Source organism: Pogona vitticeps, chromosome 4 (genome assembly GCF_051106095.1).
Source record: "Pogona vitticeps strain Pit_001003342236 chromosome 4, PviZW2.1, whole genome shotgun sequence".
Taxonomy (NCBI): domain Eukaryota; kingdom Metazoa; phylum Chordata; class Lepidosauria; order Squamata; family Agamidae; genus Pogona; species Pogona vitticeps.
The window spans coordinates 64,940,737-64,993,412 of record NC_135786.1 but is presented as its reverse complement, the minus strand read 5'-3'; the positions used below and the strand labels follow the sequence as shown (position 1 = coordinate 64,993,412).

Genomic DNA, 52,676 nt, shown 5'->3' with positions numbered 1-52,676 from the left:
ATGTGCCTGATTTATACCTATTTCAGTCTGACTTGCAAGCAGGTTTCATGATCCCCCATAAAGGCAAAGAAACTTCTTACTCAGCAGACCAAAAGAAGTAATCTCTGCTTCTGAAAAAGCCAGTGTCTGCTTTCCATTCATCCCGGGCTCAGCTCGGAATCACTCCTTGCACTTTAAAATTGAGGGCACACGGAGCAGGAAATGCACTGAACAGAACTCACGTTAGCAAAGATACTGCACAGGTAAGGAAGACGAAGAATTGAAGTCCAAGCTGACACGGGCTGGAAAGCAGACAGGCTGCAGTCAGGCTCTCATCCCTTAGGTGTGTTGGCAGGCAGATTTCTCTCTCCCTTCTTCTTGACTGATAGCTTCTTGCACTTGTGTGAAATGCCCCCCTCCCCAACTCCCACATCTCCTCTTAGAGGTCTTTACTAGAGATATGGGAAGAAAATCATGCTGATATGGGCCTCCTTGGTGGAAGGATGGGAAGCCATCCTCCTGTTTTAGATTCCTATTGCACAAAATGGGTTGAGCAAAACACTGGACAGCTCCTTATTTCAGCAGTGTATGAAAACTTCTCCAAATTCTGATAGGTTCAATTTCCTTATTTTTTCTTAATTTTAAGAAACTGCTTGTAATTGTCAGCAGTTTACATACAGAGTTTTGAAATGGAATGTCTCTGTCCATATCAAATTATCCTTCCCCTCTGAACTAGGTGTGGTAAGAGCAATCCATTGTTTATTTTTGACACTGGAAAGTAGGAAAGTGAAGCATTTTTTAAAAAGCAAAGATGCCGGCCACAGAGACTGGCAAAACGTTAGGAAGAACAACCTTCAGAACATGGCCAAAGAGCCTGAAAAACCCACAACAACCACAGGAAAAACCTCCTTCCTTCCTTCCTTCCTTCCTTCAACATATTTTATTATACTGATACAAAACAGATAGACTAAGGATACTCTTGCTAGTGTCAGTTTTCCTTACCTGTTCCATTAATTTTACTTTCTCTATCATCATCTATTCAATTAAGCATCCTGGCTCTAGTCATTCCCAATCAAAAAGCTGAATAGTACTTCATCTCTTGCTCATTAGTATACAAAAAACGCAATGGGAACAAACTGGCTAGAGCTTTCCGAATGTCCTTAGCACATCCCTCTTGCCATATGGTGGAGAGAAACCTGCCAGTTATCTCCCTTGTTTTGCTTTTTTTCTCACAGCAGGACAAAAGCTGCAGGAGGACTACCAGACTCTGGGGAGTACAGAGGAGGCTAAATCTAGGCTATGAAGGAAATGCTATTTTACATGATTAGTCAAGGGAGATGTTCAAGATCTGCCTTCTGCTTAGCAGCAGGGGTCTCCTCTCAGAAAGCTCCTGTACCCAGTTTGGGAGAGATTCTCCCCACAAACATAACACACACACCCCAAATCAATGCTCCCAAGATCAGTTTTCTTTATTACTTTTCACCTGTTCTGCTACATAGGCTCTCTATTGTAACTGGGGTGTCTGTATCTCCAACCCTGCAAGGTAGGATTGGCATGAATAGCAGAGGCAGCGCCATGACCACTGTTCACTTCTTATAAATAATAAGTGTTAGCCTGCTCCTTGAGAATAGAAGATTATATATTCATATCTTCTTAAAACCAGGTCAGAATGTTTGCTAAACATTCCAGTGCATGAAGCAGAAGAGAGAAATCAGCTCCAGTGTCCTGTTCAATATATTTATTGAAGAATCAACATGAAATGAGCTAACTAATTGCGCTCAAGAGAATAACTCAGCATGATGTATTAGAATGTCAGCCCTTGGCCAGCTGGATGAAACAAGAATAAAACTCTGGGTGCCAGACAGCTCCGAGCAGGGGAAATTCAGGCTGACCAATCCCAGGTGCTTACGTGTGATACAGATGCTTCCTGCAGCTACCTTCTTAGCTTGATGTTGGGTTGTAGGGTAGTGTTGAAGGAGCAAAGTCAGCCAGGAATAACGTTTGTAGCTGCCTGGCTGCACCTGGCTATCTTCTTTGTTAACCAACCATCTTCTTGCTGGTGGCAAACATGAAGGGCAACACACACTCCAACCCTTTAGCATTTAAATGATGGACCCTATACGGCACTCTTGAATCCTTGCCTGCCTTGGGAGTGCAGCATGGTTGGAACAGGTGGATTGTTTGGAGGTCACAGTTTCAGTGCTTTATCCATGCAGGCATGCATGTACTTCCACCACTCCTTCAAACAAATTTTTTCCAGGATGAACACTCAAAACAACAAGAACAGCAACATGCAATGCCATCTTAAGAGCAGCAAGCCAAAGTGACAAGGTAAATTAAAGTAGTTATAAGGTGGTCTAAAAGGTTTAAAATGCAGTCATCTGGGGAAATGAGAAGGCCATTGCCTGGTGCTAACATGATACCAGTGTAGGTGCTAGGTGAGCCTCTCTGGGCAAAGTATTCTATAAGCAGATCACTTCTATAGCAAAGGCTCTCCTCCACCCACTGTTTGGTTGTGCCTGGAGCAGTGCCTTGCAGATGATATCAGATTTGTCAGGCTGATCTGGAGCCAGTTGAACCTTCAGTTTTCTCAGTCCCAGCCATGAAAAGCTTTAAATATATGAGTTTTGGAATGGACCAGGCAGCCATGAAATTGTTGAACAACAGATGATGTTTCAACAAACTTAATAAACAGTCTTCAAGGAACTTCTCCCCCAAGCATGTTACTGTAGTCTAGCCTTCCTGAATCTACTTCCCTCCAGATCTGTAGGAGTACTATCTCTTACTAATTCCAGGCAGCAGGGTTAATAGCCAGGCATCTCTGGCCAGAAGGGGGCAAAGCTATGGCTTTAGCTCACTCAGGCAGAAGACACTCTGTATATTGTTGGTTTGCATTGCATGATTTACAATTATACCTCTTGTGGGTTGTGAATTGCCCAGAGATTGCTCTCCCTAATGGGGTGGTAAAGAAGTTGAAATAACAATTAAATAATTATCACAACAAATATGAAGACCCAAAAATGTGCTTAACGTGTACAATATCAAGCATTTAACTGTTTTTCTGGTTCTTGAATAGCAATGTTTACAACAGACAATATTGTCAACTATGACTTTATTTCAGTGAAAGATGTGAAGTCTTTTAATGGATTTGTGCTGTACTTTATTACTATTTTACTACATCATTTAAAAATATGTTTAGTTTAATTGTGCTTTAATACTCTAAATTAATAGTGCTTTAATCTTATCACATTCTAAAACGTTTGTAACTGTATCTTAATAATCTTGTGAGGTGGTTTGAGTCCCAGTTCTGGGAGAAAGGTGGGATAAAAAAAAAGGTACATATAAATAAACAAAAGAAGTTCATGGGATAACTCTTTGGAAAAAGGTTTATTCCTGATTCCATTTTCAGTTGTTCCCAAATCCTTGTATCATAAGAGTTTAATTTGTTACAAAAAGAGAGAGTTTGACCCAATATAAAGCATTTATATATATTCTTACGAGCCTGAGAAGTGGCCACCCCATAGAACAGAAGACTGAGTTATTGAATTCATAATATTCTCCAAACTCACCTCTTTCCTAATCAATATATGAACTCAGTTTGGTCCATTCTTCACCTTTAAAGGGTATTTTATTTTAAATATTTTCTTTCATGTACTAGTTTTAGCAAGAAGATGAAACTTCCCTGAATCCCACATGTAAACTATGGAATGTGGACATCATTTCCCCGGTCCTCACTTCTAATAAATGCCCTGCAACACTGAACTTCGAGGAGACATTTGACTTGTGCCATTTTGCTTTTGCATGTCAGTGCATTGTCGGAGGCTGGTGGGACCCTGGAAGAGCGGAGATTTCCACAGCTCCCCAGAGACTGCCTACCGTTAGTCAACAGGGTTTCAATTATCAGTGTGTTTAACATGGCCTCAGAGTCTCTGTATAGGACAGGCGTGCTATTTCCCAATGGAAAAAGGGAGGGAGAGTGGCTGGCCTATGATTTTCTAATCAGCAAATCTGTTCAGTCCTGGAGGCTTGCACTCCTCTACACTCTCAGGCCACTCTGCTTGCTTTGTTCCAGCTTCACTTGAGCCCTCACTAAATCTAAATGCCACCCCCTTCCATTAATTGTTGCCTCTCTTACTCTTGGGACTGAGCATGAATCTGCCTCTCCAACACTGAGCAAAACCTAGCCCTGCATTCTGACTGGATCCATCTTGCCAAGAGCACCATGAAAGCACCAGTACATGCATTCGTTTCTGAGTAGCTTCCTTCAGTCACAGCAGCTGCTCACTTGGGCTTTGGCCAGTAGCCAAATGACTAGTAAAGCAGTTCTCTCTGCCTATGATTCCTTTCCTCTCTCCCATTTTGCCTTCCTGCCTTCTTTTTCTTAAAAGAACAAAGCCAAGCAAAGTCAAACGAAGCCAATCAGCCTGATTACTGTGGTGCTTTCACTTGGGTGGGTTGGCAGGCCAAATCCCACCCCAGTGTTATGGTAATACACAAGGCCTGTTGCCACTGCTAAGCAGATGCAGGGTGGTAAATAAAGAGCTTGTTTAACAGACACCAAAGGAGAAAAGGAAATCTGTTGTTAGGCACTTACTGGAGTTTGGAGTGCACTTGTACGGAAACAATAACATGTAACTGGAGCTGGTTGGATGGAAACTGGTGGTGACTAGATGCTTGTCACTTGTTTCTGCTGGGTTGCCCGACCCTCTGCTTCATTTTGGAAGTTACAATCAGTTCTATAGTCTGAAAAAAGAAAGTGTGTGTGTGTGTGTGTGTGTGTGTGAGAGAGAGAGTCATGTATTTTATACTTACAGAGAGAGAGAGCGAGCGAGAGAGAGAGAGAGAGAGGAATGCATCTTGGTATCTCCATGACTTCCATTTGAGGGATGCTTTGAACTTGTTTTCTTTCTCCTTTCTCAAAAGCACAGAATTCTGGCTCTGCAAGAGGAAAATTTTGAGAACATACAAACAGTACCCACACACTGAATTAGAGCTTTAAAAGATCTTACATTACCCCAGTTCACACCCAAAGTATTTGTCATTTGAGTGTCAATGTAGCACTAAGCAACATATTCCTGACATTTTATAATAGCAAGGTAGCTGGATAGCTTAGTGGTTTAACTACTTGGCTACAGAGCCAGGGGGTGGGAGTTTGAGTCCCCACTTTGCCTCCTGGGAGTAGAGCCAGCCTGTATGGCTTTGGGCAAGCTGCACAATCCCAGGATTTCCTAGAAGAAGGGAATGATAAACCAATTCTGTGTATTCTCTGTCTTGAAAACCCTGAAAATGGTCACCAAAAGTTAGAATTGACTTGACAGCATGCATATTATTATTATTATTATTATTATTATTATTATTATTATTATTATTATTATTATTATTATTATTATTATTATTATTATTATTATTATTATTATTATTATTATTATTATTATTATTATTATTGCAAGTCATCACACTTGCCTATGTCCTACATGTTCAAATGGCTTTGAATGACAGAAGAGTCTCCCACCTCTTCCAGAGGAGCTTCTCCTGAGTTTATGCATTCATATACCAAGTTCTAGAGGTAGTGTGTGGTAGTGGACAGAGTAGCAGTCTAGGACTCAGGAGACCTCAGTTAAAATATTTGTCCCAATGGTAAAGCTTGCTTGCCCTATGTTAATGGATGAGTTTCAGTCACTGCAGCCTGATGATGTGGGCAGAAGAACCTTTGGGGAGGTGAGGGCTACCACGTGCCTGTTGGATCCTTGCCCTTCCTGGCTCATAAAAGCTGCCAGAAAGGGACTGGTTGACTGGGTAGGAGAAGGAGTGAACACCTCCTTGCAACAGGGTAGTATCCTTTCATGTGTAAAGGAGGCAATAGTAAGATCATTGTTTAAAAACAAGATACTAGAGCAGGTTGTGGCCTCCCAGCTCCAGAGGTTTCTGGACGAGACAGAGTATCTAGATCCATTTCATCTGGCTTGAGGCCTGGTTATGGGGCAGGGATGGCTTTGGTCGCCTTGGTAGATGACCTACATTGGGAACTGGATAGGGATCGGTGTCCCTGTTGGTTTTGCTGGAATTCTCAGTGGCTTTCGATACTATAGACTACAGTATCTTCCTGACCCATCTCTCTGGAATGGTACTTGGGGGCACTGTTTTATGGTGGCCCCAATCCTTCTTGGAGGAAAGAACTCACAAGGTGGTACTGGGGTGACACCCTAGCAACTAACCTATGGGGTCCCTTAGGGTTCTGTTTTGTCCCCCTATGGGGACACAGGAGAAAGGACGCTTCTCTTTTGCTGCTCCCCAACTTCGAAACTCTCTCCCACAGGGGGCCAGAATGACGTCATCTTTGTTGTCCTTCTGCAAGCAGGCAAAGACCTTTTTCTTCAGGCAAGTCTTCCCTCAGTAACTAGCTTCCTGTGTGAGATTTTTATATAGTGCGTTATGCGTTGCTGCTTTGACTGGATTTTTAGCACTACTTGTGTTTTCCATTTCTCAGAGTGGCATTTTTTTCTTTTTAATATTTATATATTTTGATACTAGCTTTAATACTGCCTTTTAACAGTGGTAACCATTGCTGTATACTCATTGTTTTAAAGTTTAAATATGTCTTTGAATATTGTCAGCCACCTTGGGTCATTCTCAAGGAGAAAGGTGGGGTAAAAATATTTTAAATAAATAAAATAAAACAAATAAATTTTGTTAAGTTGGTTTAATTATCAATCCAAATGGAGACTGTAGCAAAAAAAAAAATCAAAAGACTAAGACTTGGAAGGGCAGCAAGGAATAAATTAGGAAAGTTCATCAAGTGTAAAGATGTATTATTGGAGACCAAGATCAAGTTCATCCACAGTCTTGTATTCCTGATCACTATGTAGGAGTGTGAAAGATGGACAGTGAAGAAGGGTAACAGGAAAAAAAAAAGAGATTCATCTGAAATGTGCTGCTGGAGAAGAACTTTGCAGATATCCTGCACCACCGGAAAGACAAGTAGGTCCTAGAGGAAGTCAAGGTTGAAATATCTCTGGAGGTAAAAAGGATGAAATGCAGCCTGTCCTACTTTGGACACATTATGAGAAGGCAAGATTCTCTAGAAAAGACAATGATGCTAGGAAAAGTTGAAGGCAGCAGGAAAAGAGGAAGACCAAATATGAGATGGATTGACTCCCTACGGGAACCACAGGAATGGGTTTACAATTGCTGAGCAAGGCTGTTGAGAACAGGATGTTTGGAGACTGTTCATTCATTTGTTTGCCATAAATTGGAGGCAACCTGATGGCTAAGAACAGCAGCAGCAGCAACAACAACAAAGCAAAAGGGCTTATATGGGCAGAGACATAAGAATTTGGGTCCCAAACCATGCAGATTTTAAAAGTTAATAAGCACCACCTTGACCTGAATCCAAACAACCCCTGGCAACCATTGTAATTGGTGCAGAACAGATGACAGATTATGGCATGAATCCATGTGTCAGTAGCTTAGCTACTTTTTGCTGTACCAGTTGAAGCTTCTGAGTTGTCTCCAGGGGTAATGCCATGTATAGTGAATTACAATAGCCTAATTGTGGAGTTGATAACCAGTGTGGTGTAGTGGATAAAGCAATGAAGTAGGAGTCAGGAGGCCTGGGTTTAAATCTCCCCCTCAGTCATCGAAACTCACTGAGGGTGTGGAACTGGTAAAAACCACTCTTTAAATCTCTCACTTACTTTGAAAGTTCTGTTAGAGTTGCTATAATTTGGTTCAATCTTGAAGGCACATGACAAAAATCTTGGAGTTACAGAAGCATGGATCCACATGGCCACATCTGTCTTCCCCAAGAATGGAAAAAGTATCCAGACCAGGAATTGATGGTAAAATGTTGACCTGGTCATGGCTTCCACCCATTTTTCCAAGAGGATCACTGGGTCTAAGCCACCACACTCTTTACTTGGTTTACAAGGGGAATATTGACTCCACCAGCCATTACATAGGTGACACCTGAATTTGTTGGCTGCTGAGTGAACAACATCACCTCTGTCTTTTTTTCATTTCACCTGGGATCTGTTTTGTACAGCCCAAGGATGTGGACATGATCTTAGCAAAATGAGACATAGCATGTAACCTATAATACCTCAACATCATGGAGTTCCACAGGTGTCTATTCTGTCTCATCATTTCCCCATCAATTTAACATTCATGTCAAAATGACCCTGTGGGAAGTTGCTCAAGATTTCACTGCAGTTGTAAAACTGATCCCACTCTTTAAGTGCATCATTCACTCATGGTGTGTGTTGAGGGGTTATCATGTTGACTGGCATGATGATGATCTGGAATGATGGAACTTCAAATCATTCCACTGTCATGGATCAACCCCACTACCTTGGATGTTCTGGACCTCTAAGACTCTGCAGAGAAAGAGGACAGATGGGGATCATTCCTCCCAGGAACTGATAGATCCAACTGATTTTGTGACAAGCCTTGACAGATCTCTCTGTTAGGTGAGCCTCTGGCTGATCTCCTAAATAAAGAAGTGGCCTAGGCAGTACTACATAATCCCCACCTCTCCTGCTTATTACAGCCAGCATGATTCCACCTTCTGAGAGATCAGAATGATTAAAAATACAGTGCATATGAAAAAGACTAGGGTAACACTGATGGAAAACTCAGAATTAATTTCACTAAACATGTTTTACAGTCTACTTTAGGGCATACAATGCGGGGAAAATTACAGCAAATAAATTTCTTTTTTCTCCACCACCAATCCAGAGAAAGACAGCTATCAGTTTTTTTTTTTTTGAGGGGTTATTCACAGAGCATGATTCTGGGCCCACAAGATGGTAAAAGGACTACTTAACAGGCTCTGTATAATCCACTTGCAGGTAAAAAAATGTTCATATTTATTCTGATCAGGATGCCCTGGTTAGTGCAGATCCAGCTTTTGTCATTTTAGTTACTTGCTTGTCCTGTTTTTATGGTCACCTTACTATTTGTAGAGCTCAAGCACACAGAGATGATTATATTATCGCAAATACAGATCCTTTTCTTTCTTGCCTTATAGAAGTTGTCAGATGAGGGAGCTGTCTGAGCAGGTAAAAGGAATGGTTAACGCCTGTATATTATGGATTCTATTCTGTCCTATCAGTTCCTGATCTGTTCAACATCTACACCAGGATGAGCAAAGCATAGCCCAGAGCTGTGTGAAGACCCTCTAAAGCTTCTGTATTGCCTAGGAATCCATTTTCTGCCCATAGGACCTACCAGGAGCTGCAGCAGCTCTGGAAATTCCGGAAAGTACCCCAAATTAAAAGTGCAAGATAATCCAATGCTGTGATTTATTTCTATTATCATCCAAGGAAGCTCTTAAAATTCTTATCTGATGCTTGGCATTGTCAATGACCTCAATGGGAGAGAAAAAACTCAGAATATCCACTCAGTTAGTACAGAGGTACCCAGATGTCCATATGGTAGATGGAATAAGTCCCGCCTGCCCCATATTTACTCATCAGGGATCTGAAAAAAAATTGAATTGATTTGATGCTGTTTCTTCAACAGATTCCAATAATGGATTTTTCCTAAATTTTGAGATGGAGTAACTATTGTGGGGAAGCAAATGTTGGCATTCTAAAGACTAACACATTTAATATGGCTTAAGATTCTGTTGGTGGCAGCTCCCAGATGCATCATATGAAGTGGGCTACCCTCCACAAAAGCTCATGCAAAATAAAATACCTATTATTAGTCTTTAAGACATCACAAAGCTTTTTGTCAATTACCCACCCCACCCTATTTATGCCTCTTTTCTTCTCTACCACAGGGTGACACCACTGAGCAACAGAAAGAAAAACCTTAAACAAAATCATTTGATTTGTGTGTTGTCATGAGAGACACTGGATTCCCAGTGTGGTGTAGTGGATAGAGTGATGGATTAGGATTCTGGAGAACAGGGCTCAAATCCTCACTTGGCCACGGAAACTCACCAAAGGAGTGGAACTGGTAAAACCACTCTTTAAATATCTCACTTACTTTGAAAACCCTATTAGGGTCATTGTAAGTTGGTTTTGACTGGGTGCACAGAAAACGCACACACAGGAGAGACCTAAGGGGATGCTCCATAAAGAAGCATCCAATGTAATGGGACAAGAAGCCATTTTGGCACTGGCAACCTTTTGCTCTGTGCTATTCACTAAGAAGATACACTCAAAGAGGATGTGCCGTTTGAAAACTGGTGATGGGAGCTAGGTGGTCATCTGCCTTGGATGCAGATGAGTAAACATAAAAGAAGACTGATGGTAATAGCTACTAGTCAGGATGGCTATACCATACTGTATATTTTTTCTAGTATCAGAGTCAGTATGCCTATATACAGATGCTGTAGAACATGAGAGAGAGAGTGCTGTTGTCTTCATTTCAGGCCTACAGGAATCCCACGAGCATCTGGCTGGCCACTGTGTTGTGAGAATCTTGAGTTAGTTAGGTCTTTAATATGATCCAGTATGGCACTTCTTAGCACTCGAAGACCCATCAAGCAAGGATATGAGAAATAATGGCATGGAGGCTGCAGGCTATGCCAGTTTGGCTAGTTGCTTGATCCTTTGAGTGGCTATCTCTCTGTGTGCCTGCAGCCTGCACATTGTAACTGTGTACTGTCAGGCATCAGCACCCTTTGTTAATTCCACCAAATTGCTAATAATTGTGACAGCGGCCAGTCAGCGTTGATCACCTCCAGTGGAAACATCAACAAAGTAATCATTTTCCTACTGTTTCGCATGGTTGTGTTAAACCTCCTTAATTATTGTCTATCCCTAATTCAGAGAAATAAGAGCTGGCTTTTATTTATTTGAAGTGGGAGGAGAAAATAATTAATGGGATTGAGTGCAGGTGTGGCTGCAAGACGTACATTTCATCCAGATGATGACAGCAGCATTTGCAATGGAAATAAAGGAGTTTCAAAAGATGATATGGAGCAGGTGTAAATTATGAGGTTAACTGAAGCCCTGGGTATCAACTAGCTTTGATATTTGCACAAGAAGAAGCTGTGGTGGAATGACAAAGCCAGGCCATCTCCAACCTTCAAAGGGAGACCTCGGCTAATTCTGGCTGGTCTCCCCATATTTCTCTTTTATTTTCAAAGAGCGAATGATAAAGTAATTCCTTAATTGGCCAAGTTAAGCAACAATTTTGGCACTTGGAAATGCCGCACAAAATGTGTCCCCAAATCAACTTTGTAATTTATGATGTGAAAACTGTTTGTGCACGGGGGCACACACACACACGCACATTTAGCAGTAGAGATGGGGCTTCATATTCATAGACAAATAAAAAGCCCACCAGCACCGGTGGCCAGCCCAATTACCACCCACCCCCAGAACCTGCCAGTCCATTTACAGTGCAGCAAGCAGCGCATATTGCACATGGCCAGTGTCATTGTCAGCATGCCAATCGTGTCAGTCGTCTGGCTGCTGCATCCCCATTTCCTTGCTTGCCCTGCCATTCCAGCAAGGGGGCGGGAGGACAAGTCTCTCTGCTCCACTATGGAGTAGCGGGGTGAGCAGGGAGATGGGGCTGTGGTAGCCAGAGTGCTGCGACGTCTGCTATACATGCCCTGCTGGAAGTGGACCTGTGGGTTCTGGGGGTAGAAGGGGCTGGCCACCTGTTCCAGCAGGCTTCGTATTTATAGCCCCATCTCTGTTTAGCATACTGTATATTTATAAGGTTACTGTCTAGCTTATCCAGTCAAAATACTTGATCTAGCAAGCTCCAAGAAGACCCAATCCTCAACAAGGAAAGCCTGGTCTACCCATAATCTTGGTAGACCAACCTTCTGTCTTGATGCAATTACCACCTATTTATCCTGGAAAGGGCATGATCTTTTGAGTTCCATGAAGACCTGTTCTCCAACAGGGAATCCTGGTCTACCTGTGATCCAGGTAGATCAAGTGTCCTGGGCACAGCTATCTCCATCAGCCAGACCAGAGGCCTGGTCTACCAAGCCTCAGGTAGACCTGCCCTTCACTGCCTCAGCGAGACATATTGTGTCATCTTGCAGGGCCCACTAGTAGCCTGCAAGAAATGAGCATCTGCCCTGGAGGTCAGGACTATGCAGTGTGTTTCCTGTGGAGGCAGACAGATGATTAAGCCAGTCTTAGAAGTTTGGGGAAGGAGAGTACCCTTTGAATTTGGTGCCTTGGGGCAAAGCTCTAGTGATCTTAGTTTTTTTGATGTTCAGCTTCAGACCATTTTTTGCACTCTCTTCTTTCACCCTCATTAAGAGGTTTTTAAATTCCTCCTCACTTTCTGCCACCAGAGTGGTATCATCTGCATATCAGAGGTTGTTGATATTTCTTCCAGCAATCTTAATTCTGGTGTGGGATTTCTCCAGTCCAGCCTTTTGCATGATGTATTCTGCATATAAGTTAAATACACCAGGGGACAATATACAGCCTTGCTGTATTGCTTTTCCAATTTTGAACCAATCACTTGTTCCATATTCAGTTCTAACTGTTGCTTCCTGTCCCACGTATAGGTTTCTCAGGAGATAGATAAGGTGGTCAGGCACTTCCATTTCCTTAAGGATTTGCCATAGTTTGCTGTGGCCCACACAGTCAAAGGCTTTTCCATAATCAATGAAACAGATGTTTTTCTGTCCTTTTTTGTAGGTGTTTTTCTGGAACTCTGTAGTTTTCTCCATGATCCAACTCATGTTAGCAATTTGGTCTCTAGTTCCTCTGCCCCTTCAAAATCCAGCTTGTACTTCTGAGAGTTCTCAGTCCATGTACTGCTGAAGCCAATCTTGGAGGATGTTGAACATAACTTGCTAGTGTGTGAAATGAGTGCAATTGTACAGCAACTGGAGCATTCTTTGGCACTGCCCTTCTTTGGGATTGGAATGTAGACTGATCTTTTCCAGTCCTCTGGCCACTGTTGAGTTTTCCAAACTTGCTGGGATATTGAATGTAGTACCTTAACGGCGTCATCTTTTAAGATTTTAAATAGTTCAACTGGAATGCCTTCACCGCCACTGGCCTTGTTGTTAGCCAAGCTTTCTAAGGCCTGCTTGACTTCACTCTCCAGGATGTCTGGTTCAAGGTCAGCAACCACATTGTCTGGGTTGTCCGGGATATCCACATCTTTCTAGTATAATTTCTCTGTGTACACTTGCCACCTCTTTTTGATGCCTTTTGCCTCTTTTAGGTCCCTACCATTTTTGTCCTTTATCATGTTCATCTTTGCACAAAATGGTCCTTTCATATTGCCAATTTTCCTGAAAAGATCTCTGGTTTTTCCTTTTCCGTTATTTTCCTCTATTTCTTTGCACTGTTCATTTAAGAAGGTCCTCTCCTTGCTATTCTTTAAAAGTTTGCATTCAATTTTCTGTAACTTTCCCTATCTCCCTTGCATTTTGTTTTCCTTCTCTACTATTTGTAAGGCCTCGTTGGACATCCACTTTGCTTTCTTGTATTTCCTTTTCTTTGGGATGGTTTTTGTTGCTGCCTCCTGTACAATGTTACGAGCCTCTATCCAAACTTCTTCAGGCACTCCGTCCACCAAATCAAGTTTCTTCAATCTGTTCTTCACTTCCACCATAAGGGATTTGGTTTAGATTACACCTGACTAGCCCAGTGGTTTTTTCTACTCTCTTCAGTTCAAGCTTGAATTTTGCTACGAAAAGCTGATGATCAGAGTCACAATCAGCTCCAGGTCTTGTTTTTGACGACTTCTCCATCTTTGGCTGCAGAGAATATAATGAATATGATTTCGGTATCTGGTGATGTCCATGTGTAGAGTCGCCTCTTGTGTTGTTGGAAAAGAGTGGTTGTGATGACTAGCTTGTTCTCTTGACAAAACTCTATTAGCCTTTGCCCTGCTTCGTTTTGAACTCCAAGGCCAAACTTGCCTGTTGATCCTTTTATTTCTTGACTCCCTACTTTAGCATTCCAATCCCCTATAATGAGAAGAACATCTTTCTTTGGTGTCAGTTCTAGAAGGTGTTGTAAGTCTTCATAAAATTGGTAAATTTCAGTCTCCTCAGCATTGGTGGTTGGTGCATAAACTTGGATTATTGTGATGTTGAATGGTCTGCCTTGGATTCGTATTGAAATCATTCTATCATTTTTGAGATTATATCCCATTACAACTTTTCCACTCTTTTATTGACTATGAGGGATACTCCATTTCTTCTGCTATGGGCTTCTTGCCCACAATAGTAAATATGATAATCGTCTGAATTGAATTTGCCAATTCCCGTAAATGTTAGTTCACTGATGCCCAGGATGTCAATGTTTATTCTTGCCATCTCCTGTTTGACCACATCCAGCTTACCAAGGTTCATAGATCTTACATTCCAGGTTCCTATGCAGTATTTTTCTTTGCAGCATCGAACTTTCCTTTCACTTCCAGCCACGTCCACAGCTGAGTGTCCTTTCGGCTTTGGCCCAACCACTTCATTAGCTATGTAGCTACTTGTCCTCCACTCTTTCTCAGTAACATTTTGGACGCCTTCCGACATGAGGGGCACATCTTCCAGTGTCATATCTTTTAGGCTTTTGTTTCTGTTCATGGGGTGTTCTTGGCAAAGATACTGGAGTGGCTTGCCAATTTTTACTCCAGATGGATTGCGTTTAGTTGGAACTCTCCACTATGATCTGTCTGTCTTGGATGTCCCTGCATGGCAGAGCCGATATCTGCTCTGAGTTACTCAAGCCTCTTTGCCATGCCAAGGCAGCAATCCATGAAGAGGGACATAATTGTTAGAGCAAACCAATTGGTCCCCTGAGCACTCACTCCTACCTCCACCTTTCTGAGCCCTTGTCAGGGGCTTCTACTTTTCTGTTGCCTCTAGGTTCACTCAAGTTAAGTCTGTTCCCAGCCTGTGTGATTGCTGGGAATGGATGGAAAAGTGAACCTTAAACTGTCAAGGCTACTTCTGCTGTCAATTTTTGGTATTGTGAAGTGGTTTAATAAGTGAGCCACTTCAGGATATTGGCAAATTGAAAATTTCCCCTGCTGCTTGGTGGAGGGACAGAGGAACTGATTTTCTTTTAAACTCTGCTGGATCATAACTCATGTATTGCATCATTTAGTTTATTTTTTTAAAAAATATTTTCTTTACCTTCTCTGAAGTGCCAATTGACAAACTGTATGCAGTTGAAATCACTGTTTTGGCTGTGGGCAGTTTCTCAGTCAGCACTTCAGACAAGGCAAAGAATTTTATTAACATGTTTTAAAAGCCTCTTTCATAATACAGTGATGCCTTGCATTACGACGTTAATTCGTTCCAGCGAAATCGCTGTAGAATGTAAACGTCGTAATGTGAAAAGAAAAAGCCAATTGAAATGCATTGAAACCCCTTCAGTGAGTTCCAATGGGCTGGAAACTCACTGTGCAGCGAAGATCCTCCATAGGGCAGCCATTTTCGGTGCCTGTCTTGCGAGGAATCTGTCCCAGAAAACAGCGGGGAGCCATTTTATTTACCTGGTGGCCATTTTGAAACCACCAATCAGCTGCCCAAAAATCATTGTTTTGCGAAGAATCGGTTCCCGAAGCAGGGAACCAATCATCGCAAAGCGAAAAACCCCTATTCAGACCATCGTTTTGCAATCGCAATTGCGATTGCAAAAGATTGTCGTAATGCGGGGCAATTGTAAAGCGAGGCACCACTGTAAATAAGTTTAACAAGAGAATCAATTGCCCAGAAATGGTGCTAGCAATTTTTCCTCAACCTTTTACCCTGCTTAGAGAACAGAACTGTGTATATTACATGCCCTGCCCCCACTAAATCAGAATATCTTAGAACTGCAGAGCTGGAAGGGACCCCATTGACCATCAAGTCCAGCATTTGCCGGGAAAGCATAGTGACAAATGAAATTCCCAATCTCTGGCTCTGTACCCAGATACCTAAACCACAGAACTAAATTTAGTCTATTTTCTTACATTGTTCCACCAGTTTTGAAGTGAAATGCAGTTGTCCGTTCATTGAATTGGAAAGAGGGCATCATCCGATCCTTTCCCTCAAGGAGCAAAATATCTTGAGCTGGCCTCGGCCAAGGTCCACCAGCCCATACTCTCTGGCAGAGGCTACTCACAGTTCTTGAAAAAAATGTGCTAGGCAAACAAGTCTACCACTTCATTTCCACACAAGTAATGTTAAAATAACTTTTCCAAGAGGGCAATGATCCTACTAGTTCCCAGTCTTGTCGCTGTGGACGACTGCAGGATTAAGTACAGCAACCTAATCTACAAGCACATTAGAATGTGCAAAAACAATAATCCTGCAAAGGAAACACATTATCTGGCCTTGTTACTTCACAAAGTAATTTGAATTAATTTTTCCCTGGAGTGGTTAGGGACCACTGCTGCCTGCCCTTGTCTTTTCTCTTTGGCTAATGAAGCTTTACCAGTGACTGTTAGTGAATTTCTATTAAGACCTCATTTTAGAGGTTATTACGGGGCAAAACAATTCCTGCTCCTGGGAAAGATGCCTATGAATTTGTAATTGTAAGTCCATGTCTGGTAGGGATTAGCATTTGAAAGGAACAGAATTTGTGTGTGAACCTAGTTGGGTATGGAAAGATAATTTCTCTTAGCCGAAGAAAAGCAGTGTAATATTTGATTATAGTTTGTGCATTTAATTTTCCCCTGTTCAGGCCTCTTCTGGATAATTATTTTTACAAAATATTGTTCTCTCTACTCTCGTAACTCTAGTGACATACATATTAAAGTATGCAATGAAATAACAGACTTTTGACCTTTGTTTTATCCTCCTAAATTACATTTATACTTGGCAGTATTCTGAACGTGCGTGTCTGTATTTGAGAGAGAGAGAGATGCAAACTAGAGTGGTAGTTAAATTCTGCTTCAACAGTGGTAACAGAATGTTACCCACCCCAGGGCAGTCAGGTCACTTACAGGGTGCAGAACAGAATGTCATATACATGCTCTGTCTTCAAGAAAGTGGAACTCTTGGGGTGGGGGGGTGTTCACAAGGAATGGTGGGGTAGCGGCAGCTCATGCCCTCAGAGTATTTGCTAGTCAAGGTTGCTGCCGCCTCAGTTCTACCTAATGATAATGCCAACCGAGAGGGAGGGAAACACAAAAGTATTTACCAAAGGGTCAAAGTTGAGGATCCTGTTTTATGTTTAACTCACTGTTAGAGGATGGAGAAACTCATTAGCGCACCTTTGTTAGGATGCCACCACCATGCCTCAAGCTAATTTTTAAAGTTCGTTGTCTCTGTTTCGGAGCTTTAGTTTAACTACTGATCCTGAAGTCTCTAACAAAGATAATGTTCAGTCTTTTAAAATTTCTCCTCCCCCACTATGGTCTGCAGTGCCCAGCCTGATGAGAAATTGTGCAGGATGTAGAGCTTTGCCTATTTATGTTATTTGAGTGATCCAATAAAAGTATTTTACTCAGTCTTCTTTGCATTTTTTTCCACAGCTGTGTTCCTTTTCTGCTTTGGTAAAGTAAATATTGGGGAATTTTGGTTATTCCTTTTAGTTAGCAAAGTATGAGGTAGAAAAAAGAACAACACAGACACAAGGAGAGATCAGCTCATTCTCATCAGCCCTCCTTGATTTCTTTTGCACACAAAGTACCACTTTGTAAGATAAAATATCTCCAGAAAAAAATGAAGGTAGAAAAAGTTATCTTTACTTACAGTTATCATTTGTAGTTACAGTAAGAAGGCAAGAGCAGGGAGTAGAGTCTCCAACATGTAGAAGACACTACATGAATCGTTGCATGGAGAAAGGTGTGAGAGGAGAAGATTATCAACATAAAAACAATGGAAGCAAACAAACAAGAAGAAGGGGCAGGGACTTGCTTCAAATGCCAGAGGTGGGGAAATAGATTTGTCTCAAAAAGCCATGACTCAAGAAGGGCTAAATTACAATCTACTAGGACTGCGCTACTACCCATTAAGAAATACACTAGATTTGATTTTGATTGACTTCCCCCCCCCCTTAGGTTTCTACTAAATTTATTCTCCAGATTCAGTTTAAGGACTGATCCTGAGAATTCAACATCTATGCAGGAGAACTTCCTGTTCCCTCTCCCAGACCTGCTGTTCCTCTGCCCTAAGCTTTGAGATGCCCAGCCTAATGAAGAGTTCTGGGGGACTCCAAAAGCTACCTCTCTGTGATCCCTTAGTGTCTAGTGTCTAATACTGTACTGGTATTACTCATTCATTCTGGGTTACAGACTACATATCTGTTTGCGTATGTGTGTGTGTGCGTGCTTTTTTTCGTTCTGTAGTTTTAAATTAATTATATATTCTGGATTAGGAAGCAAGAGTATTCAGGGGGCACTTAACCAGAACTGTAAAAGCCAAGAAAATCTCCTCCACTAATTTTTTCTTAGCAGCCGTGTTAGCATCAAACCCGTGTGAACAGAATGACGGGCATCATTTCCCTGATCTCAGAAAAAAAAGGCGGATATCTGAATAATGATTTTGGGTTTAGGGTTAGGTATTCTACATTACTCTGGCAGTGGTGGCTGGAAATTTCAGCACCCGTGCAGTGGATAACATTTAATCAAGGAGGGTCTTACAAACCCAATCTAAAGTCTCAAGATACTAATGTTTAAAAAACAGCATTTTGATTTTTCCCCTTCTCCCTCATTTCTCAAAGATATCCTCAAATGCAGGTTTTGAAAGGGGAAAAGGCTAATTGCAGATGGTCACCTCTGTTGCCCAGCAGACACCAAAGAGGAGGAATAATTGACAATTTTATTGTCCCTAATCTTCAGCCCACATCAAATCAGCAGTGAGATGGGAGCATATTTCCGACTGCAAGCTGCATTTGCTGATAAGTTGCAAGGCTGATAGCCCTGGAAGTCACATGAAAGTGATAATCTGTCATGGGAGCCTAGCCATGGGAGCATTTTCTGACCTTCCTCCACTATCTAGGGTGACCGCAGATGGAATAGGTGGCTTCCCTTTAATTGTAATGAAATGCTTGCTAAGGGTTCCCCTTGCCACTCCCATAGCCTTTCTGCTCTTAAAGGCTGGCTGTAGATTTGCCAAAACACAACCAGAAGCAGTCTTACAGAGAAAACAGTTTAACTACAGGTTACCTTTTGGACTGGCTATAATTTGTTTCCTGCTGAATTCCTTAAGCCTGAAAGGTTTCTCAGGCAAAATCTGACCCAGTATGACGATGAACATACAATGTAAATGGCAGTACTCCCGAAGCATATCCAGTTCTTTCAAGCACTTCTCATGGAACTTCATTTTCGCATTCCCATGATACCAACACTCTGCTTTTAGCGGCTTCATCTCTGTGCTTAACGTTTGGGCTGTATGGATCTGATACTAATGCTTCTGATTTAGAATGCAACTACATAGCAGGAAAATTCTGAATGGATCTGCTGAAATGTCACACCCAGGAAGCAAGTATTCCCTGAGTTAAGTTGCTTTAGCCAATCACACAGGAGTCCACAGACAGAAGGGAAGAAATCAGCCATGTTTGCAGCTTGTTAATTGTTTGAACTTCCAGCTACATTGGTGCCTGGGTCTTCTTGTTTCCTTCTTCTCTTTCCCTTCCCTTCCCTTTTAAAGTCTTGCTGTCCTAGGCTTAGGACAGCTAGGTGACCAAAGAGGAAGAGCGAGATGTCAGCAAAGAGTGAGGAGGAAGTTTTAAATTCAGCCATGTTTCCAGCTTGTTACGTTAGCTTTGCTCTGACCATCTAGGTTTTCAGGAGACACAGTTTGAGTGGACCAGTCTTAAAACATCCTCCTCTACCTCTGCTGATTCCTTGTCCCCCTCCCCTTTGGTTGCCTAGCTACCCTAGCTGTAGATTAGCAAGCCTTTAAAAAGAAAGAAGGAAGGAAGATGAAAGCAAACCCAGGCACCAGTTGCTGGTGGGAAAGGATTCAGATGGATGCCCTGCCTCTCTCATCTCTGCTGATTCCTGCTGGAATGCCTCTAAGTACAATGACTACTGACCTCTTTGCATCAGCTGAAGCAATCACACTGCCTGCATTGATGCAAATGTATTTGATTTTTAAAAAAAGAAAAAGCAGGAACCACAGCAGCAGAGGGGGAAAAAACCCTTACTGGTTAGGATTGAAAAATTCTGGGCTGATCTGCATGGATTTGTACATCATGCACTTAACAGAAAATTATGTAAATCAGGCCATCCAAATCCTGGAGAATTTAATGTATTACTGTACTTGTCAATATAGTAGCACCCTTGGAAACAGTGGTATTGATCTGGAACACAAACATGCCTGGTAACTACCATTTTATTCTTTTGAGGGTGCCCTGGGACTGTATAGCTTGTCCATAACCAAACTGGCTGGCTCTACTCACAGGAGGCACAGTGAGGAATCAAACACCCAACTTCTGAATCTGCAGCCAGATATCTAAGCCCGTGAGCCAGCTGAAAGCTTTATTAGGGTACCTGTTAGCTAGTTCTGACGTGACAGCACATAACACACAGGGTTGTGAACAATTATATCTTTGTTTCCCCTTGCACATAGAAGAGAAATCAGAAATATTTTCTTGCTGTGAGACATAAACGTTTTGTTGGTGGTGGTGTCTTTAAAGAGAATTTGTACGTTTATAAGATGGATTTTGTTTGCATTATTGTACTGCACGTGGGAGGAATGCTAAACTATGCTAAGGATGCTCTCAGTCTTTGAACAGCCTTACAATGGAGTATTTTAGGGGTATTTTATGCATTTGTGGAGTAACCATAGGGTGGAGCAAGACACATATGATTATCCACAGAGTGGAACCCTGCCACATCTATGGATCATTCATATTCAATCTAGCTTTGGTGGGACTAAAAATTCATGCCACAATTCCAAGCAAGGAAAAGTGAGTTGAAAGTACAACACTCTATCCAGGAAGACTCAGATGGCACCAAAGGAGATATAGGGTGACCAAGGGAATGCCCTGCCCAGTAGAGCCAAACACCTCTCCTAGGCACTCCAGCTACTGAGATGTTGCAGAGGACTCAAACTGTAATTCTCAAGGTGACAGGATGTGTTTGTCAAAAGCTTGATCTTTTATTGATTTACTAAAGGTTTTACTTGGAAGCTAAACCTGTGAATTTTTCTGAGCCAAGTCACTCTGCTTGACTGGGATTGGTCATCTTTATCTATGATGCTCCAAGTAAGCAGAAAGTTTTTCAATATCTGTCTCCTTGTAGCTACTTAGTCAGGCAATTAGTATAGTTTCAGGGAGAAGTGAAAGACTTGCATTCTCATTGCTAACTAGGGTTTGCATTCTACAATTTTATTTTCTTTCTCCTCCTATTATGTCATAATAGGAGGAGAGGTCGTTCTGGGTAAATGTTGCACTCACCTTGTGCAGGCTTGAGTGATTAGCTCAGAATCAAAGCTCTCAGAGTCTGTCTTTCTCTCCCACCCCCATTTTTACTGGTGGTGTTAGTACCATTGCCTCCAAGCCTTTTTGCAATTGCGAGAAGGGCATCTATGGCCAAAAGTGCAATCGTCTTGTGTGTCCTTGAGTGTTTAAGGTCTACCATGTCTAAAATTGTTGGTGCTGTGTAGGCCTCCCCAACCCCAAATCATTTGCCCTTCCCCACTCGTGGGATTTCTTCCCTCATGTAGATTAGAAATGCAGAAACAGTGTCCTAAATCCAGACATGTATTGGGTCAGACTATAATCAGAAGGGCAGAGGGTGGGGGTGGGGTAGAGCAGCAGTCAGTAACCCCTACTGGGGCCCAAACTGGGTCAGGCAGGCAATGCACACCACTAATGATAACTGCCGCCTTGCTGTGAGGATGATTCAAAAGTATAAAAACTGAATACAGTCAACCCTCGACATACAAACTTAATCCATTCCGGAAGGATGCTTGTACGTTGAAAAGTTTGTAAGTCAAACCAGCATTTCCTGTTGGAATGCATTGAAAACTCATCAATCCATTCCGGCTGTTTTTGGTTATTAGGTCGAGGGGCAGTTTGTAAGTCGAAGCATTAGTTCCCATAGGAACTAATGCAAAGCCAGTTAATCCATTCCAACCACTAGGGGCAGAATTTTTTCTTTAACCTAAGATGGCGTAGGTTTAAAAAAGGCAGGAAACCATGGAGGGAATGAGCAAACACTGTTTAAAAAGAACACTTTTAAAATCAAGCACCTTTTACACCAAAACAGGCACCTTTTCAACCAAGCACCATTTAAATCAAAACAAGCAACTTTTAAAACAACCAAGTACATTTTTACCGAAGCAGGTTTTAACTCAAACTGAGCTCTCTTTTACCCAAGCACCATTTAACCCAAACGCAGCACCTTTTAAACTAAATTTTACATTTAAAAATGACAACCCCAGGCAGTCCCATGTCTCTCTTCCCACTCTCTAACCGCTTGGATGAGCAAGGAAGCAGACAAGCAGCCTCTTCGCTAACTGAAAGTTCAAATTTCCCGCTTTCCCTGCCTTCCCCGCACTTTTTTTCCATTCGTAACGCGAATCCAAGTTCACAAGTTGAGTCTATATTTTCCTATCAAAGCGGTTCATAAATCGAAATGCTCGTAATTAGGGCTGTTCGTAAATCGAGGGTTGACCGTAGGTTGTTTGCACCCATGTGAACAATCAACCTGCTTTTTCCCCCTGTTGGGTGTGATGGTTTAGCTTCCAATAGGAAGATGATGTTTGAGATATTTTGTGTAAATTGTACACAGTGTGAAGGGGGAAAAAGTGCTTATTCTGTCTCTTTCTCTCTTATGGTGGAGGTGAGGGTTTGAGAATCCTGGACAGGATAGCTTGACCATAAACATCCCTTTTGTGAATTTCTTCTCACACCATCTCTGAATTTCAGATGTCTATAATCTTGTGTGATGACTTCATGACAACACAGATGTAATGTGTCAGACCATGTCTGGCTATCCCAGCAATTCACGTTCTGCTTGTTTTTAAACAACTATGGAAAGTGGCTTTCTCGAGTTTTGATGAAACCATCAGTGATTGTGGAGGGTGGGATCTTTAACCCCCTTCCTTAATTTATCATTTCCAATGTGTTTTTAAAATTGCCCCTTACAGAGTGACTGTGAGAAATGTGTATGTGTTGGGAGGGGAGGTACAGGTAGCTCTTTGGCATTTACACCCCAGAGGGCCTAACACCAGCTTCAGAATGGTGGCACTGGGAAATGGAGGTTGAAAAATAATCTCTCCTAGTACCGCAATTCCTTGCAAACAGGATTCTTTTGGTGTGCTGAAGATCTGCTCATGAACCTCTTGAAACATGTCTATTTCATGTTATGATACAAAGCTAAAAAAAATATTACTTTTCTTGTTATTCTCCAATTCTCACACTGATCTTTGTCACCTAAAACAGGTCCATGAACTGGGTGGCTTGATGCATGAAAACACCCTATGACGTTTTGCTTATCCTATCCAGTGACAGTTTTGAATTGGCTTCAGAACTGCTGTAATTAGATGTGATTAAGCTTCATCAAAAGCAACATGACTTAAATTAGTCATGACCAACTTGTTGGTGTAGTTGGCAGCACAAAAGGTCCTGTGCATGTCTTACAAAGTTCAGTGGGGTTGACATTCAGGTAAGTCTGTATAGGATGACAGTTTTGCATCCTAACTCAGTAGGTGCAATGATCTCAAGTGCAAGTCCCAGTGTGTTCAGAGGAATTTATTAACAGGCAAATAACACAGGAGCGCAGCCTTACTCAAGAAGAACTGTAGTTTGAACCTTGCTGTGATACCACAATTACCCAGTTTGGAGCCTCCTTTATTTAATTTTCCCCAATAACAACTAAACTTTTATGATGCTGGAAACACAACCATTACTAAACATGCTAAACAAGATTAGGTATACATTGTCATGATCACCACTGCTATCATTCTTGTCCTCCTTTTTCTTCTCCAACTCCTTTTTCAACAGCATATAGTCAAATTTCAGAAGACATGTCACATATTCTAAATAATAGTATATTCATGTATTCAGAGACATTAGTTCAATATCCATGCCTTCATACGTTTTGGCATTCTGTCTATGAACTGGAGATGAAAACATTCAGCTACCAGGCAAGGTGTATCTTTATCTAAAAAAAAAAGTGGGTGGGATAAAATAAGTCATAAAATAACAAATTGCATGTTTGTGTGTGCTATTTAATATGTATCATTGGAAATATGAACATAATTACTGTAATTTATAATGAAATACTATACATTTAATCCTTGTGGAGAACAGTGTGACCACGTAAGCCATGTGCCTGCTTAGTCTGCTGTCTGGGTGCTAATAGAGTAGTACTTGCACTAATGGGATGGTATATAAATTGAATGAATGAATGAATGAATGAATGAATGAATGAATGAATGAACGAATGAACAAACGAACGAACGAACGAACAAACGAACGAACGAACGAACGAACGAACGAATGAACCTGTTGGAAATTTCAGGGTTGCAAGATCAGACATGTGATAAGAAGCCTGCCAAAGTAGAGGAAGAACTTACACATTTGCAGTTCCACTCTGCCTTTGCCAAATAGGGTAGCGGCCTTTGCCTTTAGCCCAGAGGGGAACACTCCCTTCATATATAGGATGCCTTCAGATAAATGGTTCACTGTAATGTAGGGCACATGCCTGCCTAGAGGATGAAGAAGATATTCATCCGTGCTTACTAAAAAAACAAACAAGTGAAAAGGGGTATAGGGTCTTTTAAGACTCTGAATTGCAACTAGTAGGGGCTGTTTCATTCTTTAAAGGCACATATTGTTATGGAAAGATATTTGCAATCAAAACTTTGACAAAGGGTGAGATATAATCTTAGAAGATACCATTTCCTGGTATTGTAGCTGCTCACCACTTCCCTTTCACAACCAGAAAGATGAAATCACATGTTTTACTGGGACCCTTCCTTCTGACTTTACTTAACTTTAATAAAATGTCTTCAAAACATCACACATTATTTAGGAAAAGAGAGACCTCTCAGCTGCAGCAGTGTTCATAGGCAGAGGCTCCAGGCTCTGCACTGGCAGGACATACACCATCCTTCTATGCCACCCCCACCTCTATAAACAAAAGGAGGAAGGATGACCCGAGATAGCCCCTGAGTACTAGCTGAGGAAAGTTGAGTCAAAGGCATTTGCTTTTGAGGGAATCTTGAGATAAATTTGAGAGGCATAAAAATGTGGTAGCATCTCTTCCGGAAACACCTTTTATTCCACATTGAAGTGTTTACCTTCAACTCATTTTAAAAGCATAGGCCAATGAATTGGCTAATAGAGATTCCAGCCGAAGAACCATTAGGTAAGCAACCATCAACAGCCAAACAATCTAACATTTATGGCTGCACAGATTATTCTCCCATAGAGGACGATGAAACAGAGCAATGAAACACCATCTGTCACCAGAGAGTCAATTACAAGTCATTCGTGAGAGGAAAAAAAAATCCCTAGCTCAGCTAAATAAAAATGAGGAATTTCTAACAAGCCATACATTCATAATACCCACCATGTAGTAATAATAAAACTAAGTGGAAAACTACATTAGTGAGTTTCTGTAGGCTATCTAGCCTAGCATCCTCTTGATGAGGACATTGAGAAATTACCATGCTCTGCTTGAAGACCTCTCCTTGAAGATAATGCAGTGGTACAGTCTCAAGAGATAGTAAACATATGGTCTAACTGATCCTGACCCTTGAGTGGAAGCAACAAGTCATTGTTCACCTACTGAACTTTAATGGTACATCAATTCCCAACTAAGGCAAAGAAAGCACTGGGGCTACAATCATATGCACATTTTCCTGCATATTTTTCCATTGAATGCTATTGTGCCCAACAGAGAGGTCTAAGATTATAAAGGGGGTGGGGAAGCAAAGTGCAGCATATGGACCACTTGCATCCCTCAAGAGTCCCACTACTAATTTTCCCCCAAAAAAGCTGCCCAGTAAGTTTCCTTGTGTGCTCTTGGGGCAGTTTGCTGTGTTTGAGAGACTTGGCACCACTGGGGCCCCATGCACACATGCATCCCATTTTCTTAAACAACAACAACTAGAGGCTGTAAAGAAGGTTTTTCACTTTAAAAAAAGGTTCTGTACCTTGATTCTGTACCGATCACTTTTGGAAATTTTCATCAAGTTGGCCTAGAGATGTTTAGGATGCCTTGCGTGTTTTCCTTCCAGAGGCTTTGATGCTGCTCCAAATTCCCCTGCCCCAAACACCTTTAACACTATCTCCTCTTAGGAAACAATTTGCCAACCTGATCAATAACTGGAATTTACAGAAGGGACTGAAAGCTGCTGCTAATTAGGCCCCAAACCGAGCACAAATTTCATAGCTAACCAGCCAAGGCAGGAGCTACAACTCAATGGTAGAGCATGTGCTTTACATATAGAACATATCAATCCACGGCATATCCAGCCAAACGGATCAGGTAATGGGAAGGGCCTCTGTGGTTGGGGCTGTCATATGTCAGTTCTCCAAGTCTTGGTACCCTATTTTGCATATCCTGCAAAACAAGCATTCTCTTTTGCATAATATGTAAATTTGCATATTATTAAGCATATTAATATTTGTATTGTTTTCCTACCTAAGAATTTTAGTCTTGGCATCACTGCAAGCTTGGAATAATTTATATTCCCTTTCTTTTTTTCTCCTTTTCTTCCTCTTTTGCTGATGCCAATTCTTTCTTTCCTCAGGGTGGCACCTTGCTAAGCTCCCAAATAAGCTCCTAGAAGGCCTATGGGAGATAAAAATAAACTTGATGTTTCTGGAAGGCCATATATTCACAGACTCAGAGATTTATAGGGCTGGAAGGGATTCCAGGGGTCACTGAGTCCAACACCCACTGCCAAAACAAAAAACACATCCACTCCTTGGAAAAGTTCCTTTTTCGGACTCTAGCTCTCCCAGCCAGCATTCATTGCTAGGGCTTCATTGCTTTCTATGGACTGTTTGAAGGCAGTTCTGCCAACCTATTTCAACTGTTCGCTCACCGGTTCAGACCAAGCATTCACATAATTGCAAGATTAATTAAGAGCCTTTACCCAGTTTCTCCAAAAATCCTCTTAAACTATGGATGGCCTCACTGTTTGAAAGGAATGCTAGGTAAAGGTAAAGGTTCCCCTTGACAATTTTTGTCCAGTCGTGTTCGACTCTAGGGGGCGGTGCTCATCCCTGTTTCCAAGCCATAGAGCCAGCCTTTTGTTCGAAGATAATCTTCTGTGGTCACATGGCCAGTGCGACTTAGACACGGAACGCTGTTACCTTCCCACCGAAGTGGTCCCTATTAATCTACTCGCATTTGCATGCTTTCGAACGGCTAGGTTGGCGGGAGCTGGGACAAGCGACAGGCGCTCACTCCGTCGTATGGATTCGATCTTATGACTGCTTGGTCTTCTGACCCTGCAGAACACAAAGGCTTCTGCGGTTTAGCCCGCAGCACCACCACGTCCCTCTGGATGGCCTCACTGTTTGAAAGGAATGCTAGAGGTGACCCATCTTTTGGAAGGCAATGTGGACATTGAACACAGGCAAGCCTCCTTTGATTCAGCATTGTTCACCTGGACTGCATGGCACCCCCAGAGGGCAGGACACAGAGCTAAAATTCGCCGGTGCCACTTGCTACATATTTGAGCCTATTTGCTTGGTATGTCCTTCCATGCTCACTGCAAGCATGCTGAAGGGATCGCTTGTTTTGCTGTGAACAGAATTCTCAGTGCCCTTGCAAATCTTAGTTGAGATTATCATAGCATGCAGGCTGCTATCCAACACACATTTTCCTGAAAATAAGGTTCGCTGAACTCAGACTTATTTCTGAATGCATGTGACGTGCCAGAAGTGGCATCCTTGCAACACAAGGGTTACCTTCAGAAAATATCTCTCTTCCAAACAAATGAGTGATAATTAACCATTTATTTCATGACTGGCTGCAAACATTGTCAAAGACAAGCTCACCACTGGAAGGTGAACAGAGTTTCAAATGGGCTTACAGGTGACACAGGCTGGCCTAGGGATGCCCAAAGGTATCATGGAGGAGTGGGAACTGGAACCTGGACCTCTTGTGTCCCACACCTGATCAAGCTCACAGTCCAGATGTACCCCAGCAGTTAGCTGTTATTAGCCCCGAGGTTGATATTAAAGAACTTTTTATACATCCCTTTAAAGTCAGAGTGGGATCCTCTCTAACTCTAGCTAGGACGGATGGGTGTTGTAGTCCAACAACATTCTAAAGTCCACAAGTTGCTCACCCTTGCTTTAAACAGTGCCTGTGATCACAGGCCTGCAGTGGACAACAATCCACAGGTGCTTTAGCCACATTCTTTGAAAACAAATATGCCTCTGTGTGTGTGTGTGTGTGTGTGTGTGTGTGTGTGTGTGTGTGTGTGTGTGTGTGTGTGTGCGCGCGTGCGTGTGCGTGTGTGCGCGTGCACACGTGTGTGTGTGTGTGTGTGTGTGTGTGTGTGTGTGTGTGTGTGTGTGTGTGTGTGTGTGTGTGTGAGAGAGAGAGAGAGAGAGAGAGAGAGAGAGACAGAGAGAGAGAGAGAGAGAGAGAGAGAGAGCTCTGATAATTTAGCCAGATATTGTTGTGGCCAGAGTCTGTGGTTACTCTGTTCCAGTGTTAGTTAGCAATTAGGTACTATGGAGTTTTTAAGGAATTGTTCTCACAGTTAGGGAACATTTTCTAATACCTAACCTAAATCTGTTTTCTTGTGGCTTAAATCTTTTAAGCTGATCACCTCCTGTTCCATGCTTAGAGCAGGAAACAAAGCTCTCTGTCTTATTTCTGGAAGCCTTTTAAATATTTGAATACTCTTATCACATATCCCTTTTCATCTTTCTCTTTTCTCCATAGTCTGCAGAACATACCTGGTTGTGTTTTAACTTTTCCTCATTGATCAGTGAAGGGTGTTATCATCAGATTTGTCCCACACAACAAAATACCCGAAAGAGGCTTGAAAGCAAGAGAAGGGCAATGGCTTTATTAATAACAACTGTGTCCCATCATGTCAATTCTGACTAAGCAGCAACAGTTTTCAGAGTTTTCTAGGTAGAGAGCGGTTGTTGTTTCCTTCTTCTGGGGGTGCCCTGAGACTGTGTGACTTGCCCAAAGCCACAGAATGGCACAAAGGAAGGAACAAGACTTCCCCCCAGATCCCTTATTCTGGTTGGATATTCATATGTGTTCACATATGTGCGCATACACACGCACACACACGAGGGATTAAGAGAGAAAAATATATCCATGGTCATGGTGAAGAAAACTCCCAGTTAGAGATGGGCAAGACCCACTGAATTGGCATTTTATGCTGGTTTGTTTTTTTTGGCTGAACAGGTGTTTGGCGGTTCCCAGCCCCACCCCCTCTGGTGGGCACCCACTTGGAGGCAGCATCTGGAGGAGGCTGGGCAGGGAAGCCACGGTGCATGCCCACTGGAGGATGCGGGGCTGGGAACCGCCAAACATCTGTTCAGCCAAAATAACAATGGTTTGTACCCATCTCTAATCCCAATCCTTAATTTAGAGTAATGAAAGAGTAGATTTAAGTGCAATCTTATGCATGTGCAAGCAAATGTCTTCCACTGAATATAGGTATTGCAGCTGAGCAAATAGCCTGAACAATTTTCATTGCTGCAGATATAAATTATAATTGTGGCAGATAGGAAAAGATACTAGACTGTGCCAGAAAAAGTTTCTTACCTAGCGCATAAGAGAAAAGATCACATGCCAGCTTTCTTCATTCCTTAGAAAGAACACCTGCCTGGTAGAAGAACATTGTGATGCAATTATATTTACGACCTTCATGGATTTACTTCTGACTTGCCAGAAACTGTGCCATCTGACAGTATTTTCTCCTTTGTTAAAAGTGTTTTACTATTAGGTTTAAGGTTCACAAGGCTGTTCATCCATGACTCTCACTGAGTGATCTTGGGACATGCACTTCTTAGCCAATCCTACCTCACAGGGTTGTTGGGAGGATAAAAGGGACATCACTTTGAACTCCCAACAGGAAATGTATTATATAAAAATATATTACAAATAAAACAAATATTCGCCTTCTGGAAAGTTTCAACATTTTGCATGTTTCTTTGCCGGAGGCCAGGTTTTAGGAGTGTCGTTAATTTAGCAAAGGGGGATGCATGATCCTTCAGATGTCACCATTGGCTATACCAGTTAGGAATGATGGGAGTTGTAGTTCAATAACAGGGCTGCTCCTAGGGAGAAGGCTTTCTGCTGAGTTCTTCTCTCCAGGTTTCTGCAATGAGAATTTTTGCTAAAAACATTTCTCTGGCAGCCATTGAACCATCCCCGTATCAAATCGGATGTGCAAGACCTTTCGTTGTCCTCCTTAGAGACTGAATTGTTCTTTCTCCTTTACTTCTGCATTGTGTACTGAAACCTTTGAGGCAGTGTTTAGTTTCTGTTCCTGAGCCTCTCTGTGCCAAATAAATAACCATCTTTCCTTCTTTTCTCTGGCTTCTTTCCAAGTTGTTAATAAGGTGCCAGAAGCCAAAACCACAGTTTTACAAACTGCCTAGCAACCTTATGCAGCGACAAAGAGGAAACAGGTAAAATAATTCTTTTCCCTACTTAAGTTTCTGAAATGTGTTGGAGCAGTCTGATTTGCATAGTTGCCTGTGAGTGGCAGCCCTCTACATTCATGGGTTTGATAATCTACCAGGCTCATTACCTGGGAGGGAGAAGTCCTGAAATATACCTTGGATCCCCAGATTTCATCTTCTGCCTTTTGTCTTCCTGAGAGGAAGGAGAAATTCGGCCCTCTGCTTATAACAAAGACTTCAGGGTACAAAACCCCTTGAGACCTCAACTTCACCACCACCATGACTATCTTTTTGGCTGTGAGCTTTTGCCTCTTGGTTGCTTTGGAACCTGTGAACTGTCAAAGAGGTAAAAACATGTTATCTAACTTCTTTGGTTGATTGTTGATTTGTCTTCTAATGGGAGCTGAGCACCTACATGCCAACTAATTTTTTTTGTAAAAAATTAATTTTCTTTGAATAAATTGTATTTAGCTTATGAAACCTACATCTGAATTATTTCTGAATAACCCTATTATATGTTTGGTTTTGTTAAATGTAATAATGATGATTTCACAAAACTAACTTTACCAAAGGGCTTATTAAATGCTAGCAATGATTATTTGGATGAAATGTTTCGCAACTCCTTCCCCAAGCCTGCATTAGTCCCCGATTCATCATTCATATGCTTTAAGGAATATAAAAATCTGATAATGAATGGATGCCTATTACCAATATTTGCTAATTCACATGCTCACCCTGAGTTTATGAGCACCATACTGTATATCTGCATACACGGCTTCAACAGACATCTGGAGAAAGAGTGTGTATAAGCTTTTCTCCTTTATCATGAATTGCTGCACAGTCTTCGGAAAATGTCAGAGGTGCTAACTATACTTTGTAGATGCGGTTTGAACCCTGATTTGGAAAACAGGCTTGGAATGATATGGAGGCTGCCTGATTTGATTCAGTTCTCAGTCCTAATTCAGATGAACGACTCTTTGTGCCTTCCATTAAAAATAATTGTGAATAATTGTCTCTGTCATTAGAAATGGATGACATTTCAAGCTAAAATCAGAGGAATCGTGTGCAAGTGCATACCAAATAGAAAACAAATAGGTACAGTATAGGGATTGTTCAATGTATCTTTATATTCTAATTTTTTTAAGAAAAAAAGAATTGTAATTTGTGGCAGAAATGTGGACATTTAGTTGCTTCTTTTAAGGGGATAAAATTCAGTATGTTTTAGATGAAAAGGTGCAGGGAGCTTTGAAGAAGTGCAACCCTTAACAGTTGTTTTTTTCAGGAGGGATCCAAAAGAAGATACCATGATCCTTCTATTTGTATGTGAATAAGCACAGTGAAAACAATGTGCAACATATAGAATTGATCTTGCTTATGAAACCTGCATAATTTTGTAGTTAAGAGCTCCTTGTTTTTTTTCTGGAAAGGAGAACGCTCAGATTTGAACTGTGGGTGGAACAATCTCAGTTTCTCAGTGGATCTGGGGGAAAAGTCATATGAAAATAACATACCTCATGCGGGTATTCCTAGGCAAGAAACCTTAAGAATTCAGAAAGACAGGTAGAAGAACAAGGTAATAAAAAATAGATTGATCTTTTTTTTCTGTTATCTGGTCTTTTGCCTCCCACCATTGGAAGAGAGAACTTTGTATGCTACCGTAGCTTCAGCCTCAAAACTAGGCCTCTAAATCAGCCTGCTTGCATCAGGTGCGATTTCAATTTCCAGTCCAATCAGCTTTAAACATGTGGATTAGGAAGGGAGGACACCATTTTGGTTTTGGCAGCAAAATTCTATCTATCTATCTATCTATCTATCTATCTATCTATCTATCTATCTATCTATCTATCTATCTATCTATCTATCTATCTATCTATCTATCTATCTATCTATCTATCTATCTATCTATCTATCCATCCATCCATCCATCCATCCATCCATCCATCCATCCATCCATCCATCCATCCATCCATCCATCCATCCATCCATCCATCCATCCATCCATCCATCCTTTCCTCCAAAGAGCTCAAAGTGGTGTACTGTATATGGATCTCCTTCTCTCCACCACTTAATCCTCACAAAAATAATGTGAGGTTAGTCCAGCGACAGTGAGTGAGGTCACCCTGTGAGGGCACATCCAGACAGGCATGTATCTTGCTACTTGAATCACTTTTGGTACTGTTGGGTTTGATACAAATTACAGCGTCCACATCTGTTTTGACTTAGAGCAATTAATCCTGTCTCTTTTTAGACCTGCCCTGCTTCTTTTTGGCAGAGTGCTAGGGCTACAATTTTTGGGGTGTGTATGTGTGATTCAGTGCACTCCTGATTATTTCATTTTGTAGCCTGTGTGGATGGTTAGTTTGCACCCAAATAGAGCTGTAGGTGATGTTATCTTATCAACTCTGTGACATATTTAGTGGATTGTGGCACTGAAAGGGATAATGGAGAAACCCCCCTCCTCTATTTTCAGCTACTCTACTGTTTTAAATTTTTTAAAATCTAATTCCTTATTGATGCACTACTATTCTAGATAAACAAGATACGTTGGTGGTATTGTGTGTACTATGCTAAGTAGATGCATTGCTGTTGCATTATGTCACTTAATTTCTATAACAAAAACCGGAAAGGTGCTGTGGGCTGCTGAATGGCTGTGGGAAAAGGCACAGAAGGAAGTGGGAAGGGGAGTGTCATTAATCAAAATTGGAATGGTCCAAAGACCTGTCTGGACCCTTCTCATGGGAGAAGAAATGTTGTGAATTGAAGGATTGCTTAAGAAAGAGATAAAAGAGATCACATTAAAGGTATTAACCTTTTAAGCGTGAACTAGACTACTCCAACTTCCTCTGTCTGGGCATGTCCTGAGTTGATACAGATAGCCTGTGGAGAAATGCATTCACTTTTCAAAACAAGCTGTTAGTGCCTGTGTCCAAATCTAAATTACAAACAAATCTTCAAGAGTGTTTGAATATAGATATGGCCATCTTTGGACATGCTTTGCTGTAATCTCCCAAATCTATGTAAATCAGCACAATTTGATTCAAGATTTGGGATTTTTCTGCATTTCAAGAATATTTTACTGTATATTACACTGTAATCTGTATTCAGAGATTACAGTAGTATACCTAATGTGTGCTGCTATGAGTTTTTAGAAAGAAGAGAGGCAGAGTATAAATTTAGTAAACAAAAAAAATACATATACGGGCAACTGATCAGATGTGAGAAAGGTGTGCATCTGATCTCACCTGAAGTGGTCGCTTTGCTGAGAGCAATCTCCCTTAAGTAACCATTTCTTCCGTCAAATAATTGCTCTAGCTTGCCCCCCAAAGGATGTAGCCCTATTGCTGGACCAAAAAAAAGTTGGGCTGAAGTGCTATTCACCACATGTCATGTGACTGCCGGGAAATCACTTGCACCACAAGTAATCCATTTTGCTAAATTCCTTTGTGGTCACACCCAAAGTTGGGAGCTTAGATGCACTAGTTATATATGCAAATAAAGAGCTATAATAGAAGGATGAAGCAACACAGCATTAACTGACACAGTGCAGCCAGGATTACCTACAACAATGCTATATGAACATTTTCTGAAAACATTGTGTTGGTTCCTGGCAATAACAATGAACTTTCCAAAGGATGTAGACACCTTTAAAGAACAATTACACCACCAGCAAGAAATAGTACAGTGAAAAGCTCACTAGTGAATGTAATCAAGTTGAAACATTGTAGATGATGTGACCAGATACAACATCTCTGGCTATGTGATGGAGCACTGAACTAGTAATGCAAGAAGTTTAAATATTACAACATTGTTTACTGGATTACCAGGGCCAACCTAGGTGGTACGATCCTGCTCCGAAAAAGAGTGTGGAAGTTTTATTGAAGAGAAACTGTGCAGAGTCCCATCAGCACATATTCTTTGTAACTTACAGGAGTGGGAAGTTTTAAAAAAAACAAAACCAACAACAACAACCCAAATATATATTTGGTCTCACCCTGCTTTCTCTGTAGATGCAATTTTGTTGGAGTAGTTACTAAAGATTGCGGGTGCCAACCCATGAAACTAGCATTTGCCTTGTTTGTTGTTTTTGTTTTCTTAAGTGCTGTTATGTTGCTTTCACCTTTTGGTGAACATATGAAAGAGTACTCTCTAAAACCTCCTGTTCTCAATAGCCTTGCCCAGCTCTTGTAAACAAAAGCCTTTGTCTTCCTTTAGGGAGTTGATCGCTCTCTTATTTGGTCTTCTTTTCCTGCTGTCTTCAACCTTTCCCAGCATGATTGTCTTTTCCAGATAAACCTCCCTTTTCCTTATGTGCCCAAAGTAGTATTTTTGTTATCAGAGATTATGATGTATTCTAGCTGCTCACTTGCCTCAGGCTTGTCACAGTACAAGTATTACCATAACGGAGGAATAGAAGCTCCCATAATGTCTCATCATTGGCTTTTTTGGGTAGGACTGGTGGGATTTAAAGTCCAACAAAACCTGGATAGCCAGAGGTTTCTGCCAGTTGCAAAATGCATTATTGACTGTGGTCAGTAATGGTTGTTCACCAAAGGTAAAGGTAAAGGTTCCCCTTGACAATTTTTGTCCAGTCGTGTTCGACTCTAGGGGGCGGTGCTCATCCCCGTTTCCAAGCCATAGAGCCAGCGTTTGTCTGAAGACAATCTTCCGTGGTCACATGACCAGTGCGACTTAGACACGGAACGCTGTTACCTTCCCACTGAAGTGGTCCCTATTTATCTACTTGCATTTGCATGCTTTCGAACCGCTAGGTTGGCGGGAGCTGGGACAAGCGACGGGCGCTCACTCTGTCGCGTGGATTCGATCTTACGACTGCTTGGTCTTCTGACCCTGCAGCACAGGCTTCTGCGGTTTAGCCCAAAGACACCCCCAATTTTGTCCTATAAGAAGAGTTTAAGATTGGGCATGATTGGTAATTTGAGTTACCAGCCAGAATCTTGAGGATGGGCTAGGAATAAATGCTATCTGAAGCCCTGATGGGACACTGCCAGCCTGAATTAACAATCCTGGGTTAAGAAAACCAAGGGTTTGATCCAGTGTAAGGCAACTTTGATCAAAGATGCAACAATATTCTGCTTCAAGGAACCAGATGCATGGTAGAATCCAAACATGCTATTCTCCCCTATTGAATTTCATCTACAATTTTTTGAGAACAATCCTCTGTGGCCAGCTCTAACTTTGAGAGTTGGAGTTCATTCCATTACAGTTGAATTTCTGTGACACTCAAAGGTTCAACTGCTGGGTTTCTGCTTGTTAGTCTTCTGGTAAAGCACAAGTGGCAAATAAAGATCTCTAGATGTTGTTGAGATCTCTAGCTCCGATCAGCCTGAGCCAGCATAGTCACCGTTGTGGAGTGATGAGAGTTGTAGTTCAATAGTATCTGGAGGGCCACATGTTCCCCATTCCTGTGCTAGAAGGACAGGAGCGGGCCAGAACAACAACCCCATTGCTAAATTTAATTTAATTTTTGAAAATAAATATTTTATTGTATTGTTTCTACTTTTCTATCCATTGCAACCAGAGTGATTTATTACAATATATTCCATTCATTTCATCTTGTCTTATACTCCCTGACATAATATTAATCTAATCTATTCTACTTAAATTGGTGTAGACCATCCAGGTATAAAGAGGTCCCCATTTATTATTATCCAGTTTATCATTAGTGTATCTGTCAAATATCCATTTCTGCTAGTTCCAAAATCTTTTCAATAAATTCCTTCTTTGCTGGCACCTTTGTAGTCTTCCACTTACTGGCATATACAATTCTAGCTGCAGTTATCAGGTGTAAAGTCAGGTAAATCTTTTTTTTTTAAGTGTAGCTGGTAATATATTCAATAAGAAGTTATCTGGTGTTAAAGCAATTTTAACCCCTAAAATTTTCTCTCTTATTTTGTGAATCCTTTTCCAAAAGTCCTTGGCCTTACTGCACATCCACCACATATGAAAGAACCTCCCTACTTTCTCTTCACATTTCCAACACTTATTAGAAACATTTTTTTTACATTTTTGTTAATTTCTCTGGTGTTATGTACCATCTGTAAAACATTTTGTATATATTTTCTTTTAGAATTATGGATTTAGTTATTTTAATATTTCGTTCCCAAATTTGTGACCAAGTATTGAGTTCAATATTATGAACTACATTTTGAGCCCATTTTACCATACAATCCTTCACAATTTCATCTTCCATTTTTGCTCCATCAAAGTATTATATAAACCTTTAATCAATTTTTCCTCTGAGTCCAGCAACCCCTAATTCTCTTATCATCCCTGATTTGTTGGTTCAGAACTTCCAACATGAGAATAAACAGTAGGCAATAGACAGTGGGCATCCTTGCCTTGTGCCTTTCTCAGTTTGAATTGTTTCTGTCAACTCTCTATTCACTTTAATTCTTGCTTCTTTTTTAGAATATGTAGCTTTAATTTATCCTATAAACTTCTCTCCAGCTTCCATTAATTGCAACTGTGTCAGAAAAAAAATTCCTGTTCATATTGTCGAAGGCCTTCTCTGCATCGAAATATATATATTGTCAGAACAAATCCTATCAGAAATGTAGCTAACATTCTTAGATGTGTCATTTTGAGTACAGATACAAACATTTCTAAGAGGCTAGACCCATTCGAACTGGCAAGCTACCACCTCTAAGACACCGTTTTTTCCTAAGCATCTTATAGTCACGATAATATAGTCTTTATATAATAACACAGGAAAAGAAAGGCATTTCAGATTGAAAAAAGAGAACATCCAGAAAATACTTGGAGTTTCCAACCTCTTTACGTCCGATGATTCATCACGTTTCGGTTCACAGCACTGTTTTAAACATCTCTCCACCCTCTGCAAAGATGTTTACTCTGGATTAGCAGCAAAGGTCTTGGATTTCAGAAATTTCTTTTCTACTGTCATTGACATCATTCTTGCCCACTTGCTCTTTTATTGGACAAATGCCCACAAAGTATGATTAGTAATATTTTGTAGATAGCTAAAAGTAGAGCTGACATACTATGCTGCCAGGGAAATTCTGGAAGTTGCAGTCCAAAAATACAAATCTGCAAAATGCTAGAAATATAAGGATTGATTTGTAAAGACCTATAAGCTAAAGCTAATAATGAGACCTACAAAACCAGATGTTGTAACCAGATGGATTAAATGACACACACCTTTATAGATGCAGTCTAATAATAGCATGTTAATAGGATACAGAGCCACATGTTAATAAGATATGTTTCCCTCCATCACAACTTGAGACAGGATAGGGACAGAAGAACCTAAAGATCAAACCTTTTTCTGTTCTTTCCTGCTTCTCCCATTTCTCCAACCCTCCTCTGTCTTTTGCAGTACCTTGCCTGATGAAGGGATATGTTAACCCCTTATGCAGTTTTGTGGGTAGTTTGTAAGGGCAGATGAATATATTCCTCTAATGTCAATGTTGGGATTTGCTTTATGGTCAACAGAATCGACTCTGTGTTCTGTAACAGACCTGTATACTGTAGGCCGTGTAGTGTGGCTAAAGGCAAAACAAGACTGAGCTTTTGGAGTAGGGTTTTTATTACGAGCATCCTGAAAAATCATATTAGGGCTTATTTTCAGGGAAACAGGGTATAAAACTGTGTATTCGCAAAGGGTATACAACTATTCACTATGCAGTATTGTGTCCTCTTTTGCATCCAGCTGCTGTGTTTAAATATATTTTGGGGGTAACACCTGTCATAAGCTATGTGCCATATATTTCAAACAATATACTATCAAAATGATACTTGATGTGGCTATAATAGGCAACTTGGTTGCCAATTAAAACAGCCAGTCAAAACTGACAACCTTGTGAACCAGCTGTTGTTGTGAGAGTTTATGAAAGGAAAGGCAGAACTGCTAACATTTTTAGGATCTGTGAATTCATACTTATAAATCTATATTATTTCTGTGCCATCAATTTTAAATATTTTAAACTTTGTGGTTGCTAGTCCTCATGACTGTGACAACAAACTCAGGGACATAAAAACAATGACCAGAATCCTATGTAATACAGGCTAAGCAAAAAGTTGCAAACTTACATAGGTGCTCTGAGGACACAGCAAAGGCTCCACTAAGAGCCAGAATGGCATTGGGCTGTTCTGCCGTTTGCAGAGCTGGCTTAGAGCATCCAGTACTGTTCCTTTGGCCAATTGGTGGTCCTCTTGGCTTTGGCTTGTGGTGGTGTGTGAACTTTGTCCTGTACAAGAAAGAAGGGAATGCAAGAGGAGATATCAATTTTTACTTCTTCAAGCTCAGAAAGAGAATCCTGGTCAGTATGAGTCAACAACACACAAAAAGCCAAGATTGTATTTATAAGCTTATTGAGAAGGAAAGGAAAGCAAAGCAAACTATCAAGGTAAAACAACATGTTTGCTCAAAAAAAAAAGTTCTGTGGCACTTCCCCATAAAGGTGTTTAGGAGCATAGGCGAGTCCAAAAATGCCTACTCAAAAGTATGTCCTGTTCAATTCATTGGCAGCCATTCCCAGGGAACTTGGGATAGTTTTGGAACTGAAATTTATGACATGAAATTTAGTCCTCTACATGTTTACTTGAACATAAGAACATAACTAAGGGATGTGGTGGCGCTGCGGGCTAAACTGCAGAAGCCTGTGCTGCAGGGTCAGAAGACCAGCAGTCGTAAGATCAAATCCATGCGACGGAGTAAGCTCCCATTGCTTTGTCCCAGCTCCTTGCCAACCTTGCAGTTCGAAAGCATGCAAATGCGAGTAGATAAATAGGTACCGCCTTGGTGGGAAGGTAAAACGGCGTTCCCTAGTCACGCTGGCCACGTGACAATGGAAACTGTCTTCGGACAAGCGCTGGCTCTACAGCTTGAAAACAAGATGAGCACCACCCCCGAGAGTCAGACATGACTGGACTAAAAATGTCAAGGGGAACCTTTACCTTTACCTTTTAAGAACATAGCTGAATCCACTGGGGCTTACTCTTATGTAAGTATCCTAATATTGGGGTGAATTTTTCCAATTTTAATGGAGATTAGAGTAAATTAATGCTGAAGGAGTTGGCTGGATAACTCAGGTACTTAGGTATCTGGCTATGAAGCCAGAGGTTGGGAGCTGATTCCCTACTGTGCTTCCAGGGATAAGAGCCAGCCTGTGTGGCTTTGGGCAAGCTGCACAGTCTTCTGGGATGCCCCCAGAAGAAGGGGGTGGGAAATAACATCTGAGTATTCTCTATCTTGAAAACCCTGAAAAGGGTTGCCAAAAGTCAGAATTGACTTAATGGCACATCATCATCATCTAACAGTGAAGAAAAACTGGAGTAAATTTTAGTGGAAGTTGGAGTAACTTAGAGGACACTTGCAAAATATCCAGCAGCTGTGGTTTGATATCCTTCCTGATCATGTCCCACAAATCAGTCAAGAGAATAATGCTGTAACTCATTTAGTTTCTTATTCCCTTTAGTTTTAGAGCTTTGATGGGCTGCTTGAGCTTCTAAATGGGATCACCTACTTCTGCATATCTTCCTGTAGGCTTGAAATGAGGTTGCATGGCCTTCTGCATGCTCACTCTACCCTCTATATGCTTCTGACATTGCTATAAAGAATTTGATCCCTTGAGTAATAATATTTTCTTAATCTTCAGCATGGATGCATTCATTATTAAACCTATGTGTTAATGCATAACTCTTTAAGCATAGGCTAAATGTAACAAGTAACTTAGAGTAATGGAAAATCTGTGTGGTCTGGCGTCATGGAGCTTTTGCTATTTGCTGAAGACTTTGGTCTTGTACTTCCATTAAACAGATACCTAACAGCACATTCTGATATACTCCTGATGACATCATTTTCTAAAGAAGGCTCTAGACATCTCACAGATACATATCTTCTGAAAAGTCTGAATTCAGTAATATCTGCTCCCAAGAAAGTGGGTATAGGATTCCAGTGCTAATAAGTGCATAGCTCTATTATGTGCCATAAATTAGAGTTGCCTATTTCTTTTTTTTATAAAAATGCAAAACCTAATCCCACTGTGATGCCCTGAACATCATCCTGACTCAGAGAAATTCTGGAGGTAAAGTTCAATAGAAGTGATCATTATCACCTCTCTTGGACATATTATCCTAAATCTGTAACCAATTAACTTCACATGGAGGCAGCAGCAGAAATCACTTCTTGCTTAGCTCGTCTATCTTGTTGTTGTTGAAGGCACAGAATTTGTGTTGCCAAAAAAAAAAAAAAGTGACTACCCCATATTTAAAAGCTCAAATAAGAATAGCTGAGAAGCTGTTTCTAGTGTTCCAAACACTCAAGAGGAAAAGGCTATATATCAAGGATGGTTAGTTATTAAATTTAGTTACTAAATTCCTTGTGTTGTCAGTTTAGGCTGTGCTGACACAAGAACCCACCTAAATGAGGAAATATTCAGACCCCACTAGATTCCTTGATTTCATCTGAGATCAAGACAAAGATCTTTTCTTTACAATCAAGATGTTTGTAATTTGTGTAAACTGCCTCTAGAGTCAATTTCCTTTAAGAAGGATGCAAACCCGCATACAGGACAAGCACAGAAAAACTGAATGTTAAAAAAAGAAGATGCCAGCAACCGATTTAGTGCTTCACATTCCTAAATAAATCAGGTGGAGTATTTGTGGGCAAATCAAAGAATCTGCACAGTTGTACAAATTGCACTGTTTTGTGCAAAAATATATCTTGTGTATTCATGTGACAGGAAAACCTGCCATAAAAAGAGGAAATGGAACAGATATTATTTCAAGACTAGTGAAACCTCATTCTTCTTGTAGTTTCACACTTAAAAGAATTAGCAAAAGGCTATGACAGAAGGCATTGGCAACCCTACGTCTGGTTCACTCGGAATGCATTTTATCGCAGTTACATGACTTGTCTTGCATGGAACTTGGCCATCATGTAATGTATCTTTCCCTTTTTTTCCTCTGCTTGTTGTGCTTTGTCCAGATGTTAACAGATAATCTCTCAGAATTGATTGAGCATGAAAGAGATTATCTTGGCAGTTGCCCCAATTCTGTAATTTTTCTACAAGGTTTCATTGGAAGACAGTGGGACATAGCACTCTCAGTGAGTTCCTGTAATCTGGGCAACATGGAAACCAAAAATTCCCTCATAGATTGCACCTGGTCATATTGGCCTTCTCTGTGAAAAAGGGAAATGTTGCCACTTGTAGGGGGCCGTGCCCAAACTTGCCATCATCTAGAATTGACCCAGAATTCTGCAAATACTGTAGAACTCTTATTCTTCTAGCAGTTGTATGCAAAGGGCTCATTAATACCATGGTGGTGTCCCTGGTTGTTCTGGGCCATGTTGGTATTCTTTATTGTAGGTTTAAATGAATTGTTCTGGTATTTGTGTCCACGTTTAAGAAGGGTATTTGTTGCTGGAGTACTAAAATGCTATATGTTGTTCCTGTACCCTTTGTCCAGACACATCTGGAATTGCACCCTGAAGTCTCACCACTGACACAGATTGCCACTTGTTGTTGCCTGTTATCTCCAGCCTCGCCTGCCCCCACTTCAGTTACCTTCCTCCCCGATTTTATTCATCCACTCTTCTCAAACCTTCATGTTTTTACCCACTGATTGATTTCACTGTGTGAGTTCACAAGTGTTCATCTTTTAATTATTTGCTTTTGAGCTTTTGTACTACATTGTTTAATTACTGCTTGCTTTTGGAGTGAAAACAATGTCCCTGGGCAGTAAGAGGTGTGAGGGGAGCTGGTCGAAGGGAAAAACGGAAATGGGGAGGTGTTGCATGGTAAGAAAACAAATAGGGTGAGAAGTTCCAGATTTTCTGTATGCTGACATTTTAAAAATAAAGACCTATGGGCCTTAGTGCTAAATGTATGCTGTGCAAGGAGAAAAGAAATGGGAGGGGGAGGAGGAGGGAAAGAAAGAGAAAGCAAAAAACAGCTGATAGCCCCCCTCCAATAAACAGAAAAACAAATAAGATGGGGTATTGCTGATTTTTTGCAATATATTGCAGTACAGTATTCCATTTTTTTAAAAATAAGGACATATGCAGCTTAGCACTAAAATTTATGCTAGAAGGAAGGAAGGAAGGAAGGAAGGAAGGAAGGAAGGAAGGAAGGAAGGAAGGAAGGAAGGAAGGAAGGAAGGAAGGAGTCAATACTCCAAGAAAGAGGTGGAAGTGGTGCTAAGCTGAAAATGTATGGAGACTGACCAGTGAAAACTGCACTTGATCAAAGCCAGTCTGCACAATTAGGAAAAGAAATACAGGCATCCTATTTTGGTTTTTTTTTTGGGGGGGGTTGCATCTGGTTATGCCAATTTTTGTTTTTTACTTCTTGACTTTCAGAACTGGCTCACAATACCTCTGCTAATGTTAGAACAAGATTTTCCTTGCCATTTCCTTTTCCTTTTCCCTTTTGCAGTGAGAATGAGAGAGTAAGAGAGGGAGGAGGCAGAAAACATATTCTTAGACTTTCTAAAATAGGCAAATTGCAAGATGGTGGGAGAGAGCTTTGGACTGGCTTTTGTTTAGTCCAGCATTAACCAAGGTAGAACAACTCGATCATGTTGTCCGTTAGAATGTTGAGCTTTTGCTTTGTATCTGCAACTCCACAGATCTTTCAAGATGTGGGAGAAAGTTGGATGGGGAGGAAGGTAAGAAGGATCCTAGGTATCATCATCTCATATTCGGTGATGGTGTGCTACTGGGAAATTGTGTTTACACTTCTTGCCCTTGCTGTTAACTTCTATACATTCAACCAAAATTCTGAAAATGGTCTACATCAGGGATGGGTGACCTCAGAGGGCCTTTTTTCAGACCTGCCAGCAGCCCAAGGGCTTCTCTTCCTAACTTGCCTCTTTAATTTAAAAATAAAATCAGTGCAGTTGTAGTATACTCTAGGTTGCTACAATGTTATTTTAAATAAATTGAAAAATTTGTTTAATCGAATTTTTTTTTCAACAGAATGCTGGCCTAGGTAGGCTTTTGATGTCATCTGTCATGGTTTATTCTTATATTCTTTACTTCTCAGGGTTGTTTTTTAAATATGTTCCTATATGTGTATATTGTGTGGGAAGCCATATACAATGCAGTAAATTCCTTGAAGGAAGTTGGGATAAAATTTGACTAAATTGATCAAAGGAAGAAAAAAGGAGAAGAAAATATAGAGAAGGGAAGTGGGGAAATCAGTGTTTCACCCCTTCTGTTTCCTTTGAACACTACCAGCTACTTTACCTGTCATTTGATATTGCTTATCCCTATGGAAGTGCTAATATATTGTGCCTTTTGTTATACCTTTGTCCATATAAGCTTTCAGGGGTTGTATCAGTCTCTTTCAAACATGACTGAAAGCCAGTATTTCAGAATATGCCTGTTGTGAAAAAAGTGCATTAAAATGTTGTCCTTTATAGGACGTTTATGTATTATCCATGCATTTACTTTAAGGTTTGGTGTCTTTAAATTCTTCCAACATAGTGTTTACTGTTTGGCAAATCACCATCTTTGACTGTAGGACATGTCCACTTATGTGGTTTTCATTAATGCACTCTGGCTGCTTATGACGACTTCTGCCTTTGATTATGAAGGCTTGTGGAACCTGACTACAAACTAGGAGTGGGTGGGAGCTTCTGAAGCATTTGAAGCCATTTTGCTTACTTAAGCAAACAAAAATTCAACAATGTGGGATACAGAAGTGATTCGGAAAAGTATGCCTTTTTTTGGCTTTGTTTCAGTTGAACAGTCAGGACTGAGGGAAAATTGGGACTGCTTTTGACAGGTCTCTTGTGCTAATCCTCTTTGGCAAGGTCTTAACAATTAGTGAAAATTTTTAGCATCAGGTAAACACAGCCTTATTTGCCTGAGGCAAAAGTTGGGCATTGTCTGTTCCAGTAAATAGACATTGTCATCCTCACAGACAGGACAGGGAAAACACAGCTGGGGCAGGGCACTTAGTCATAAGCTTATGAAGGAACAAGCCACACTCTTGAAGGAAGAAAAGGTTTGTCAGGAGGATTGGTTTTGCCCTGACATGCAACAACACTGTTGTTTTTGGCATCAGAATTATTATGAATATCTGCCCTGCCTTTCCACTGATAGATGGTGCACAGTATAGCTTAGTAAAAATAATAATTGTGTGCCATCTAGTTAATTCGAACATCACAACCCTGCCCACAACAACTCAGGAAAAGGGATGTTATTGACCTAGCAACCATCACCACATGTAGTTCCATCTAGTAATAGTCAGAGCATGGGAAACATACTTCTAGACCTCTTGAACTTGCCCACTATCAAAGCCAGTGCTTTTGTAGAAGTGACTGTGGAAGATGTTATCATTCAACTACATATCCTGTTAAATGCAGAGAGTAAGGATAACTCTTACTTTCCTTTTTAATGTGGTAGTAGATATAGAGTGATGGACTAAAACTCAAATCCACACTTGGTCATGGAAGCTCACTGGGGGAATGAGACTAGTAAAACTATTCCTTAAACATTTTACTTACCTCGAAAGATTTAAGATTTCTTCTGACTTGACAACATATAAGTAACTAACTAAGAGCCTCATGGCGCAGTGGTTAAAAGGCTGTACTGCAGCTAAAAACTGTGCTCATGACCTGGGGTTCAAATCCCAGGTAGCCGGCTCAAGGTTGACTCAGCCTTCCATCCTTCCGAGGTCGGTAAAATGAGTACCCAGCTTGCTGGGGGGGCAATGTGTAGCCTGTATAATTAAAAATTGTAAACCACCCGGAGAGTGCTTGTAGCGCTATGGGGCGGTATATAAGTCCAATAAATAAATAAATAAGCATGCAAGGCCTTGATCTAGTTTAAGCCCAACATGCATGGGTTGAAGAGTGTTAAAATATTTCCCATTCACTTTCTTTGCAAAATGTCTCCCCCTGGGGGATTAAAAGAGGAAAATCCATGGGTACCAATGGAGTCCCTTCTCCTTTTTAGCCCTCATGGTGGTAATTTAAGGAGGGAGGATAGTTTGGGGAAGTTTAAGCCTATGCCCACCCACATACTGTGAGAACAGTCAAGATTGATCTCCCTGTATTTACTTCAAAGTGAAGAAGGTAAAGCTGAGTTGCATACTATGCATTTTATGTTGTTAACACAGTTAAGGGAACTGAAAGACCATGCCAAATAAGGGGCAACAGCATCTTTAATGTATCATATTTGTATTTCATTGTCATTAAGTCCAATAAGTCCAATAAAATAAATTACCAAGCCATAGGGATGCAATGAAGGTAGAAGAGGTAGACGCCTCAATCTCTGCAATTCTCCATTTATGCAACACTTAAAGGCAAAGAAACTGTCTCAATTCTAATTTTCAAAATGCCCACACTTGCTAAATTATAGTCACAAAAAATTTCTTGCGACCTCTGTTTTCCCTTAAGGAAGCACTAACTGTGTCCACTAAATAATTTGCTCCTTTCCTGCATCTGTTCTGTCTTCCAGCCAATATCAACCAAAGTTATTTTAGGCAGAGCAGCAAATCTATCCTCCACCTTCATTATCAAGCTGCACAGTATTCATGGATAATCAGATAATATGGGGTCTTAGCAGAAAATACCACACGTGTCGTCATAGAGTGTAAGAAAACCAGGACAGTGCTGCAGATAATTGGCAGTGTTTTTTTTTTTGACACTCAGTGTTTTTTGTTTTTTTTTGACACTCCTGATATAGCAACCAGTTCATATTCAAGCATGGCAAATGGAGGGTGCCACGTCCTGGGCTTGACTGCCTTCTAGAATGTCTTCTTTTTTTCTTTTTGGTTACTACAGTGGATCTTTATTACACTTAGGGTTGTTTCTCTCTGTATGTGAATGTGAGATGGACAACTGTCTGTGTCATGCAGGCTTTGAGTGGATAGTTTAAAGTAATGCTAGGAATCTTCCCATCTGTGCTTTCTGCCTTCTTCTGTTCTTAATGTCTGTTGTAGCTAATGCAAGGTGGATTCATAGATTGGTTTCTGTTTTTGTAAAGTTTTTATTATTTACGTTGTTGTATGTATGTATACTTTTATTACCTGATGTTAGCCGCCTAGAGTGGTCCTGAGTTGGCTAGATAGGCGGGATATAAATAAAATAAATAATAATAATAATAGATTCAGAATTGGCTCAGAAGTAGAGTGCACAGATCCCTAGAAGAGGAAAAGAAGAGAGAAGAAAGCTTGTAGGACCTGTGCCTATACATTGAAGATCCACTAAATTCCCAGATTTGATGGCATTGTACAGCATCTTTATTTCCTGCATTTGAAGTTTTCCCTGACCCAGTCTGGAAATATAAAATACCTGCATGAATCTGAGAACAAACTGGTTAACGCTACCTGCAGATCTGTTTGAGGCAGGTTGGGCTTAACTTGCACAACAAATATTTGGATATAAATGAAATGGTACTCACGCACTCCTGTACTGGACAAGAAAGTTATCCAGTATCAGATAGAAGAGAAAAACAAGAGCAAGTAGGGAGTAGAGCAATAACAAGTCATGAAGGCTGGTATTTTCTGAATGAACTAATTGAGTTGAAGCACAAAAACTTTCACTCTTTCAGCACTGATTCTGACACACACTTAAGTATCCTCAGTTAGACAGAGAGATATGTATGGCTACATCTCTGGTTCCAGCTATGCAATACAGTTAGATTTTCCATGAATTTTAACAGTTTCGAGTAGACATTGAGATGAATATAAAAATGAATCAGGATATTCAACCAATATCCCGGATTCATCAGATATTCGTTGCTTCATATTCTTGAGGTCCAGAGACCCCAAAAAATACAAAGTAATCAATATAACCCTTTTATATTTGTCCCTTCGTTCCCTATCTGCTTATGCCCCCATGGATCAGCTGTTCCTCAGGGACATAAGCAGAGAGGGATTTTTCCTTCTGGCAGCTTGCTAAAGCCGAGCATAAGGGAAACCCACCTCTGGGGCTTGGGGAAGGCTTGGATCGGGCTTTCCCCCACTTTCTATGCCCTAGCGGTGGCATAGGAAGGGGGGGGAAAGGATCAAAGCGACCCCCTGGTTCCATTGCCTTTGCAAAGGCAGCGGGGCTGGGAGATTGCTCTGATCTGTTTCGCTCTCTTCCTATCCTGCAAGGCACAGGAAGGCTGTGGGGGCAGGGGCTTTTTCTAAAAAGATAACTCCAGGGGCTATCTAAAAATAAAAGAAATACCCAACATACCAACAAATTGATTAGTGGTTTGTTGGGCCACTGGGGAGGGCAATTCGTGGTTCACGGGTCATCAAACTTGATGTTGGCACTTCACCCCCATCCCTAGTTTCAAGTCTTTAGCTTTTCTGTCTATTGAAAATCTAGCTGTAATAGTAAATACTGGAAATTCCATTTACGCTTTTAAAAAGTATCTTTTCAAGCTCTGAATCAGTTCCTTATGAACTTCAGCAACACAGCCAAGAAAAATCAATGAAGGATCTTGATTCTCAGCTATTTATATTCAATTAGTACTTTATCACTACATTATGTAATGAGTACTCTTCTTGTTTGTTTTGTAGACTTGTTTGGAGCGTGATATAATAAAAAGAAAGTTTATATAGTGAGTGGAACATTGTTCTTAATCATCTTGGTTTATAAATGTGTATGGTGATTTACATACTGCTATTCCTAACTGAACATTTATTAAGCATCAGTACTAAGCTTGGCATTTCACAGAATCATTGCCAAGAGAAATTACCATTTTCAATCTTTGTGGACATTGTATTTCAACTTATAAAGCAATAAAGAGGATTCATAATAACTTCAATATAATTACTTTACTCTACAGTTAACAGATCTCTTCAGCCATGGATGCAGGGTGCCATTGCAGTCACTGTCTTCTTGGTTTTGGCAATGGTCGCCTTTGTCATCAACAGGTTATGGTGTCAGGACAAAAAGTGAGTGTGGATTTTCCTTTCCTACACTTGTCGATAGATATGGTATGGTAACTTGGACTCATTCTGTACACTCTGTGGGTAAAGATGTGCAAAGGACTGATGAAATTAAATTACATGCTTTCCTTTGGAGGAGGCATTTGCTGTGATTTTTTTTATAGTGAAGCTGGAGGAAAGCTCTGTTGCCCCTCTGCTGTGTGTAGTGCAAGGAAACCTGGGAGGACATGGATAAAACCTCTGCTCTTTTGGGACCACAGGAGGCACAACATGGCACACAGGCTCCATCTGGAGACAGAAGGAGATGATCATGAAACTGGGAGCTCACATTTAATATGGCCTAGAGAACACAGAGTTTCCTCTTCCCCCAGGAATGTGCAGAGGTTGTGCAGAATGTTCACATACATCCTTAAAAATACTTTGAGAAGACATAGTCTTTCTCCATCCTTCCCCACTGGTCTGTCCCTTGCACAGATCTCCATTGAATCCTCACAGGCAGACTTTTCACTAGACCTCCCATCCGTAGAATACTGTCCCTGGGAAGGTTTCACTAGCATTTGCTTTATTATCACTTACGTGCCAGGCAAATAATTTAAAAGCTATGAGGTGCTTTCATATTGATCATTCTGCAATTTTGTTCCTCTATTTTGTTGTTCATTTGACTAAGAATTTGTTTTTATTTTGTTGCTGCTCATTGCCCTGTAACAACATGTGATTTTGTCTTAACTCACAACCTTGGGTATAGTCATTGATGGTGCCACAAGTAAAGCTTAAAGATAAACAGATTTGTGGGGTGTAAGTGTAGAATTCATGTGTTTGAATTGCATACAAAATTAATCCTTCCAGTCTCTCCATGCATTTTGTTATTGTCTCTGCAGTGATTCCTTGGAGGAGCAAAACAAAGGGCTTTCCATGACCGACAACAAGGAAGATCTGGTCATGTCTAATGGTACAGAAGGGAGATATTCAACAGCTGCGGCAGATTTCAGGTTAGGCTTATCTTTTTGCTTGTTAAAAAGTATAACTAACACATCTACACATGTTCACAACTGCATGTGTCATCTCAGAAACAGATCCTAACCTGAAAATTGTAAGGTACTTGTTGAACAGGAGGATCTAGTCTTTGACAGCCCTTCCTTGGCTTGATTTGTCAACTTGCTGGTTGACAGGATGCCTTAGCATGGTCTGACTCTGTAGTGAGTCTCAATCAACCAACAAGTTGCAGTTGGGTATGTTTCATTTGATTACATTGGTCAGAATCCAGTTGAAGAATTATATCAGTGTTTAAGTCTATGGGCATAAATCTCAGAAGTGAATTACAACTAGTGAAGCAATTGGAGGAGGCATTTATTGTTAATGTGCCAAGTCATGCAGCTGGTGTACAAGGTGAAATGACTACACAAACTTCTTGAATACTTTCAATTTACCACTGAAATGTATGCCACTGGACTTAAACTGGTGGTGTAAATAATAGGATTCTGGCCATTGTATGGAAAACTTTGAGAAGCTTCTGTTTGGAGTTTACAAAAGTAGAACAGGTTTTCAATCCCTAGAGCACCCATTCAGAGCAGAGCATTTGAAATACTACCATCTGTGTTACTGTGGATGTTTTTTCATCAATAATTAAATTTCAACCACGTTTCACAAATCACTGTACTACTTGCATGAGCTCATGAGTATGAGTTACTAGGGAATAGCAAGGAAGGGCCATTGTCCTGATCTTGCTTATGAGCTTCCAATAGAGCATTTTGTGGGATAATGTGGAAAGATGGTGGGGTTTTCATCTAATCCAATGTGGCTCTCCTAGAGGCCTGCCCTCTGTAGGATCAAGCTACCCTAGATGGAATATTACATACTAAATAACACAAACAATACTTTTTGTCCCTTAATTTTCCAGATGTGAAGAGGGGCACCATGTCTATGAAAACAAAGTTGAATTGGAGTGTGAAAACGCAACCGTACACCACAGCGCAAATGATATACATGTTCTTACCACCTGCATGTAGCATCTTTCTCCCTGAGCATCTCTCACATCTGACATTTTTCCCTTTCAAAGCCTCCATAACACCACACATGATGATGAGACCAGTTTTGTATGTAATTTTTCTTTTTGGTGCATGGATTTCATCACTCTGTTACAAAGCGCTGACTAGAGCCAAGGGCTCTCTTCTTCACATTACATTTTTTTGCTTTCTTTTTATTGTGAGTTAAGGTCTGCAATTAACCACACAATGCTGCTGGGCAGAAAATAACTGCCCATTGGGTTCTTTCTTACATGTTGATGCAAAAGGGGTTCCACCAAAACACTTGTTATGGGATCATTTCTTGGCTCCTTTTTCACCGATCTTTGTTCTTCTGTCTCAGCAGCTTTTATTAAATTGCTACTAATATCTCATGAGACTACTTCCAGGACTGTATTTACGCTACAAGTTATATTGGCTTGATACCATCTTAACCATTAAAGTTCCTCCTACTGAGTCCTGGGATTTAAATTGCATACTTAGAATTCTCAGCTAGAAAGCTTTAATGCCTTCACCTGAACTACAGTAGAGAAGTATCTTATCCACCCTATCGTTCCATAGGATGAAGGCAAAGCAATTGTGTCAAGCTGATGAAACTCTAGAGAGTAGATATACTCCAAGTCTTCTATAGCCCAGTACCACCTTATTTCATTATGATACAAGTTTTCCTTCTAATTCATTTTAAGGAAGCAATTCTGGAGGAGCAGTTAGTAGATACCATCAGCTTGTGGTGGAGTCTAAAGGTAAAGTCATGCTAAACATCCACCAGATTTTTTCAGCTGAATACATTTGTCAGTTGGACAACTAAGCTACACCTGCTCAAACTAAGTGCAAAATAATACTCAAATTAAGGAATACAGGTACCTCTGAGTGCAGGCTCCATTCTAGAATTCAGCACACGGTAAAGTCTAGTAACATAAAAGTTGGTTTCTACTCCTGCCAAGTATTTTTCCATGTCTATAACTTAATTTAGATTGCTAAAGAATTGTTAACTGTTGTTGCTATTGCTAAAGAATGAGAAGCCGACGGTGAACTGAAAATCATGAGATATGTACCAGTAGATCTCGATCTACTAGCTGCCAGCCCCTATGCTCTGCTACAGGATTTAAACTACCAGGAAGGCCAATGTGAATCAGAAGTATAATCAATGTTCATGCATTATATGCTTTTCGTCCTTTGTCAGCACCTGAGGAGCTGAAGGAAGTGCTATCTCTAAAGGCATCCTGTTGGCTGTTATCTATCCAATAAAGATTTTTCCAAACTGCCAGTCTCAATGAATATATGAACAAGCTGCTAGATATAATTTGCCAAAATAAACATGGATTACTGTGCATATTTCCAAATTTTATAATCAATAAATATATATTTTAATTATACTTGTACTACGGGTTTCAGTTACTTATAGCAGCTTGTGTCCAGAGACTGGCAGAATTCCTACTTGTGAGATTTAACAGAATCTTCTTTTTAGTGAAAGTTGATGCTGTCACAACTCTGTTTGGTCCTATTTGGTCCAGACTTGCATTTCCAATATCGTGAAATGGTTTAATACATAAGGCACTTCAGGACATCAGCAAACTGAACACTTCCTCTGCTCTCCATGTGCATTGAATTGCACCCTGTCACCACTCACAGAAACATGCCATATCTAGTTTGGCTCATTTGTCTGTTAGCTCTTTAGGAATCTTAACCAAAGACCAGGATTTCTGCTACTGAACCAAAGGAGTCCCTTAATATGTTTCTAGAAGATATAAATAAATTTCTCAGCTTTCTAGTCTTATTGTGAAACTGACAAGGGAGAGAAAAGCGAGAAACTTATCTGAGACTAGAAAAACAAGGAAGCGAACTTCCTAGCCTGATTGTTAAAGTGACCAGAGAAATCAAAAGGCAGTTTCACATCCAGACATGGCAGGAGGAAAGAGGTACATCACTTATTGAGGAGTCATGTTCTAGAATGTTCTTGCTTTTTTCTTTTAGGTGGTCACACTGAGTCTTCATTACACTTAGCAGTGAGTGTGTTTTGTGGATGAGGGAAGGATAACATATTGTGTTGATTTGGATTGGATAAGTCAATGTAAAACTAGGGATTATATTTTTATCTCCCCCATTTTCTACTTTTTTTCCTTATTGTTTATACCTGCTGCTGCCCTCTCTCTCTCTCTCTCTCTCTCTCTCTCTCTCTCTCTTTGGCAGAAGCATTCCTCCCCCCCCCCCTTCATATGGGTGCTTGTTGACATTCTACAGTGGGTGGGTGCCAAATATGCAGGGCTCTGATTTGAGGTATATACAAGTGCCCACACCTGGCAAGCCAGATGACAGGCTGGGTCCACCAGGGGATATCTTCCTCTCCC

The 52,676-nt window shown here is 40.8% G+C and overlaps 1 protein-coding gene across 1 annotated transcript; it reads left to right on the top strand.

Annotated features, from left to right (window-relative positions):
• Window positions 1–30,529: 30,529 nt before the first annotated feature.
• PDZK1IP1 (PDZK1 interacting protein 1) lies at window positions 30,530–50,784 on the top strand. The gene is made up of 4 exons (XM_078392860.1): window positions 30,530–30,774; window positions 48,205–48,313; window positions 49,186–49,296; window positions 50,205–50,784. Exons 1-4 carry the CDS (start codon window positions 30,708–30,710, stop codon window positions 50,311–50,313), a joined length of 396 nt encoding a protein of 131 aa, XP_078248986.1. The 5' UTR covers window positions 30,530–30,707; the 3' UTR covers window positions 50,314–50,784.
• Window positions 50,785–52,676: the final 1,892 nt, after the last annotated feature.

Bases quoted from the DNA above. Each gene is read 5' to 3' on its own strand.
- PDZK1IP1 (XM_078392860.1), top strand. From the start codon at position 30,708: ATGACTATCTTTTTGGCTGTGAGCTTTTGCCTCTTGGTTGCTTTGGAA. The intron at 30,775-48,204 runs GTAAAAACATGT...TTTACTCTACAG, and splicing joins ACCTGTGAACTGTCAAAGAG to TTAACAGATCTCTTCAGCCA. The intron at 48,314-49,185 runs GTGAGTGTGGAT...TTGTCTCTGCAG, and splicing joins TTATGGTGTCAGGACAAAAA to TGATTCCTTGGAGGAGCAAA.